This window comes from Drosophila obscura, unplaced genomic scaffold (assembly GCF_018151105.1).
Source record: "Drosophila obscura isolate BZ-5 IFL unplaced genomic scaffold, ASM1815110v1 contig_13, whole genome shotgun sequence".
Taxonomy (NCBI): domain Eukaryota; kingdom Metazoa; phylum Arthropoda; class Insecta; order Diptera; family Drosophilidae; genus Drosophila; species Drosophila obscura.
This window is the reverse complement of record NW_024542713.1, coordinates 635,385-701,670: the sequence shown is the minus strand read 5'-3', so window position 1 is coordinate 701,670 and position 66,286 is coordinate 635,385. Positions and strand designations below refer to the sequence as shown.

At 41.8% G+C, this 66,286-nt stretch overlaps 1 protein-coding gene, 2 long non-coding RNA genes, 1 other non-coding gene and 1 pseudogene across 6 annotated transcripts; 4 read left to right on the top strand and 1 right to left on the bottom strand.

The window, feature by feature from the left end:
- Nucleotides 1-21,300: 21,300 nt before the first annotated feature.
- On the top strand, nucleotides 21,301-23,842 carry LOC121405025. Of its 2 annotated transcripts, none has more exons than XM_041595560.1 (2): nucleotides 21,301-21,729; nucleotides 21,803-23,842. In XM_041595560.1, exon 2 carries the CDS (start codon nucleotides 22,226-22,228, stop codon nucleotides 23,306-23,308), a length of 1,083 nt encoding a protein of 360 aa, XP_041451494.1. In that variant the 5' UTR covers nucleotides 21,301-21,729; nucleotides 21,803-22,225; the 3' UTR covers nucleotides 23,309-23,842. The 2 variants fall into 2 exon arrangements, with proteins under 2 accessions (XP_041451494.1, XP_041451493.1); XM_041595559.1 differs by having other exon boundaries at nucleotides 21,796-23,842.
- A 10,065-nt stretch (nucleotides 23,843-33,907) lies between these two features.
- On the top strand, nucleotides 33,908-34,462 carry LOC121405028. Its single transcript, XR_005968332.1, has 3 exons — nucleotides 33,908-34,006; nucleotides 34,062-34,183; nucleotides 34,239-34,462. It is a non-coding gene; the product is annotated as an uncharacterized LOC121405028 (long non-coding RNA).
- A 976-nt stretch (nucleotides 34,463-35,438) lies between these two features.
- On the bottom strand, nucleotides 35,439-35,604 carry LOC121405036. Its single transcript, XR_005968339.1, has one exon. It is a non-coding gene; the product is annotated as a U1 spliceosomal RNA (small nuclear RNA).
- Nucleotides 35,605-47,718: 12,114 nt separating this feature from the next.
- Nucleotides 47,719-49,005, top strand: LOC111080726 (annotated as a pseudogene).
- A 15,204-nt stretch (nucleotides 49,006-64,209) lies between these two features.
- LOC121405035 lies at nucleotides 64,210-64,730 on the top strand. Of its 2 annotated transcripts, none has more exons than XR_005968337.1 (3): nucleotides 64,210-64,282; nucleotides 64,510-64,576; nucleotides 64,693-64,730. It is a non-coding gene; the product is annotated as an uncharacterized LOC121405035 (long non-coding RNA). The 2 variants fall into 2 exon arrangements; XR_005968338.1 differs by lacking the exon at nucleotides 64,210-64,282 and adding an exon at nucleotides 64,418-64,443.
- The last annotated feature ends 1,556 nt before the right edge of the window (nucleotides 64,731-66,286 follow it).

The window sequence follows — 66,286 nt, the reverse complement described above, 5'->3', positions numbered from 1 at the left end:
GTAGTGTAACCTGGCCGAGCGTCGTTGTGAGCAGAGTCGTTCGTATCGTGTGGTTAAGAAAAGAAGTAAAAATAAAGTGGTCCACAAGAAATACTTTTAGAGAACTAATTTAAGCACAAACTGTATCACGTTTAAAACCTATCTTAAAATACATTAAATAAACACTGGAATACTTTAATTTCCTACAATTTGGGGCTCAACCGGGATATGCCAAGCGTGTGGTGCAACTTACATACGTTGGATGCAGAAAGTTTGATAGATTGTTTCGTGAAGGGCATACCAGATGTAAGGATAGAAAGGTGCCAACACTGTTCATGAGGGAAAGACAGGACCAAAGTCGAAAAGTGAGTTTCCAGCGTCCGGTCTCGAACTCAAGAATGTTGTGCATTCTGTGGTAACTTTTAAAGGCCTAGTAGACACTGGAGCTGATCTCTGTCTAATGCGTCGACGTGTTTCCTGAAACTTGGTAATGAGATGCTGACAGGAAAAGGAAAACGTTTGACAGGAATAGGAGAAAGCCTGGTACTGACTTTTGGGATCTTTACTATACCAGTGAACATTGACGGAATCCCAATTAAAGTCGAATTCTCGTAGTACTGACAAGACATGGGTTTTGACGCAATTACTAGGCAGAACGATTTTAGATACAATCGACAGTTCATGTAGCGATTTACTGGCAAGAGTTCAAGAACATGTGTTCCGAACAGTTGGATGTGTGCTCTAAGGTAGACTTGTCTCATTTAGGCCAATTAGAGCAGTCGGAGGTGAAGAAGTTAATAGAAGATTACGCACCCATTCGCAACGCTAATACGCCAGTGGAGATGAAAATCATCTTGAGAGATGAGGTTCCATATACCAACATCCACGTCGTTTCCCAGTTAAGGAGTGGCTGGTGGAGAAAATCATACAGCCGAGTACCTCAATGTGCATCTCCAGTTGTTTTGGTAGCGAAGAAAATGGAAAGAAACGCCCTGTGCTGCGACTATCGAAAACTGAATGAGAAGATAATAAGAGCCCATTTTCAATGGCTCATATGGAGAGTGTGCTAGGCAAGCTTCAGGGTTCCATGGTATTCACGACATTGGATTTAAAAGACGGCTTCTTTCATGTTCCAGTTGAAGCAGGGTCTCGAAAATAGACTTAATTTGTTACGCAAAGTGGGCAGTATGAATTCTTATATGTTCCATTCGGCATATGAATTCGCCTGCCATTTTTACCTGGTTTATAATGTCAGTTTTTAGGGAGCTTGTACAAGCAACGTTGTCGTAGTTTATATGGATGATGTCATAATACTAAGCCAAGATAATGAAGAAGGGTTTCGGAAATTAAAAATGGTATTAGAGGTAGCTGCGGAAAATGGTTTGCGTATCAATTGGGGAAAATGCCAAATATTGTAGAGGAAAGTAAGTTTTCTGGATACATTATTCAGGATGGAACAATAACACCAGGAGCAGAGAAGATTCAGTCTGTGAAAGAATTTCCCATACCACGAGATAAGAAAGGTATCCAACGATTTTTAGGTTTGACTTCATATTTAGAAAATTCATAAACGGATACGCTACAGTCGCCAGGCCTTTATCGGATTTACTGAGAAATGAGTCAAAGTACAAGTTTGAAGAAAACAACAAGTGGCTTTCTAAAAACTTAAGTTGGCATTGATTAGCGAGCCAGTATTGAAACTTTACGATCCAAATTTGGCAACCGAAATCCACACTGACGCATCCAAGTATGGACTTGGAGCTGTCTTATCAAAAGGATCTTAGACAGTATGTTTCACCCTGTTCAACATATGAGCCGGAAAACAACACCGTTTGAGCTAGAAGTATCGGCGATCATAGGAAGCTCTAGTTAAGTGGCGAGTTTATCTGTAGGTCTTAATTTTACCATCGTAACGGACTGTAATGCTTTCATAATGACCATGAATAAAAAGGAAGTTCCACTCAGAGTAGCTTGTTGGGCATTATATTTGCAAGACTTCAATTATAGATAGACACCGTTCGGGGTTGAAAATGAAGCATGCCGATGCGCTAAGTCGAATCTCTTGTAACTTTTTTACAGATGCATTAGCACATCGTTTAAAGGTGGCTCAATTGAATGACGATTGGATAAAGGCAGTTAGGAGCCTAGTAGGGAATGAAGGCTATGAAGATTTTTATATTCACAACGATATTCTTTTGAAGGATCAAAATCGGGAACTGGTTGTTGCCATCAGTAATGGAAAACGAAATCATTTCGAATGCGCATAGTCAAGGGAACTTTTGAACTAAGAAGACGATAGACTTAATGAAAAAGTTCTACTTTATTCCGAAGTTAAAAGATAAGGTAGATAAGGTTGTTAGGTGCATCATCGTTAATGCAAAGTCAGGGAAAAAGGAAGGGTTTCTGATATCTATAGACAAGGGGAACATGCCATTTGTAACCTACCATGTCGATCATGTCGGACCCATGGAACTTACTAATAAGCGTAATAACCACATATTAGTTTTAGTTGACGGATTTTCTAAATATGTTTGGCTCTACCCCAACTCGTAGCTGGGTAGATGAGGTCTTAAACAGTTTGGAGAAAACAAGCGGTAAACTTTGTAAATCCTCACCGTATTGTTTCAGATAGGGGCACTTCGTTTCGTCACACGCATTTAGAGAGTACTGCGAATCGAACAATATTCAACACCTACTGATTGCAACCGGTGTGCCACGCGGGAACGGACAGGTTGAGAGGCTGCATAAGCTGGTTGTACCCATGTTGTCAACGCTTAGTTATGACAGTCCAGCTGCCTGGTATAAGTACGCAGGGAAAGTCCAGCAGATCATTAATAGTACTAGCCTAGAAGCACCAAAATTACTCCATTCAAGCTATTAACAGGAGTGCATATGCGTTTAGCTGATAGCAATGAGCTAAGGGAGTTAATCAACGAATTTGTCATAAAGGAATTAGATCAAGAGCGTGAACAGATCTGTAAAGAAGCCCGAGAAAACATTGAGAAACTGCAAGGAGAAAATAAAAGAGCTTTTGACTTGAAACGTAAGAAAGAAAAAGAGTATAAAGTGAACGATTTAGATGCCATTAAGAGAACCCAATATGGAGTGGGCTCAAAGCTTAAAGGAAAATACTTAGGACCGTATAAAGTGGTTGCTGCCAAGGAACATGGGTGTATGAAGTAGAGAGAGTTGGAGAACGAAGGGTCCTTTTAGAACGTCGACGGTGTCCGAGTACATGAAGCCATGGCCGGTCCATTTGGAGGCGAATGTTCCGTCAGGAGGGCCGATTGTGGGATTTGAACCTGGCGGGCAATCACAAAAGGGGGCACAATAGAAGTGGTGCAAGTTATACGGCAACCCTCTGATCACCGGTCGATAGCCATGAATCGATAACCAGCCCGAGCGTCGTTGTGAGCGGAGTCGTTCGTATCGTGTGGTTAAGAAAAGAAGTAAAAATAAAGTGGTCCACAAGAAATACTTTTACGAGAACTAATTTAGGCACAAACTGTATCACGTTTAAAACCTATCCTAAAATACATTAAATAAACACTGGAATACTTTAATTTCTCCAATTTGGGGGCTGAGCCAGATTATGGCCCAAGCGTGAGGTGCAACTTAAAATTGTAAAAGTGCTGTGCGTTGGCAGAACGTTCGAGAAAAATCAAGCCACATACATACTCGTAAGAAGGTCACGAAAAACGCGAAAAGTCTACGGCGCATAAAATCTACAAATGTTTTGTGTGCAACCGACTAAGCGGCGACAGTGATGTGTATGTATGGGTGAACAAGGAGACACGAAATGACCAAGCAGCAGAACAGGCTGGAAAAAGACGTTTTCGTGGAATCGACTCGACGACACGAAGCACGAAGCAGCAGGAAAGGCTGGAAAAGACAAGAGTAGATTGACGATCTGTAGTTGTCGACAGTCCAAGCGTCAGGAAAAGGTTGCGCTGGAATTACGTAGACTGGAAATTTGCGGAAGCTGGTCTGTAAGAAGGCGTTGGCGAGCATTGGCAAGCAACGAAAGGCAGAAGCGAGCGGTGCAAATCAGAAACGTAAAGCGAATCTGGTACAAAAGGGACGGAAAACTTGGAAGTCGAAAGGATGGCGAGTCAAGCAGTATTTTTTGGACGACGTCGGTGGAAGTGCCGAGCAACGAAATCAGACGAGAGAAGCAGTATTCTGGCGAGCGTCGGCAAGCAAGTGCCGAGCAACAACAAGGTGGCGAGAGAAGCAGATCTTCTGAAGTGCGGTAGATAAGTTAATGCATGAATTAAGAACTTTTGGTAATAATTAACTGATTAACCCTTGATTAATTCGATAAGTTATCGATAAGCTTTCTTACATTAAACGTTGATTCTTGATATTTAACGTAATCGATATTCAAAATGCAACTAGAAGAGATCATGTTAATACAAGTTGCAGATCTGCGCTTGAAGTTATCGGAACTCAATTTGTCCACGACTGGTAGAAAACGCGATTTACAGGATAGACTTCTTGCTCACTTCGGCATTCGGGATGATGATGGTGGTTTGGATGGAGATGAGTCGGTAGTTACGCAAACGAATTTCCAGGGATTGCCATGCCACAGACCCGATCTTTGTTTACTCTGAAAGATGTAGAGGGTAGTGTATCCACTTTCTCAGGAACAAATAGCCCAGATGTAGACAGTGGGTACAAAGTTAGAAGAATGTTCGGTAACCGTGCAGTGGAGCTCACTACAGTTGTTTATCTATTCCAAACAGTTGCTTGATGGAGCTGAAAAATTATTTGTACGCAGTCAGAAAAATATTAGGGACTGGAGTTCACTAAAGCAGTCATTGCGGCAGGAGTTTGCAGTTAAAATATCTTCTCCGGAAGTACATAGGAAGCTAACAAAGTATGCAAAAGAAGGGGGAAACTTTATACGAATTTCTATACGCTTTGATGGAAATAGCAAAGCCAGTGTCACTGGATGAAGAAAGTTTGATAGATTATTTCGTGAAGGGCATACCAGATGTAAAGACAAACAAAATTATGTTGTATCAGGCTAAAACAATCAAAGAGTTGAAGGTGCAAATAGAAGTGTATTTAAAAGTTCGATTAGTGGGTACCGATTAGGTATGAAACCCGTGCTGGTGATACTGATAGCCAGAAAGGTTTTGAACCAAAAGAGAATCAGTACGAAAATGTTTCAAGTGTGGTGATACTTCTCACTTGAAGAAAGATTGCAAGAAAAGGGATTTCAATTGTTTTCGCTGTGGTCAGGCAGGACATCGGGCATCAGAATTTAAGGTAGAGTTGGTTGTTAAGGATGAGAAAGGTGCCAACACTGTTCATGAGGGAAAGACAGGACCAAAGTCGAAAAGTGAGTTTACAGCGTCCGGTCTCGAACTCAAGAATGTTGTGCATTCTGTGGTAACTTTTAAAGGCCTAGTAGACACTGGAGCTGATCTCTGTCTAATGCGTCGACGTGTTTTCCTGAAACTGGGTAATGAGATGCTGACAGGAAAAGGAAAACGTTTGACAGGAATGGGAGAAAGCCTGGTACTGACTTTCGGGATCTTTACTATACCAGTGAACATTGACGGAATCCCAATTAAAGTCGAATTCCACGTAGTACCTGACAAGGACATGGGTTTTGACGCAATTCTAGGCAGAACGATTTTAGATACAGTCGACAGTTCATGTAGCGATTTACTGGCAGAGTTAAAAACATGTGTTCCGAACAGTTGGATGTGTGCTCTAAGGTAGACTTGTCTCATTTAGGCCAATTAGAGCAGTCGGAGGTGAAGAAGTTAATAGAAGATTACGCACCCATTCGCAACGCTAATACGCCAGTGGAGATGAAAATCATCTTGAGAGATGAGGTTCCAGTATACCAACATCCACGTCGTTTCCCAGTTAAGGAGTGGCTGGTGGAGAAAATCATACAGCCGAGTACCTACAATATGCATCTCCAGTTGTTTTGGTAGCGAAGAAAAATGGAAAGAAACGCCTGTGCTGCGACTATCGAAACTGAATGAGAAGATAATAGAGCCAATTTTCCAATGGCTCATATGGAGAGTGTGCTAGGCAAGCTTCAGGGTTCCATGGTATTCACGACATTGGATTTAAAAGACGGCTTCTTTCATGTTCCAGTTGAAGCAGGGTCTCGAAAATAGACTTAATTTGTTACGCAAAGTGGGCAGTATGAATTCTTATATGTTCCATTCGGCATATCGAATTCGCCTGCCATTTTACCTGGTTTATTATGTCAGTTTTTAGGGAGCTTGTAGCAAGCAACGTTGTCGTAGTTTATATGGATGATGTCATAATACTAAGCCAAGATAATGAAGAAGGGTTTCGGAAATTAAAAATGGTATTAGAGGTAGCTGCGGAAAATGGTTTGCGTATCAATTGGAGAAAATGCCAAATATTGTAGAGGAAAGTAAGTTTTCTGGGATACATTATTCAGGATGGAACAATAACACCAGGAGCAGAGAAGATTCAGTCTGTGAAAGAATTTCTTATATCACGAGATAAGAAAGGTATCCAAAGATTTTTAGGTTTGACTTCATATTTTAGAAAATTCATAAACGGATACGCTACAGTCGCCAGGCCTTTATCGGATTTACTGAGAAATGAGTCAAAGTACGAGTTTGGAGAAAAACAACAAGTGGCTTTCTAAAAGCTTAAGTTGGCATTGATTAGCGAGCCAGTATTGAAACTTTACGATCCAAATTTGGCAACCGAAATCCACACTGACGCATCCAAGTATGGACTTGGAGCTGTCTTATTGCAAAAGGATCCTGTAGACAGTATGTTTCACCCTGTTCAACATATGAGCCGGAAAACAACACCGTTTGAGGAAAAATACGACTCTTATAAGCTAGAAGTATTGGCGATCATAGGAGCTCTAGTTAAGTGGCGAGTTTATCTGTTAGGTCTTAATTTTACCATCGTAACCCACCCCAACAATTATTAAGTGTTTTTATTCCGACATCTATATACACATATTTATTTCCATAGTTGGCTGCAATAGATCGATCTATATCAATATCCATGGATCTATATTACCAACTATATACATATGTACATAAAATATCATAACGCACATAAACAAAATACCACACTCCTATTTAATACCGCATCCCACACATACATTCCGCTCATATCCACATACATTAACAATAAAAATCTGCGATTCCGAGCAGTTTACGCGTTCCAGCAATAACTTTGGTCGCCACAATACGTGATATTATCTCCAATTCCGTAACAAATTATCCTCAAACCAGGCACAGTGAATTTCCACAGCGATTTCGCATTTTTTTCGTCCCAATTGTCGAATTGTATGTCCGAGGAAATTAGAGGTGACAAAATTTAAGAAAAACTATTGGTATACGAACACCAAATTTAAGACAAGAAATAAATTCAAGCTGCCGAATTATCCAATAATACATAGTCCTACGTTGTTCCGCTTCCACTTACAGACGACTTTATAAGGAATTATTGTTTTTATTTCATATTCGTTCCGATAGTCTCCGCCACACCAGTAACAGTTAATTTCTTGGCTCCGATCCTCGTGCTCGTGTATCCTATCGGCCCTACCACCTCCACGGCATAACACGGGAGCAAGAAATCGACCAATTCCGTCCACAATCCATCCGCACTAGATAAGGAAGACTAGTTGCCCACTGCAAAGGTCCGTCAAAAGGGTAAACGGAGGAAAGCCGCACTAACAATATTTTTTTTTCAAATATTGCCACAGCCAGTGTGACCGTTCCTCTCCTCGGCGTGTATCAATTTGATCCACTCATTGTTTGGGAACCTCGAAACCAGAGCGGCCACAAATAATTCGAGTTGGTATTAAAAATTGTTGTCCAACATCGCTCGAGGCCCTTTCCTTTCCATTCCTCCAGCAGTGGGTTCTTTTTGTGTGTTGAAGGGATCTAGTGCCTTCTCGTGTGGTGCCCAGCTCAGCCTTAGATTTTTTTTCTGTTCTTTCGCCAATTCGCGGATTCCGCATCCGACTTCACATCCAACCTCAGCCTTAGATTTTTTTTCTGTTCTTTCGCCAATTCGCGGATTCCGCATCCGACTTCACATCCAACCTCTGCGTGTGTGAGTAGTATGCCAACGGGTGACAGCAAAGGGCTTTTGGCTGCGAACTCTCCACGTCGGCTACGCTCCTCTTCCGCCTCAGGAACTACCCCCACTCAAAAGATCAAGTCGCCAGTCACTCCCAGAGCAGCCAGTAGCAGCCCAGCTGCAAGGACCAAGTCGGTTCTCTTCCGTCTCCCGTCACTCTCAAGGTGCCAGCTCCGGATCCAAGACGATCCAACCAGCTCTTTCGGTAATATGTAGTCCCGTCAGCTCGAGACCTTCCATCACAATGGCTCAACCCGCCACCACTACTGCACGAGCAAAATTAGCCGCCGCCATTGGCCGGCTGTCTCATTTGGAAGCGCGCATCACTTCCGCTCCATCCGCATCTCTTTCCGAGGTTCGCCGAGGACAAATTCTGAGTATGTGGGCGGATGTCCAGGCGGAATATAAAGCTTGCTCCGCAGTGATGGTTGACGAGGACCCAAGGGTCCAAGAAAACATCCGAGAGAAGTACGGCGAGTGCTATGTGGTATTTGAGCAGTGCCTCGCTGACCTCAATGCTCAGCTGGCCCAAACAGCAGTCCATCCGTCTGCACCGCAAACCTAGCAGGGCGGCTGCCGACTGCCTCCTGCGACATCGAGGTCTTCGCAGGAGATTACGTCCGTTGGCCTACTTTTCGAGATTTATTTACTGCAATTTACATAAATAATCCTAGGCTGTCTCCGGTAGAGAAGTTGTACCATCTCACCGCGAAGACAAGTGGCGATCCGAAGGCCATAGTCGAGAAGTCCCCGCTCACAAACGATGGTTTCGAGTCGGCATGGTCGGCCCTGCGAAACCGTTATGAAAATAATCGGCTCCTGGTGACCAACCAGATAAATATTTTGCTCTTTTTGCCTCGCGTCGAGTCCCAGACCAGTCGAGCTTTGAAAGAGCTTCAAAGCACGATGCAAGGGGTCCTCACCGCCCTTGCTCACTCCAAGGTCTGCACCGACAACTGGGATAGCCTCCTCGTTACTATTTGTGCCTCCAAGTTGCCGAAGTTGACCCGGTCTTTGTGGGAAGCGTCCGTCACAGACAAGAAGGAGGTGCCTCCATGGACGGAAATCGACGCCTTCCTCACTCAGCGCTATTTGACGCTAGAGGCCATGGAGAGCGACCCGTCCACTTCCAAAGGCAATCCGACCCCACCATCGTCCAAAGGTTCCTTGAATCCGCAGCCCTCCGGAAGCAACTCCAATCCGTTCCGGTCTCATGGTAGTCCCGTGCCAAGGAAGTTTCACTCCTTCCAGACACAAGTGAGTCCGAAGAGAAGAACGTGTGATCTCTGCTTCAAAGAAAACCATCCGATCCGACTGTGTCCGCACTTCCTACAAATGACCGTGGATGCACGAGCCAGCTGCATTAAAAAAAGGCAGCTGTGCTTGAACTGTTTCGCGAGAGGTCTTCAGCTCCGGGAATGCCAAAGCGCCCACAGTTGCTTCACGTGTGGAGCCCGCCACCACACGCTCCTGCATCGGGGGACTCCAGCTCCCAGCGAGCTGACTTCCACAACAGCGGAGGATCCCGCTTCTTCCGTTGCTCCGCCCAACGTTCAGAACTATTTTGCTTCGGGAACAAGAGGTACGGCAATAATCAACATCTGCCACCGGGGGACAAATTTCCGTGCCCGCGCTCTGATCGACTCGGGCTCCGAGGCGACGTTCATTACGGAACGTCTCTTTAATATCATCCAGTGGCCATTCAGCCTTATTCAGGCCCAGGTTTCAGGCCTAAATCAGACTGTAGCAGCTCAATCCAAGAAGCTCTGTGATTTGTCCATTCGCTCCCTGATGACGCCGAGCGTACAGTTAAACGCCACGGCCTACGTCCTGCCCGACATAGCCGGCAATCTCCCTTCATATCCGATCCCGCAGAGCGCGTTGCGAGACTTGCCGAGCCTGCCTTTAGCAGACCCTAAATTTTATGAGAGCTCACACATAGACGTTCTGATCGGAGCCGACATCCTTCCGTCCATACTGTTAAGCGGCTCACAGACCGACATCTGTGGTTCCCTCCACGGACAGCAAACCATCTCCAGTGCCAAGTGCTGTTCCAGACCAGATTGCATCTTTCTCCACCCAAATTTCCCACGTCCGCGATGCTCCATTGGACAAACTTCTCACAAAGTTTTGGGAGGTGGAGGATCTACCTATCAAGGTAGCAGGAGAGTCGGACTCCTATTGCGAAAGAAATTTTCTGCGAACCACGTCAAGAACGTCAAGTGGAAAGTACGTGGTAGCACTGCCGTTTCGTGACCCCGATCATTGTGGATCAGGCCTGGGGCATTCAAGGTCCATTGCCCTAGCTCAGTTTCTCCGAAATGAGAATCGGCTAAAGAGAAACGTTCCATTTCAAGAACAGTATAACTCTGTGATCCAGGAATACTTAGATCTCGATCATATGACAGAGGTTCCGTCCACTAACGAGTCCGCCAATTATTATCTTCCGCACCATGCGGTAATCAAGCCGGAGAGCACTACCACGAAAGTTCGCGTGGTATTCAACGCGTCCAGCCCTTCTGCGAACGGCACGAGCTTAAATGATCTTCTTCATGCTGGTCCGGTCCTCCAATCCGATTTAACCCTCCAAATCCTGAAGTGGCGCTACTTCCGATACGTCTTCAACGCCGACATTACAAAGATGTATCGCCAAATTTGGGTACATCCAACGTGCACACCCTTCCAGCGAATATTATTTCGAAACCAGGAGGGTGAGATTCGGGATTATAAGCTGAAAACCGTGACCTTTGGTGTCAATTGCGCTCCGTTTCTAGCCATCCGAGTACTGCAACAGCTTGCCGACGACATCCAGTCGCGATTTCCAAAGGCAAGTCACATTGTACGGCATTTCATGTACGTCGACGACGTCCTAGCCGGGGCAGACTCCATCAAGGAGGCTCAGCTGGCTATCCACGAATTGCAGGCCGCCCTCAGCTCTGCAGGTTTTCCACTGCGCAAATGGACGTCCAACCAAAAGGAGATTTTGGACGAGCTTCCGAGTGACCACCTCCTGCACACCGATTTTCTGGAAATCGATGCCGAGAGCACGGCAAAGACCCTCGGAGTTCGCTGGAAGGCGGCGTCAGACGAGTTCTTCTTTGTTTCTCCCGTGTTCACGCTTGAGTTATCCTACACCAAGCGAGAAGTTCTTTCCCCAATTGCGAAGCTGTTTGACCCCGCGGGTTGGCTAGCCCCATTCATCGTCCGGTCCAAGATTTTTATGCAGGAGATCTGGTTGCAAGATTTGGGATGGGACGAACCTCTTCCAAGTTCGTTGTACCAACGCTGGCTGGACATTCTGCAAAGTTATGCATCACTACCCGAGATCAAGATTCCAAGATGGGTATGTTACCAGCCATCGGTAAAGATCGAACATCACGGTTTCTGCGATGCCTCCGAAAAGGCGTACGGTGCAGCGCTCTAGGTGCGCGTCGAGTGTGACCAGCATATCACGGTGCATCTACTGTCGGCGAAAACACGAGCCGCTCCCGTGAAAACCGTTTCGCTTCCTCGACTAGAGCTGTGCGGTGCAGTGCTCCTTTCCGAAATGGCGACGGCTATCCTGCCATCAATGCTACTACTGGACCGATTCTACTATTGTACTGGCCTGGTTGAGCAAGCCCGCTTGCCACTGGACTACCTTTGTGGCCCATCGAGTGACGAAAATAGCTCAGACTACCGAAACCAGTCATTGGGCTCATGTTCGTTCCGAACATAACCCCGCTGACTTAGCCAGTCGAGGCGTCGCTTTACCAGAACTGGTGGGAAGCCAACTCTGGTGGCATGGACCAGCGTGGTTGCAATCTCCACGTGATCAATGGCCAGCCCAAGCCGCCGAAACTCCAGTTCAAACCCTAGAGCAGCGGGCCGTGAAGGTCCATCTCGTTTCCAGCCCCCCAAGATTTCCTGGAGCGATTCTCCCAGCTTGAGAAGGCTCTTCGAGTGCGGGCATATGTTCTACGTTTTATTCAGTGTTGCCGGAAAGTAACACTCGCATGTAGGGTGTTAATCGATCATTAATCGGTGGCAGCATTTGAAGGCCCTCAACCAGCAGTTCTGCGAGAGGTGGAAGGATGAGTACCTCCAGAAACTCTACAAGCGCAACAAGTGGCAGACGGATATGCCAAATCTTCAGATCGGCGATTTGGTTATCGTGAAAGAACCTGCCTTCTAACGACTGGCGACTCGGAAGAGTACAGTCCGTGTATCCCGGCGTCGACAACAGGGTTCGGGGGGTAGACATTCTTACTGCCCGCGGTGTGCTCAAACGCCCGGTCGCAAAAGTCGTTCTCCTTCCGGGGGAACTCCCTCGTCCCGTACAACAATAACGGAAGGCGTCCTGTGCCTAGCCCGTTTAATAATGCCTCTCCTTGTCTACTATTCCATCCAAGTTCTTTTCGCCTCCAAAATGCCCCCGTTTGTTCGTCCAACAGTACTTAGAGAAGTGCCTATCACCTGTTCCTAGCACATTACTTATGCTTCTCCGATTCTTCTTTTCCAAACCAGTTCATTTTGCATCCAGATCCTGATGGCTCCACAACCCCGTGTCAACCACACCTCAGGGAGCAGACGCTCCCAGTACAAGCTTCCTACCGCTGCCGAGTCTGCGCCGGAAGCCATCCACTACGGGACTGCCGTAGCTTTCTCAAGCTGAGCGTGGCGAAGAGGCTCCGAGCCGTGCTGGTGAACAAATACTGCCGGAACTGCCTGGCTCATGGTGGCCGGTGCAGGGTGTGCCACAAGGACCATCACACGCTGCTCCACATTCGACCGTCCAGCGTCCAGCCCGCTCGGAATCGCCAGCTCCGTCTCCAGCTCCGGTGTCCCGAGCCGATCGCCGCCAACGTGTTCCCGCAAGACGCCCAAAGACGGGGTCCTCTCAGCGTCCAGCCCGCTCGGAGTCGTCAGCCGCGACTCCAGGTCCGTCTCCAGCTCCGGTGTCCCTAGCCGATCGCCGACCCATCGTGGGTCATCCGGCTCTATCGGTCGATGGAGGTCCCTCCTCGTCGTCCTCTTTATCAGTGTCGTCTTCATCATCGTTGTCCTCTTCGTCGTTGTTGTTTTGCAGCAGCTCTACTTCCATCAGATTCCTAAAGATTTGGAGTACCATATTTTCCGCATTGTGATTTATGCTCAATGTAACACATATTGAAACAAGATCACGGTCCTTTAGCTTTGCTTGTATATATACGCGCCTAGCTGCAAGTCTGGCGTCGTCTTCGTCGTATTCGAAACGTCGTTGCCCGTCTGAAGGCTTTTTGGAATAAACTCGTCATTATGCTGAGATAAAAAAAAATTGTCTATTTTATTTTCTCCGCTCTTTTAAATTTCCACGTCGTTTTTGTTCTCAAGCTGTGCAACTTGTACCGCCGTCGTCGTACCGTCACTTATAAATTTTTGCTTAATTCTACCACGCGTTCCTTAAAACTTCCGCTCAACTACCGGACAAGCCTCCAAAATGTGGGGATTTTGGTTTAATAAATGATGAAATATAGTATTTGGTACAAGAAATATAATTTAAGCGTCGTTTGTCGTCTGGTTCTTTCCACAACCCTCTCACGTTGGCAGCTGGATCAAAACTCCCTCGGCCTCTCTCTTCACGATCTGCTTTGTGCAGATGTCTTAATTCGCCATCGGTCGTGCTTGCTGTTGTGCTTTGGGAATTCGCTTGGGAGCGAATTCGCTCACGCTCGTTTTGTCTAGGGATTTGCAAAACACAACCCACATATGCATATGTAAATATGTGAACTTATGATTTATGTGGAATTTTTAAATATTTTCCTTTTTTTTTTTGCTACATCTGTCTTCAACGTAGATTCTGTATATCCTCCTTGAAAGATCGCACATTGAACATTTCATAGCACTGCATCACTAGAAGGGGGTGAGGTAGCAAATGAAAATTAAATATGTGAACTTATGATTTATGTGGAATTTTTAAATATTTTTGCTGCTCTCCTCGTCCTTCTCCTCCTCTTCGTCTTCCGGCTCTTCCTCGACGCTGTCCCGCTGCTGCTCCTCCTCATCATCATCATCATCATCATCATCATCATCATCATCATCATCATCGTCGTCGTCAGCCTCGCTATCAGCTTCGATTTCCTCAGTGGCTAGGTCTTCAACGCCCTCAGCTAGATTGTCCTGAGACTCTGAGAAGCTCTGTCGCTGGGATTTCTTGGGTGGATACGCAAAGTCCACAAGGCACTCAATCAGCAGTCCCAATGCGGCGCCAACGAAGATAGTGGCGATTGAAAACAGAGCATAGGGGCCCCATGCGGGCAGTCCCTCTTGCAGGCGCCCGTTGAAGTCCTTCAGGGTGTGGGACAGCTTGAAGCATAACACAGCATAACACGGACATGTTGACAGGCTGTATGGCCTGGCGGCAAACCGTCGAAAAGAAACGCACAATTTTAGAAAAATCTTGTTTCGTATTATTTTGAAAAAACAAAAAAAACGAGAAGGAACGTGTGAGTCACTTCTGGGGACGCGACTCTACTTATACCCGTACTCAGTCAGTATATACAGTTTTGAGCATATAATTTTTTAAAATTTTAGAAAAAAAAAATACATTTTAGGTTTTTTTGCTACATCTGTTATCTACATCTACATATACAATGTCTATTCTACATCTAACATGTAGATTGTACATGTTCCATTCATATTCTACATCTCCTCCGCTAGGGGTTGCTCGCGCACTGAGCGCGGCAGAGTGTGCGAGCGAGAAAGAGAATCAGTACCGTGTTTCACGAAGGGGGAGACGGGGAAGAAACTGAAAATGAATTTCTTCATTCTGGCTATAATTATGATCCGATCTGATTCAGATTCGGCAATCTGGTAGATATGGTTTTAGTTTTATCGTATCTTTAAAATTGTGGCTGCCACAGATTTTCGTCCTTTGTGGGGTCGGAAGGGGGTGGAGCGAAATTATGATCAGTGTGATATCACATGAGTCTGGAAACCAAATTTGGTTGCCCTAGCTCTTATAGTCTCTGAGATCTAGGCGCTCATCGGGACGGACAGACAGACAGACATGGCTAGAATATATATACTTTATTGGGTCGGAAACGTTTCCTTCTCTGCGTTACACACATCCACTTTTACCACAAATCTAACATACAACTTAACTCTTTTTTGAGTACGGGTATACAAATATATATGTATATTTTACCTTGGCTTACTTTCACCAAAAAGACCAAAAAGACCGAGAAAAAAAATCACGTCAAGAACGTCAAGTGGAAAGTACGTGGTAGCACTGCCGTTTCGTGACCCCGATCATTGTGGATCAGGCCTGGGGCATTCAAGGTCCATTGCCCTAGCTCAGTTTCTCCGAAATGAGAATCGGCTAAAGAGAAACGTTCCATTTCAAGAACAGTATAACTCTGTGATCCAGGAATACTTAGATCTCGATCATATGACAGAGGTTCCGTCCACTAACGAGTCCGCCAATTATTATCTTCCGCACCATGCGGTAATCAAGCCGGAGAGCACTACCACGAAAGTTCGCGTGGTATTCAACGCGTCCAGCCCTTCTGCGAACGGCACGAGCTTAAATGATCTTCTTCATGCTGGTCCGGTCCTCCAATCCGATTTAACCCTCCAAATCCTGAAGTGGCGCTACTTCCGATACGTCTTCAACGCCGACATTACAAAGATGTATCGCCCAATTTGGGTACATCCAACGTGCACACCCTTCCAGCGAATATTATTTCGAAACCAGGAGGGTGAGATTCGGGATTATAAGCTGAAAACCGTGACCTTTGGTGTCAATTGCGCTCCGTTTCCAGCCATCCGAGTACTGCAACAGCTTGCCGACGACATCCAGTCGCGATTTCCAAAGGCAAGTCACATTGTACGGCATTTCATGTACGTCGACGACGTCCTAGCCGGGGCAGACTCCATCAAGGAGGCTCAGCTGGCTATCCACGAATTGCAGGCCGCCCTCAGCTCTGCAGGTTTTCCACTGCGCAAATGGACGTCCAACCAAAAGGAGATTTTGGACGAGCTTCCGAGTGACCACCTCCTGCACACCGATTTTCTGGAAATCGATGCCGAGAGCACGGCAAAGACCCTCGGAGTTCGCTGGAAGGCGGCGTCAGACGAGTTCTTCTTTGTTTCTCCCGTGTTCACGCTTGAGTTATCCTACACCAAGCGAGAAGTTCTTTCCCAAATTGCGAAGCTGTTTGACCCCGCGGGTTGGCTAGCCCCATTCATCGTCCGGTCCAAGATTTTTATGCAGGAGATCTGGTTGCAAGATTTGGGATGGGACGAACCTCTTCCAAGTTCGTTGTACCAACGCTGGCTGGACATTCTGCAAAGTTATGCATCACTACCCGAGATCAAGATTCCAAGATGGGTATGTTACCAGCCATCGGTAAAGATCGAACATCACGGTTTCTGCGATGCCTCCGAAAAGGCGTACGGTGCAGCGCTCTAGGTGCGCGTCGAGTGTGACCAGCATATCACGGTGCATCTACTGTCGGCGAAAACACGAGTCGCTCCCGTGAAAACCGTTTCGCTTTCTCGACTAGAGCTGTGCGGTGCAGTGCTCCTTTCCGAAATGGCGACGGCTATCCTGCCAAGCATGCCGACGGAAAGTCATCAATGCTACTACTGGACCGATTCTACTATTGTACTGGCCTGGTTGAGCAAGCCCGCTTGCCACTGGACTACCTTTGTGGCCCATCGAGTGACGAAAATAGCTCAGACTACCGAAACCAGTCATTGGGCTCATGTTCGTTCCGAACATAACCCCGCTGACTTAGCCAGTCGAGGCGTCGCTTTACCAGAACTGGTGGGAAGCCAACTCTGGTGGCATGGACCAGCGTGGTTGCAATCTCCACGTGATCAATGGCCAGCCCAAGCCGCCGAAACTCCAGTTCAAACCCTAGAGCAGCGGGCCGTGAAGGTCCATCTCGTTTCCAGCCCCCCCGAAGATTTCCTGGAGCGATTCTCCCAGCTTGAGAAGGCTCTTCGAGTGCGGGCATATGTTCTACGTTTTATTCAGTGTTGCCGGAAAGTAACACTCGCATGTAGGGTGTTAATCGATCATTAATCGGTGGCAGCATTTGAAGGCCCTCAACCAGCAGTTCTGCGAGAGGTGGAAGGATGAGTACCTCCAGAAACTCTACAAGCGCAACAAGTGGCAGACGGATATGCCAAATCTTCAGATCGGCGATTTGGTTATCGTGAAAGAACCTGCCTTCTAACGACTGGCGACTCGGAAGAGTACAGTCCGTGTATCCCGGCGTCGACAACAGGGTTCGGGGGTAGACATTCTTACTGCCCGCGGTGTGCTCAAACGCCCGGTCGCAAAAGTCGTTCTCCTTCCGGGGGAACTCCCTCGTCCCGTACAACAATAACGGAAGGCGTCCTGTGCCTAGCCCGTTTAATAATGCCTCTCCTTGTCTACTATTCCATCCAAGTTCTTTTCGCCTCCAAAATGCCCCCGTTTGTTCGTCCAACAGTACTTAGAGAAGTGCCTATCACCTGTTCCTAGCACATTACTTATGCTTCTCCGATTCTTCTTTTCCAAACCAGTTCATTTTGCATCCAGATCCTGATGGCTCCACAACCCCGTGTCAACCACACCTCAGGGAGCAGACGCTCCCGAGTACAAGCTTCCTACCGCTGCCGAGTCTGCGCCGGAAGCCATCCACTACGGGACTGCCGTAGCTTTCTCAAGCTGAGCGTGGCGAAGAGGCTCCGAGCCGTGCTGGTGAACAAATACTGCCGGAACTGCCTGGCTCATGGTGGCCGGTGCAGGGTGTGCCACAAGGACCATCACACGCTGCTCCACATTCGACCGTCCAGCGTCCAGCCCGCTCGGAATCGCCAGCTCCGTCTCCAGCTCCGGTGTCCCGAGCCGATCGCCGCCAACGTGTTCCCGCAAGACGCCCAAAGACGGGGTCCTCTCAGCGTCCAGCCCGCTCGGAGTCGTCAGCCGCGACTCCAGGTCCGTCTCCAGCTCCGGTGTCCCTAGCCGATCGCCGACCCATCGTGGGTCATCCGGCTCCATCGGTCGATGGAGGTCCCTCCTCGTCGTCCTCTTTATCAGTGTCGTCTTCATCATCGTTGTCCTCTTCGTCGTTGTTGTTTTGCAGCAGCTCTACTTCCATCAGATTCCTAAAGATTTGGAGTACCATATTTTCCGCATTGTGATTTATGCTCAATGTAACACATATTGAAACAAGATCACGGTCCTTTAGCTTTGCTTGTATATATACGCGCCTAGCTGCAAGTCTGGCGTCGTCTTCGTCGTATTCGAAACGTCGTTGCCCGTCGAAGGCTTTTTGGAATAAACTCGTCATTATGCTGAGATAAAAAAAAATTGTCTATTTTATTTTCTCCGCTCTTTTAAATTTCCACGTCGTTTTTGTTCTCAAGCTGTGCAACTTGTACCGCCGTCGTCGTACCGTCACTTATAAATTTTTGCTTAATTCTACCACGCGTTCCTTAAAACTTCCGCTCAACTACCGGACAAGCCTCCAAAATGTGGGGATTTTGGTTTAATAAATGATGAAATATAGTATTTGGTACAAGAAATATAATTTAAGCGTCGTTTGTCGTCTGGTCTCTTTCCACAACCCTCTCACGTCGGCAGCTGGATCGAAACTCCCTCGGCCTCTCTCTTCACGATCTGCTTTGTGCAGATGTCTTAATTCGCCATCGGTCGTGCTTGCTGTTGTGCTTTGGGAATTCGCTTGGGAGCGAATTCGCTCACGCTCGTTTTGTCTAGGGATTTGCAAAACACAACCCACATATGCATATGTAAATATGTGAACTTATGATTTATGTGGAATTTTTAAATATTTTCCTTTTTTTTTTTTTGCTACATCTGTCTTCAACGTAGATTCTGTATATCCTCCTTGAAAGATCGCACATTGAACATTTCATAGCACTGCATCACTAGAAGGGGGTGAGGTAGCAAATGAAAATTAAATATGTGAACTTATGATTTATGTGGAATTTTTAAATATTTTTGCTGCTCTCCTCGTCCTTCTCCTCCTCTTCGTCTTCCGGCTCTTCCTCGACGCTGTCCCGCTGCTGCTCCTCCTCATCATCATCATCATCATCATCATCATCATCGTCGTCGTCGTCAGCCTCGCTATCAGCTTCGATTTCCTCAGTGGCTAGGTCTTCAACGCCCTCAGCTAGATTGTCCTGAGACTCTGAGAAGCTCTGTCGCTGGGATTTCTTGGTGGATACGCAAAGTCCACAAGGCACTCAATCAGCAGTCCCAATGCGGCGCCAACGAAGATAGTGGCGATTGAAAACAGAGCATAGGGGCCCCATGCGGGCAGTCCCTCTTGCAGGCGCCCGTTGAAGTCCTTCAGGGTGTGGGACAGCTTGAAGCATAACACAGCATAACACGGACATGTTGACAGGCTGTATGGCCTGGCGGCAAACCGTCGAAAAGAAACGCACAATTTTAGAAAAATCTTGTTTCGTATTATTTTGAAAAAACAAAAAAAACGAGAAGGAAATGTGTGAGTCACTTCTGGGGATGCGACTTACTTATACCCGTACTCAGTCAGTATATACAGTTTTGAGCATATAATTTTTTAAAATTTTAGAAAAAAAAAATACATTTTAGGTTTTTTTGCTACATCTGTTATCTACATCTACATATACAATGTCTATTCTACATCTAACATGTAGATTGTACATGTTCCATTCATATTCTACATCTCCTCCGCTAGGGTTGCTCGCGCACTGAGCGCGGCAGAGTGTGCGAGCGAGAAAGAGAATCAGTACCGTGTTTCACGAAGGGGAGACGGTGGAAGAAACTGAAAATGAATTTCTTCATTCTGGCTATAATTATGATCCGATCTGATTCAGATTCGGCAATCTGGTAGATATGGTTTTAGTTTTATCGTATCTTTAAAATTGTGGCTGCCACAGATTTTCGTCCTTTGTGGGGTCGGAAGGGGGTGGAGCGAAATTATGATCAGTGTGATATCACATGAGTCTGGAAACCAAATTTGGTTGCCCTAGCTCTTATAGTCTCTGAGATCTAGGCGCTCATCGGGACGGACAGACAGACAGACATGGCTAGAATATATATACTTTATTGGGTCGGAAACGTTTCCTTCTCTGCGTTACACACATCCACTTTTACCACAAATCTAACATACAACTTAACTCTTTTTTGAGTACGGGTATACAAATATATATGTATATTTTACCTTGGCTTACTTTCACCAAAAAGACCAAAAAGACCGAGAAAAATCCGAGAATTTCAAATAAATAGTAGAGAGTTTTTATACGTGTGCGTTCTGCTTAGAGTGTATGTAAAATTGTACTGAGCTCTCTGGCTGGCTGTCGCACACATCAGAAAGTGATAGAACTTAGAGGCAGTGCCTGCTTTAATTCGTGATTTTTCATTCAATGGAAGTCTGTGACGTTGTTTTAGTGATGGAAACATTGAACCCTAATGAACATTGACTTTTATCGATGTTTGAAAAATAAAAGCATGTGTATTTTTTAATTATAAGCTTCATGTAGAACTACTGTTCTCTGCTTGTTTTGAAGTAGACCCTTCGTATATTATTATTATCAACCATGGTCACGTGCAAATTGCTGCAGAAACATAGACCACATTTTTGGATTTTATATGCATTGAAAGATCTAATGAATGTCGTAGTGGTCATGGTGTAATTACATAATTATAAAATAAATTACTCAATTTTATTGATTTAATTTAATTTCTTACATTCTTTGGTGCCAATTGAGACACAGACACCCCATTTACTGCCATTAATTGAATAGTATATGCCGTCCTCTTAGTCAGCCACAGTTTTATGTTGCCTTGATTTCCGTTCATTCTATACTATAAATTTGTAGAAAAAAATCTGTGTGTAAGCGGCTATCTCCGCAACGCGTGCACCAAATTGCATGCTGTTTTTTTTTAAATGATAGCCAGAGAATGTGACCTGGTTTGCACAAACAAATTTGTACTTTTCTATAAATAGGCTTCAAGAATTAAAAATGAATCAAAAAAATCTTAAATTTTATAGCCAGAGTATGCGGCATTCTTTCTTTACAAAAGTGTTCACTTTTCTATGTATAGGTTGAACAAAAATTAAAAATTAATAAAAAAAAAAATCTAAAATTTGGTCTAAAAATTTGTGTTTGAACGCCTACTTCATTTCATTTTGTGTCATTCTGTAGAACAAATTTGGTCTAAAAATGTGTGTTTGAACGCCTATTTCATTTTATTTTGTGTCATTCTGTAGAACATAACATTTGATGATAGGTCCCGTTCGAATCAACGGAACAATGATGCAGCAACAACTGCAAATGAACGTCGTGATATTCAAAATCTACCTGATGTAGCGTTCGCGTACAGTAGTGTCACCGATTACGCTTCTCATAGGCAAATTATAATTGGTCCAATGAACGACCGTTGTCGCCATTGTCAGGCATTAAAATTTAAAGGTGAAGCAGATGGGATGTGCTGTGCGAGTGGTAAAGTGAAATTGCCTGAATTAGGCAGCCCACCACAACCATTGAGCACATTATTTAATGGATTGACACCTGAGTCTAATCATTTTTTGAACAATATACGAAAGTATAATTCGAGTTTTCAAATGACATCTTTTGGCGCCACAAATATTATAAGAGAACTTCATGCCAACATTCAAGGTAATTAAATAGTTTTGTTTATGCAAATTGTACGTTTGTTCTCATTCTATCATATATTTTATTGAGATTCAAGGTCAAATATACCATCGAGCTGGCTCTTTGTTAACTTTCGAGCATGCAGACCACCAATTTTTGCAATTATATTTTATCGGGAACGCGGAAGACGAAGCTGATAGTCGGTGTGCCATTATTACCAACACGCGGAGACAAATTATTTTCGATTTGCAAAATATGTTCAATGAGCACAACGAATTGGTTCAGGTTTTCAAAACATCGCTTGATCGAATGCCATCTGACGATCATAAAATTGTTATTCGAGCTGATAAAACACCGGTTGACGAACATGCAAGGCGTTTCAATTGCGTTTTAGAAAAAAATTGAAATTTTAATTTGGCTGATTGAAAAAATAAGGCCGAATCAAATTGACGATGTGATCTCGGCAGAAATTCCAGATCCGACAGTGGATCCTGAATTGTTTGAAGTGGTCACCAAAAATATGATTCACGGTCCATGTGGTGCGTTGAATTTGAATTCACCCTGTATGGTTGAAGGGAAATGCTCCAAACGTTTTCCAAAAAATTTGGTCTCCGATACAGTGACGGGCAACGATGGATATCCCGAATATCGGCGTCGATCAACTGAAGATAATGGCCATTCGGTAACTTTGAGAGTTAAAAATCAAGATTTGGAGATTGATAATCGTTGGGTTGTGCCATATTCACCGTTATTATCTAAGATTTATAAAGCGCACATAAACGTAGAGGTCTGCAATTCAGTTCAATCTATTAAATACATTTGCAAATACATCAACAAGGGCAGTGATATGGCTGTTTTTGGAGCAGTTGCTAATGTTAACGATGAAATCACTAAATTTCAAATGGGCAGATACATCAGTTCAAATGAAGCAGTATGGCGCATATTATCATTCCCGATCCATGATAGGCATCCAACTGTAGTTCATTTAGCTGTTCATCCTGAAAACGGTCAACGCGTTTTTTTCACACCCGGAAATGCAATGCGAAGAGCTGCGCAACCACCAGCAACAACTCTAACTGCATTTTTTTCGTTGTGTCAAGCAGATGATTTTGCGAAAACATTGCTATACGCCGAAGTACCCGAATATTATACGTGGAATAATTCGTCAAAAGTTTTTCAAAGGCGAAGACGCGGAAAAGCCGTTCATGGTCAGCCAGTATTGTTTCACTCAGATGCGATAGGTCGAATTTATACAGTTCATCCTAACAATCAAGAGTGCTATTATTGGCGATTGTTGCTAATAAATGTTCGTGAACCAACATCATTTGAATCTTTGCGAACTGTTGATGAAGAATTGTGTGGGACGTATCGCGAAGCATGCGAACGATTGAATATGCTGGAGAATGACATGCATTGGGTGATGCATCCACATCAAATTCAGACACTTTTCGCAATTATTATAGCCACGTGCAGTCCAGCAAAGCCAATTGAATTGTGCCAAAAACATCAAAATCATTTGTCAGAGGATTTTTTACATCGATTGCGCCGTCAAACGGGTGATATAAACGCCGGAAATTTACAACGAGGCATTGATTGCTATTGAAGACCTTTGCTTGATGATGGCAAGCAAAGCATTAGCTCAATTAGGTATGACAGCGCCTAATCGTCATATACACGACCTTTTCAACAAAGGACTGGAGCGTGAACAGCAGTTTGATCGTGCCGAGCTTAGTGCGTTTGTGCAAAACAATGAGCCACGGTTAAATATCAACCAAAGAACGATTTACGACCAAATATTGCGAGCTATCGAAGAACAACATGGTGGACTGTTCTTTTTGGATGCAGCTGGAGGTATTAATGCGTGTTTGAAAACATATAATTTCTGGCGCTCTGTGAAAACACTTAGATTGACTACAAGTGTACGTGTTCAATTGCAAAACGATGCTTCAGCAGATTTTTTTTTCCAGACAACTGTTAGACATTGGTAATGGCATACTTCCCGTTGACAATTCTGGCTTCATAACGCTTCCAAATAATTTTTGCACTTTTGTGTCATCGAAGGAATACTTGATTCAGAGCGTGTTTCCAAATATTGTACAAACTTATAGAAACCATGACTGGTTGAGGGAAAGAGCAATTTTGGCCGGAACAAATAAAGATGTCAATGAGATCAACGCATCTATTTTGAATTCCATCCCAGAAGAAATGGTTGCGTATAGGTCGGTTGATAGAACTACACTAATCAACACGATTTTTCCTCAAAGAAAAAAACGAACTTTTTCTTAAAGATTTAGGGCTAAGAAATGGTTTGATGATGTTTTTTTTTTTCTATGGCAGACTTTTTTTTTAAGAATTTTCGAAAACTGATATTTGTTTTTAAGCTTTTTTTCAGAGGTAGCTTGTTTTTTTCACATAACTCTAGTATTTTACTATTGGTTAAAGAACTTTGCTATTTTGAAAAGATAATTAAAACAGCTAGAAGTTGAGCCCAAACACTTTGTGAGTTCACCTTACCGTCTGGGAAATATAAAGCATTGGAATGCAAAAATGATGATTTTTGTGCGGTATTTTTAACGAAATTTTGACTTTAAAAACTCAGGAAAAGTCGAAAAAAAATGATATCCTGTGTTCTCTATTTTTTTGTATATAAGTGCATTAATTTGGCGTCGTTTAAAGTATCGCTCATTAAAATCTATTTAGAGACTTTGGATCTAAAATTCGTTAACCAAACCTAAAATATGAAAAAATTAAATTTAAGTCTCTCCATAGATTTTAATGAGCGAGTTTTTAAAGTCAAAATTTCTTAAAAAATACCGCACAAAAATCATCATTTTTGCATTTCAATGCTTTATATTTCTCACAAAGTGTTTGGGCTCAACTTCTAGCTGTTTTAATTATCTTTTAAAAATAGCAAGGTTTTTTACAACCAGACGTAGATACTAGAGTTATGTGAAAAAACAAGCGCTACCTCTGAAAAAAGCTTAAAAAAAAATACCAGACTTCAAAAATTCTTCAAAAAAAAGTTCTGCCAAAGAAAAAAAATCATAATTCTTTAAAAAATTTTAAAGCCCCATATCTATCAGAAAAATTCGGTTTGGATCCTTGAGGAAAAAAAAGTTCGATTTTGTCAAGTAGTGTTATCAATCAAGATGATGTTGTAAATTATTAATCCAGTCGAATTTCTAAATTCATTGGACCTACCTGGATTGGCGCCATACTATTTACAAGTAAAAGTTGGAGCCACCATAATTATGCTACGGAATCTTAATCCACCACGACTTTGCAATGGTACAAGACTTGCTGTGAAAAAAGTTATGACTAATTTACTTGAAGCAACTATTTTGACTGGGAAATTTTGTGGTGAACACGTTTTAATTCCGAGAATTCTGATGATTCCGACTGAAATGCCATTTGATTTCAAACGACTACAATTTCCGATTCGTCTTGCTTTTGCTATGATTATTAATAAATCACAAGGACAGTCGTTGCAAATTTGTGGTTTAAATTTGGAGCATCCGCTATTTTCACATGGTCAACTGTAGCGTGCTCACGAGTAGGCAAACCTTCGGCATTAATTATTCATTGTACCGACGGCAAAACAAACGAGAAGGAACGTGCGAGTCGCTTCTAAAGAAGCGACTCTACTATATCCGTACTCAGTCACTATATAAATTTTTGAGCATATGATTTTTTAGAATTTTAGAATTAAAAAAAAAAGTTTTACATTTTACATTTTTTTTGCTACATCTGTTATCTACATCTACATATATTATGTATATTATACATCTAACATGTAGATTATACAAGTACCATTTAGATTCTACATCTCCTCCGCTAGGGGTTGCTCGCGCACTGAGCGCGGCAGAGTGTGCGAGCGAGAAGGAAAATGAGTTGCGTTGTCGTTTGTCGGACGGCGGGCAGGGGAGCAAACTGAAAATTAATTTCTTCATTCTGGCTATAATTATGATCCGATCTAATTCAGATTCGGCAGTCTGGTAGATAGGGTCATTCTCTACGATAATGCGTCTTTAATTTTATCGTATCTTTAAAAATGTGCCTGCCACAGATTTTCGTCCTTTATGGGGGCGGAAGGGGGCGGGGCGAAATTTTGAAATACACTTGTAGCAGTGTGATATTACATGAGTCTGGAAACAAAATTTGGTTGCTCTAGCTCTTATAGTCTCTGAGATCTAGGCGCTCATCAAGACGGACGGACGGACGGACAGACGGACATGGCTATATCGACTCGGCTATTGATGCTGATCAAGAATATATATACTTTATGGGGTCGGAAACGTTTCCTTCTCTGTGTTACACACATCCACTTTTACCACAAATCTAATATACCCCTTAACTCTTTTTTGAGTACGGGTATAAAAATATTGTTTATCAAAAAGCATTGCAATAAATAAAATATGTCATTACATCAAAATTATCATTTATTAATTTCGATGAATTCTGTTGAGCTAGCGAGCTTTTTCACTAGCTGTTGAATTTAGATTAAATTATGAAGTCGAGCGATTCAATATACTTTATGTGTGTACAGTTTATTTGTTAAGTAGGCGAAATATATGGGGTGCGGAGGTGTAGCGAAATAAAGCGAGGGGTACCGGTTGATCAAATCAAAGCGAGAATTGAAGACGCAGGGTCTGTTCAATATGCGAGAGAAGTGAGTGATTGATCAAGACAGTAGAACGTGAAAGCGATAATGATGACGATCAATTAAAGACTACTAGAGGGAGGCGGACCGAATTGCCCGTTCCCTAATGCAAGCGAGAGAGAGAACGAAAGAAGCGATAGAAGCTCGGCTGCTGCTGAGCCGAGCACGAGCGATAGATAGAGAGAGAGAATGCGATAGAACAGTATAGATGCTGAAGCTGCAGTAGCAAATGAAGAAGGAGATATAAAGAGGCGAAAGAACGGCCGCTGCCGTGAGTAATTATAATCGGTTACAATATATATATGCAGTGGGCAATGCAAATAGAAAACAAAGGTGAGATTACGTTAATTTGCTCCACTGGCTATTTTGAGGCTTTTATTGGGGAATATGAGGCCGGGAAACCAGACAAATTCCTAAACATTAAATTCATTTAGTAAGCAGCGAAACGCGCGGGTCTGCTAGTAGACTATAGAATATATACATACATACAACTTATTGGGTCGGAAACGTTTCCATCTGTGCGTTACACACATCCACTTTTAGCATCACTTTTAAGAGCTAATTTATTGTGCGAAATTTTGGAAATTTCTATGAAATTTAACATTTTTGGGTATTGTTCGAACACAAATCGGAACTCAATTTTCCTTCGAGTAACAGCGCAGTGGAAACATTGTGGTATTGGACTGGACTATCGTAAACCATAGCACAGCTACACCTAATCAACATGGATATAATCGATATTTTCTCAGTAGTCTTCATTGGTTTCAGAATTGTCCTTTAACATTGACCTTTAAAATTTCCCCTGAAAATTGAACTTGAAAATTGTAAAATTTGTACAATCCCTGTGTGCTCCGTTTCCAAGATGAACGCATCAGACCCTTTCGAAATTCAACACTCGGCTCAAGGTCAAGACATTTGCCAATTCTATGTGCAGGGAAATTGTGCATTGGGGGAATATTCCCGCTTTTCCCATGACGTCAATGAGGCCTGGCTCGAGGCTGATTATACTGGCAGGGAGGGGCCAAGTACCGGCTGGGTGAATGCGTCTTTATTATCCAACCACTTGGGATCATTTACTGGATCTGGCCAGCAGGAGGAGCAGGAGCTGTGGGAATCCAGCGACCCTGGATCTATGACCAACCAGATGGGAACGAAAATGGAATACCCAGTCTTGGACTTGTAAGAAGACGAAGAAATCAATGCCCCGATATGGCCCCACCCGGTGGGATCCTTTACTGGATCCAGACTCTCTCTGAGAAAGAGAAGGATGATTTCCCCCTGGCGTATATTTTCCACAAAAGAGAAAAAAAATGTTCAATAATTACATTAGTCAACACTAGAATTAGGCTGTGGCCCAAAATATAGATTCTTATAGATTTGGGCGGGGCTTACAATTTTTTAACGAATAATGGTTTTTTTTTATGGTGTAGTTTTTGTTTAAGAATTTTTTAAAATCTGGTATTTCTTTTGTTTTTTTTCAGAGGTAGTGCTTCTATTTTTCACATAACTTAAGTAACTTATATCTGGTTGCATAGAACTTTGCAGTTCTAAAAAGCTGACAGACGCAGCTATAAATCCGACCCAGACCCTTTGTATTTTTTATACCCGTACTCAAAAAAGAGTTAAGGGGTATATTAGATTTGTGGTAAAAGTGGATGTGTGTAACGCAGAGAAGGAAAATTTTCCGACCCCATAAAGTATATATATTCTTGATCAGCATCAATAGCCGAGTCGATATAGCCATGTCTGTCTGTCCGTCCGTCCGTCTGCGTCTGTCTGTCCGTCTCTTGTTGAGCGCCTGGATCTCAAGGACTACAAGAGTTAGGGTAACCAAATTTGGTTTCCAGACTCATGTGATATCACACTGCTACAAGTGTATTTCAAAATTTCGCCCCGCCTCCTTCCGCCCCCACAAAGGACGAAAATCTGTGGCAGGCACAATTTTAAAGATACGATAAAACTAAAAACGCAGTATCGTAGAGAATGCCCATATCTACCAGATTGCCGAATCTGAATCAGATCGGATAATAATTATAGCCAGAATAAAGAAATTAATTTTCTTCCCCTGCCCCCCTCCGGCAAACGAAAACACAACTCATTTTCCTTCTCGCTCGCACACTCTGCCGCGTTCAGTGCGCGAGCAACCCCTAGCGGAGGAGATGTAGAATCTAATTGGAACATGTACAATCTACATGTTAGATGTAGAATATACATTGTATATGTAGATGTAGATATCATATGTAGAAAAAAAATGTAAAATGTAAAATTTTTTTTTTTCTAAAATTCTTAAAAATCATAAGCTCAAAAATGTATATACTGACTGAGTACGGGTATAGTAGAGTCGCGTCCCCAGAAGCGACTCAAACGTTCCTTCTCGTTGTATTTATACCCGTACTCAAAAAAGAGTTAAGGGGTATATTAGATTTGTGGTAAAAGTGGATGTGTGCAACGCAGAGAAGGAAACGTTTCCGACCCCATAAAGTATATATATTCTTGATCAGCATCAATAGCCGAGTCGATATAGCCATGTCCGTCTGTCCGTCTTGATGAGCGCCTAGATCTGAGAGACTATAAGAGCTAGAGAAACCAAATTTGGTTTCCAGACTCATGTGATATCCCACTGCTACAAGTGTATTTAAAAATTTCGCCCCGCCCCCTTCCGCCCACACAAAGGACGAAAATCTGTGGCAGTCACATTTTTAAAGATACGATAAAACTAAAAACGCAGTATCGTAGAGATGCCCATATCTACCAGATTGCCGAATCTGAACTAGATCGGATCATAATTATAGCCAGAATGAAGAAATTAATTTTCTGTTGGTTCCCTCTCCTTCTCCAGCGCTGCTGACGCTACTGATTCTCTTTCTCGCTCGCACACTCTGCCGCGTTCAGTGCGCGAGCAACCCTAGCGGAGGAGATGTAGAATATAAATGGTACATGTACAATCTACTTGTTAGATGTGGAATATACATTGTAGATGTAGATGTAGATAACAGATGTAGCAAAAAAATGTAATATGTAAATTTTTATACCCGTACTCAAAAAAGAGTTAAGGGGTATATTAGATTTGTGGTAAAAGTGGATGTGTGTAACGCAGAGAAGGAAACCTTTCCGACCCCATAAAGTATATATATTCTTGATCAGCATCAATAGCCGAGTCGATAGAGCCATGTCTGTCTGTCCGTCTGTCCGTCTGTCTGTCTTGTTGAGCGCCTAGATCTCAGAGACTATAAGAGCTAGGGCAACCAAATTTGGTTTCCAGACTCATGTGATATCACACTGCTACAAGTGTATTTCAAAATTTCGCCCCGCCCCCTTCCGCCCACACAAAGGACGAAAATCTGTGGCAGGCACAATTTTAAAGATACGATAAAACTAAAAACGCAGTATCGTAGAGAATGCCCATATCTACCAGATTGCCGAATCTGAATCAGATTGGATCATAATTATAGCCAGAATGAAGAAATTAATTTTCAGTTGCTTCCCCTCCCCCTCCCGCAAACAACAACGCAACCCATTTTCCTTCTCGCTCGCACACTCTGCCGCGTTCAGTGCGCGAGCAACCCCTAGCGGAGGAGATGTAGAATATGATTGGAACATGTACAATCTACATGTTAGATGTAGAATAGACATTGTATATGTAGATGTAGATAGCGATGTAGCAAAAAAAATGTAAAATGTAAATTTTTTTTTTCTAAAATTCTAAAAAATCATAAGCTCAATAATGTATATACTGACTGAGTACGGGTATAAGTAGAGTCGTGTCCCCAGAAACGACTCACACGTCTTTCGTCCTCTTCATCATATTTTCGCGTATTTTTTTTTCGAAATTTTTACTTTAAAATCTCAGATAAGTCTAAAAAAAATTAAATCTATGGATAAACGGTCAAATTGCAGCCGTTTGACCAAAACAACTCAAAAATAATTTTACCTGAAATTAGTGCTTTTATTTTTCACATAACTTAAGCAGTTCTGAAAAGCTGACAAATGCAACTATAAATCGTGTTCAGACACTTTGTATCTGCAGCTTAACGCCTGGAAAGATATTAAGCTTTCAAATTCAAATTTCATCATATTTTGCGGTATTTTTTTCGAAATTTTGACATAGAAAGATGTCATGGACATGGAGTTCAAACGTTTGGAAACGATTTCGTGCAGCCAAGCGAGCCCTTAAGCGAGCAATAAAAAGCAGCAAGTCGTCCTGCTATTTCCCAGAGGAGGTGACGACAGCCATCGGAAACAAGAAGGCCCCAGACCAGACGGGATCCCCAACAAGGCCTTAAAGTTGGAGCAAACACCAGACCGGGGTGGTAAGACACCTCAGCAGAGTCCTAAGGGAAGGAGTTTTTCCCAAGCAGTGGAAGGTGCAGCGCCTAATCCTTTTGCCTAAAGGAAACAAGCCCCGGTGGAACCGTCAGGATACCGCCCAATATGCCTGCTGGATTCCGTCGGTAAAGTCTTGGAGAGGATCGTGTACTCTATACTACTAGCAGTGATCGAAGAGAAGGAAGCTCTGTCAGAATCCCAGTATGGATTCCGGAAGGCCAGATCCACGGTCGACGCCATCAGAGCGGTCACCGACATCTCATCGAGGGCGATCGAGGGAACCCGATGGAGATTTGGCACGAAGGAGTACTGCGCGGTTGTGACCCTGGACATCCGTAATGCGTTCAACTCGGCGAACTGGACCCGGATCAAGGAGACCCTCGGAAGAATAAGAATCCTGACCTACCTGCTCCGGATAAATGACAATTATCTGTCGGATAGGGTACTGAGGTAGAAACGGAGGAAGGACCGGGTACTAAGGTGACAGCCGGAGTTCCACAGGGGTCAGTTCTAGGACCTCTTCTGTGGAACATAATGTACGACGACGTCCTAGAATCCAGCTTCCGCAGGATGCCAGCTGATTGGCTTTCCGACGACCTAGCACTGGTCGTAGTGGCCAAGGAGCGTGCAGGACTGGACCTGGCCGGCCATAAAACAGAGGCCGTTCTCATTACGAGTAGACAAAAGGTGGGAAGTGCGACTATTAAGTCGCAGGACTCAATAAGGTATCTTGGCGTGATGCTGGACAACCGATTGAGCTACCGTGCCCACCTCGAGTACGTCAGCCAGAAAGCCTCCAGGATGCAGGCAGCCTGTCGAAGATTCTCCCCAACATTGGGGGTCCAAAGGCAGGCCGGTGGCTACTCCTGTCAAGAGTAGTGGCCTCGATCCTGTTGTATGCTGCGCCCGTGTGGTCGTCAGTACTAATCGGCAACAAGAGTCTCCGAAAAGGCTGTCAGTGCCCTACAGGCTCTGCGCTCTTCGAGTGGTGTCCGGATATAGGACGGTGTCGGATGATGCTGCCCTGGTCCTCGCGGGTATGATACCGGTGGACATCCTAGCGACGGAGATGACGCAGCTATACGCAGAGCGCCCGGAGTTAGGAAGAATGGCAGAGACCATCCGAGCATCGGCAAGACTGGCGTCGATAGCAACATGGCAGGCAAGGTGGAACATAGCCACTAATGGACGATGGACCCACAGGATTGTTCCAGACATCGAGCCATGGATAGGGGCGGCGAATCGGAGAGGTGAGTTATCACCTGACCCAATTCCTGACGCGCCACAGAGGCTACAGGAAGTACCTGCACAGGTTTAATCACGATGACACCCCCGATGTCCCCAGTGCCCGCATGAGAGCGAGGATCCGGAGCATGTGATTTATCACTGCACGAGGTACCGCTCAAGAACATGGTTCGTCCCACCACCAGAGGAGCTGAAGGCCTACATGACGGAGTCCGAGGAGAAATTGGAAACGCGTCTGCGACACCCTTATAGACATCCAGAGCGATCTGAGGAGATGCGAAAGGGAGCGACGCTTGGCGGAGAGTGCTAAAGTAGGCAACCCATCCCGCAAAGTAATACTTTGCGGTGATCCCGCGGGAATGAGGTGCGTAGCTGTGTGTGGTGAGTTTAGCTAAGAAGCCCCGGAGGGGTAGTCCAGTTCGTTGATTGGTATGGGCCGGTCACGTCTTTTTAAAGATTCTCACCCACCAAGGCGTATCCATGGAAAAACAAAAAAAACAAAAAACATACAATACATACAAATACACATAATCATAAGCCAATTCCAATAAAATTAAATAAAAGTAATAATAACTACTACTATAATAAAACTAACGTCGTCTTGGGCTTTAATCCACATCAGTGCAAAAACCCTGGGCCACACCACTAACCATACGGTATATAGATGTTCCAGTTCATACACCGAACGTGTCGCTGCTGAGTTTTCTGTCCCAGGTCCCCAGGTCATCGGCTGCTGGACCTGAGACGTTCGGCTCGCGCACCTGAGACGTTCGGGTGTGAACCTGAGACGTTCGGCATTTTTTTGTCTTTGTCTCAATCTATTTTTTCCCTCACTTTTTACGCATCCAGCGGTGCTGCGTGAGTTTTACTTTGCATTCGTCCATTCACATTCATGGGGGGGTCGGGACACGCTCCTCGCATTACCAATTTGAACAAAATATGAGATTTTTATTATATGGCAATGAACCCACCTCCTCCTTCTCCTGCTCCTGCTCATCCTCCTCTCGAGCTCTTCTAATGACCAGCCAATGGCTAGATAATGGCAGGGTTCAGTTTGCTCTGCCCACCCATGCCGGGGCATATAATATCGTTATTTTATGCAAGTTTCTGTTAGAACACCTGGGAATACAGCAAACAAGGCAGGGGTAGAGTTAGAGAGGGTGTTCGGAGCAGCAGCCGATAATAGTTCTTCTTAATATCATATAGTCATATATCATCTCTTATACTGCTTATACTTATCGCTCTCTCAGTACGCTCCCGTACACACGCACATATGCCAGTACTGCTTATAGTGCATTGCTTCGCCCTGTTCTCGCAGCAGTCCAAATATTCGTCGAACGCATCGAGTCGTAGTTCACGGCCACGGCCTCAAAACCTTTGTAACCCGTCGTGAAAATAAAAAACATTTGTAAACTTAACCAACGGAGTAAATTATTGTAAATGTGGAGTCAGAGTTCGGCCGAAAAAGCCGGCAGCTTCCAACAGAGGGCATATACATTTATTTAAATGATTTTAAATTCGTTTAATCTATAATACATATGTGCCAATGAGTATGCCAATAAAGAGAGAGAGAGAGATCACAGGTCACCCGTCACACATACCATATCTGCGGAGGAGAGTGCGGCATCAGCAGGACCTGAGCCTTAGAAGGAGGAGAATGAAGCAGGTCTAAGCCTTAGAAGGAGCAGGTCTAAGCCTTAAAAGGAGGCAGGTCTAAGCCTTAGAAGGAGCAGGCCTAAGCATTAGAAGGTGTTACTATATATGCATATTTATTTTACTTTGCATTTTGCATTTTTATTTAAAATTGCCAACTTTCAGTGGTCACATGGAAATTTAAAAACTCAGCAAAGAAAGGCATTGAAACCCAAACACGAAGCGCTATAATGAGACCCCTTTCTCGCTCCCCGAAAGCCATCGCCTCGCCCTGTCACCCCTCAGAGAGTGAGAGAAAGAAAGCCCCAGAGGGAGCAACGATAGCCGATGGACAGATGGACAAACAGAAGATGAACCATAACGGATGGCCACCAGGATCAAGGGGAGACTTTTCGATACCCTTTTCTACGTACATATGTATGTATGTCACATCTACAATAAATGAAAAAGTATATAGAAATTGTCAAAGCAGGCCAATAGCTAAGCAATAGATATAGAAAATATATAAATCAAATCTGAAGTAGAAGCAGAACGGAACGTATCTCAAATAATACAAAGCAAAAAAAAAAAAGGAAAGAAAAGGGAAAAAGTCGGGTAAGAGCCATGTACCCTGAACTATAACATTTCATTTAACTCTATCTACGTTTAGTCTAGAATGGGCGAGAGAGAGTTGGAAGATTACGATGCAGTGATGTGGGAAGACCGGCGGGACTTTCGGGAGATATTGTTGCAATTTAATAATGCGTTCAAACACTTAAATAGAACTATGCTAAAATTTTTTTTCTTCATCTTTATTGGCATACTCATTGGCAAATATGTATTATAGATTAAACAAATTTAAAATCATTTAAATAAATGTATATGCCGTCTCTAACTCTACCCCTGCCCTGTTTTCTGTATTCCCAGGGTATTCCAACAGAAACTTGCATAAAATAACGATATTATATGCCCCGGCATGGGTGGGCAGAGCAAACTGGACCCTGCCATTATCAAGCCATTGGCTGGTCATTAGAACAGCTCGAGAGGAGGATGAGCAGGAGCAGGAGAAGAGGAGGTGGGTTCATTGCCATATAATAAAAATCTCATATTTTATTCAAATTGGTAATGCGAGGAGCGTGTCCCGACCCCCCCATGAATGTGAATGGACGAATGCAAAGTAAAACTCACGCAGCACCGCGGGATGCGTAAAAAGTGAGGGAAAAAATAGATTGAGACAAAGACAAAAAAATGCCGAACGTCTCAGGTCCACACCCGAACGTCACAGGTCCAGCAGCCGATGACCTGGGGACCTGGGACAGAAAACTCAGCAGCGACACGTTCGGTGTATGAACTGGAACATCTATATACCGTATGGTTAGTGGTGTGGCCCAGGGTTTTTGCACTGATGTGGATTAAAGCCCAAGACGACGGTAGTTTTATTATAGTAGTAGTTATTGTTACTTTAATTTAATTTTATTGAAATTGGATTATGATTATGTGTATTTGTATGTGTGTAATTTGTGATTTCCCAGTGGACCAAAACTTCGTAAACGATATCGCAAACGTGAGTTACGCGAAACTCAAGCGGGTAAAACTATCGAATTGAGATCGAAAAACGATAATAAAAAAATGAATCACTAGTCGCTCAATTTGTGGCAGTGAAAGTTTCGTTTTCGGTAGCTCGAATAAGGTATCGTTTGCGGACCTTTTATAATATCTTTTGCGAGCCTTTTATGCTATCTTTTACGATACGTTTTTAATATCATTATCGAGCCGAAAGTAATATTAAAAGTAGCCCACTAGTAATATTAAAAGTAAATTAAAAATAATATTTTTTGTCTCGTATTTTGTTCGCATATTTATTATTTAAGTAGGGACGGCGCAAACGCTATTCCCGGCTATCAAAATTTACACAGACGAGATATTTACATTAGGAATAATCGCAAAAGTCAACTCAGCCGACGTGCAATGACCAAGTCTTACTCCGGAGGAACACGCTCGTGATCATGGTTAACCTCTACGCCTCTGATCGGCATCGGGGTTTCCATGTCCCACATCCAGAAGCAGATGGGAATTATAAACCTATCCTACTGCTACCCAAGAACACTGAATAGTTTTAAGACTTGTCCAGTTTTCACTAATTATACCCGTACTCAAAAAAGAGTTAAGGGGTATATTAGATTTGTGGTAAAAGTGGATGTGTGTAACGCAGAGAAGGAAAATTTTCCGACCCCATAAAGTATATATATTCTTGATCAGCATCAATAGCCGAGTCGATATAGCTATGTCTGTCTGTCCGTCTGTCTGTCTGTCTGTCTGTCTGTCTGTCTGTCTGTCTGTCTGTCTGTCTGTCTCGATGAGCACCTATCTAGAGACTATAAGAGCTAGGGCAACCAAATTTGGTTTCCAGACTCATGTGATATCCCACTGCTACAAGTGTATTTCAAAATTTCGCCCCGCCCCCTTCCGCCCCCACAAAGAACGAAAATCTGTGGCAGGCACATTTTTAAAGATACGATAAAACTAAAAACGCAGTATCGTAGAGAATGACCATATCTACCAGACTGCCGAATCTGAATCAGATCGGATCATAATTATAGCCAGAATGAAGAAATTAATTTTCAGTTGCTTCCCCTCCCCCTCCCGCCAACGACAACACAACTCATTTTCCTTCTCGCTCGCACACTCTGCAGCGTTCAGTGCGCGAGCAACCCCTAGCGGAGGAGATGTAGAATATGAATGGAACATGTACAATCTACATGTTAGATGTAGAATAGACATTGTATATGTAGATAGCAGATGTAGCAAAAAAAAGTGAAATGTAAAATTTTTTTTTTTCTAAAATTCTAAAAAATCATAAGCTCAATAATGTATATACTGACTGAGTACGGGTATAAGTAGAGTCGTGTCCCCAGAAACGACTCACACGTTCCTTCTCGTTTTTAGTTCCGTTTGCGATAATTTTGCGCGACTTTAGTCGACGCTTGGTTTTAGTACAATAAATGCTCTTTTCTAAGTCCGTCTGCGAACATTTGGCGAGACTTTACCGGTAGCTAGCTATTTTCTCCGTTATTTACTTTCTTGTTAATTTTTCACTCAATTTTAAGCCCGTTTGCGTAATTTTTGCGAGACTTAAACGTCCCCTGGTTTTTGTCCGCTCAATGCTCTTTTTTGAGTCCGCGTGCGCACATTTAGCGAGACTTTACCGGTAGCTAGCTATATTTCCGTTTTTTTTTTACTTTCTTGTACAGTTTCCATTCAATTTTAAGGCTCCTCTTCCTTCTATGGCTTCGTACAAAAGATCTGCGTCTGTTCAATTCGTCTCATTTTTTGCTCGCAGACATCTTCACACAGACATACACATACGGGAATTGGCGTTTCTGTATGGTTCTGTGGTCCCTCGTGTCTTTCTTTTATTTTTTTTTCCTCGTTTCGTCAATCTTTCTATTTCTTCGTACTTTGTGCTCCTTCAATTCGCCGCATTTTTTGCTTGCCGACTTCTTTACACACACACACGCACACAGGAATTAGCGTTTCTGTGTGGCGTCTATTACAGATGTTCCAAGAAAATTTTTGGCATTGTTTTAGCCTTTGTTAGTGTTTTTACTCCGTCGATTTTTTAATTGTTCATCAAACTTCGCCTTTCTTGGAATTTTCTCGCCGGCCGTCACTCTTTTCCGATGTGTTAACGCTCAACTATGCACTGTTCTTTCTTGAACATTCCCGGACGAGCCCCCAATATTTTGTAGGGATTACAAATTATGTGTTTTTATTTTTGGGTAATGTCGCAAGTTTGTTTAACAGATAGGTTGCATAGTATATAGTACAAAGTTTCGTAATTAATATTATACGGTTTGCATTCACGGCACAAAACTTGACTCTTCTCGTTCGACGATCCGCAGCAACTCCTTCTTTTTTATAACCTCGAGGCAAAACGTGCGAGAGAGAGTGATATCGAGAATGCGACCCTGCGTCTTTGGCCTATGTCCCTCACCCATTCGTGCCCATACCTTGCCATGAGCTGGGCTCATGTGGGAATGGGGCATGTGAGGGAATGGCAGAGCCCAGCTGATGGCAAGGTATGGGCACGAATGGGTGAATATATATATATATATTTCATATATTCGGCAGCAGTAGTTGTAACTTTTGGCCCTTCTTGGTTGCCTGCTTTCTGAACCTCATAGCGACCATGATTCATTTTCTTTATAATTTTATATGGTCCGAAAAATGTTGGTCTAAGTTTCATACCAGTGCCATACTGTGTTCTTTTAATTGCTACCAATTCACCCAACTTGTACTCATTTTCCACCTTTCTTTTTTGGTTGAAATTCTTCCTATTTTCTTGCTGAACTTTCTCAATATTCTCTTGTGCTTTCTTTCGTATTTCTTCTCCACCATCAATGAGTTCTTCTACTTCCAAATCTTCTAATATTTTCCTGAGGTCATCATCTTTCTTCATCATATTCAATCCAGTCAAAACTTTAAACGGACTATACTTTGTGGTTCGAGGGCGAGTATTATTAATTATTTGCTGAACTCTGCCTACATGGCGATACCAATTGCCTGGATTGTCTTGACATATTTTGCTTAACATTGGAATGACAATCTTGTGTATCCGTTCTACCTGCCCGTTGCCTCTAGGAATACCTGTGGTAATATGTAATAATTGAATGTCTTCGTGACTGCAGTACTCATTAAAAGCACCTGAAGTGAATGCAGTGCCCCTGTCAGTTACGATTCGACGAGGATTACCAAAAACGGCTGCTTGCTTTTCGGATAAAGCCACACAAATTTTGAAAATCCATCTACGATTGCCAATATGTGGTTGTATTTCTTTTTTGTGTCAGTAAGTGGGCCTACATGATCGATGTGATAGATTCCCAGGGGTTCTTGTGCTTTGTCAATAGGTGTTAGCAGCCCCTCCTTTTTGCCTCGTTTGGAGTCTGTGATCAGGCATTCAACGCATTCTTTGACAACTCTTTCTACCTTCTTCTGAATGTCTGGTATAAAATAAAATTTTTCTAACATGTCTCTCGTTTTCCTAAAACTAAAGTGGCCCTCCCTATGCGCTATGGTAATAATTTCATCTTGCATAGACTCAGGAACGACCCACAATTATTTTTAAGGAAATAATCTTCGTACGTGTCATTGTTGGATAATACGACTTTTACTGCTTTTATCCAACTATAATTGTGCTTCTACCAACCGATACTTTGTGGAGTCTTCGATTAGGAAACACGACAAACGGCTAAGTGCATCAACATGCTTCATCTTAGTTCCAGCTCTGTGTTCTACTTTAAAATCAAACTCTTGTAAAGCCATGGCCCATCTTGCCACTCTGGGCGGTAAATCATCTTTTGATGGTCATTGCAAAAGCGTTGCAATCTGTGACGACTGTAAACTGCTTTCCCTCAAATAAATTCTCCATTTCTTTATCGCGTTGACGATGGCTAATACCTCGAGTTCGTAGGAGCTGTACTTTTCCTCGAAAGGGTTTGTTTTTCTGCTCATGAACTGAATCGGATGAAATTGTTCATCTTCCGAATCTTTCTGCATTAGAATGCCTCCGAAGCCATACTTGCTCGCATCTGTGTGTACCTCGGTTACAGCTATCGGATCGAACAATTTTAGTACAGGTGCTGATACTAGTAGATGCTTCAAGAAATTTATTTATTTATTTATTCGCCAACGGATAAACCTTATCTGGCTAGACTAACTTAATTCTACATTAAAAAGTAAATACAAAATGAGGAACTAACAATTAAACAAGAAAAACTCAGAAAGCAACCGTCTGACGGCTCCTTTCCCAAGGCAAAAATCGAATCGCATCCCAGCAGGTAGCGAATTATACCGGCGAAGAGCCCTACATATTGGCTCGTTATTACCGTAATTGTTCCGGTGAAGATCAACTACAAAGAGTGCATGGCCCCTAAGGCTCCTGGCAGGCGTGTTAAAGCTAGTCCCAGCAAGCAGGTCAGGGCAATCGATGTTACCCACTAATATATTGTATATAAATAACTGAGCCGCAATAGTCCTTCGATCCTCGAGAGAGGAGAGATGCACGAGGCGACATCTGTCTGGACGTTGATATGCAATGACTGCACCATCAAGTGGCCCATGCGACACCAAGCCGAAGCCTGTTACGCGCGGAACCCAGGCAGAAACGCAGCCCTCCTCCCGCCCAACCGACCGAGGGGCGCTGCCGCACTGACGCGCGACGCGTGTTACCGAACCGATCGCGAGCATGCTGGAAAGATAGGTGTTAGACTAAAATTCGAGGAAAAATTACTAAACACAACTCAAAGAGCTAAGCATGCAAAGATAGCTAAAAAATATAACTAATTACGGGAAAGGTATGTTAGTATTAGTGATTTAAGAAGAGGAAGGGAATTAGTAGTTGATATTATGTGGTAAAGGGAATTGAAGTCCGAGCAAAGTACCCTAAATGGTTCGTGCAAGGAATAATTCGATCTACAAAGCGGAAGGAAAAGAGGAATGAAGTTTCTAGTAGATCTGATAGGAATCGTAAAGTTTATGCGCCTCAACAAGTCAGGGCTATCTACATCACCCTTGATCAGGTTGTGCATAAAAATCACACCAAGCATTTTTCTACGACTAACTAAGGTTGGAAGGTTTATTAAAAGCAATCTACGAGGATAAGATGGCAGTCTCACACCTGCATCCCAGTTAAGGCCCCGCAGAGCAAAAAGTAAAAAGTTTTTCTGGACTGATTCTATACGGTCCTGGTGTACTTTGTACTGGGGGCACCATACACAAGAGCCGTATTCTAAAATCGGACGAACAAGCGAGATATAGAGAGTCTTCGTTATATAGGGGTCGTCAAATTCCTTTGACCACCTCTTTATAAACCCAAGCACACCCATGGCCTTATTTACCATGGTAGAAATGTGTTCAGAAAACTTCAACTTTGGGTCTAATTTAACACCAAGATCATCAACCAAGGTAATTCTCTCAAGAGAACCACCGCAGAGGCTATAAGGAGCCAATAGGGGGCTGGAGCGATGAAATGTCATTACTTTGCATTTCGAGGCATTTAGGTGTAACATATTTGCACAACACCATGATTGAAAGTTATTGAGATCGGATTGCAAGCGAGAGTGAAATGAAATGTCCTTATACTGGACACAAAGTTTAACATCATCCGCATACATGAGTACTCGAGAGTTTGTTAATACTGAAGGCAGATCATTAATAAAGAGTGTGAATAGTAGGGGGCCTAGATGGCTGCCCTGTGGTACTCCAGAAGTAACCTTAACAGGTGAAGAGAAGGAGTTTTTGAAGAGGACTCTTTGAGACCTAGAACAAAGGTAGCTAGAAATCCATCTCAAAAGATTAGGCGGAAACCCTAAAAGGTCAAGTTTTTGTGCTAAAAAGGGAATGGTTTACAGAATCAAATGCTTTACTAAAATCAGTGTAAATGACATCCGTCTGCAAGTTACCTTGAAAGCCTTTAATGATAAAAGAGGTAAACTCTAATAAATTTGTGGTTGTTGATCGTCGCCTTATAAATCCGTGCTGGGACGGAGATATAAGTGATTTGCAGAGATGTTGCAAGTGCGGAGTTAAAATTTTTTCAAACATTTTAGGAATAGCGGATAACTTAGATATACCCCTATAATTATTTGCATCAGACTTGCTACCTTTCTTATGGAGCGGAATAATAAAAGATTCCTTCCAGATGGGGGAAGCATGAAGAGTTAATAGATAGGGTGAATAGTTTAAGCAAGGGTCCACACAGAGCGTCGGAACAGTACCTGAGTACACAGCCGGGAACTCCGTCGGGACCTGGTGAAAACACCGGCTTAACTAGTCGAAGATCATGAAGCAGTGAGCTTTCATTTAACAAGGGGCTGAAGATGCCATTCGACCTTCGTAAACTGTATGGATACGGCTGACCAGAGTAGCTTTCATGAGAATAGGTTGTTTGGAAAAATTTGGCAAAAAGATCGGCAATTGCCTGATCATTGTTTGCTGACATATTGAGAAAAGATAACGAGGATGGATGTACGGACGTTCTACGCTTACTATTTACGAAGCTGTAAAACTGTTTAGTGTCCTGTGAAAATCGTATCCTGCATCGAGATAGGTAGTTCTTATAGCATTGAGCGTTAAGAACGGAGAAATTTGACCGAGCTATTACATAGTGAGAAAGAGAAGAGGGAGATCCAACTTCTCGAAATTTTTTATAAAGTCTTGATTTTAAATTTTTTAGACTGGATAACTCCTTGGTAAACCAAGGAGGCTTTCCAGATATAACCGGACAAGAAAGTGGGACACAAGAATCAAAAAATGTGTCAAGTCATTGTAAAAAATGTGTGTGCCTTTCATAACGTCAGTGCACAAGTACAGAGCGGACCAATCAAAATCCCTAATAAGGTTATTAAGCTCGTAAGCTCGGCTTTACGAAAGCAGCGGACACGTTCAGATAGCCTACTCATTCGATCCAATATAGTAGGGCCAATATCGACTGACACTTCGAATGTAGGATGGTAGGAGTCTTCAGGTATACTGAGCGGAAGGGCTCGGGTTAACAACGCTATGGTCGGATCCGAGATCAAGCAATCGACCCAAGGAATTTTTCACATGGTTGACTTGAGACAGGGATAGGTCTAGCAAGCCGTCGATAAAGTCATGTCGTGACATGGGCACAAGGTTATTAGACTCGTTTACCGAAGACCAAACAGCACCTGGCAAATTAAAATCACCAAGAACTATCATATGGTCTTTATCTGATAGCGAGGAAGAAACAGTTTTTAAAGCGGTCAGGTGATGCTCGTATATTAAGATATCCGAGGAAGGTGGAATATACGAGCAAGTAATGAAATGGAAAAGCCTGGGAGAATCAGTTTTACGCACAGGAATTCCAGGTCTTGTTGAACCTGGACCATGAAATGTTTCGACATGAAATTTGAGTCCACTGCAATAAGGACCCCACCTCCACGTCGAGACGAACGGTCATTTCTAAAAATTGTGTACCGACCTGCCAAAACTTCGGAACTAAGGATGTCCGGCTTTAACCAGGTCTCGGTGAACACAATAACGTGGGATGAGAATGCGAGCCTCTCAAGGAAAAGAGTGCTGAGCTTACTACGCAAGCCTCTAGCATTCTGGTAGGTAACTACAAGAGAGGAAGTTAGTTTTTTGGATGGGTGGAAGTAGAGGTGGAAGATGAGGATAGAGATGGAGCACTGGTCTGAATGCTAGGAAGAGTAATGGGGGGCCTATTCTTTTTCTTAGCCTTAAACTCTTTAACCACCAAATGCTCTGGCCAAAACTTGGCGGAACAAATGGTTTCAAATTGAGTTGGGGAGACGCTTATCTCCCTTGCGTTAGAAAAGTTAAATTTTTCCACCTTTAAGCCGACGGCTTTTATTTTGCTTTGTATAAAAGCGATCACATCATTGGATGTGAGGTCAGGGGCTAGCCGCGAGACAAAAACTTGTCGCTTTGGTGGGACTCCCACCAGTGGTTTTGGCACCACAGGCCTAGTACCTCTGATGGCAGTATCCGGTGGTCCTGGACATCTATTAGCTGGTGGGAGCAAAACTGAGGGGATAGTTAAGGGGTTGGGTGCGAACTCGATGGACACGGACTCTACAGACATTTCTAACTGCATACTCTCCGAAGTGACGCATTCGGCTCCCGAATCTGCATCACCAGCAGCGATCGTTGCCCTTGGAGTAGCAAACGTAATCAACTGCTGCACTAAGGGAGTGGTCGGAGTAAGTTTTTCAGATGCCGGCGGACATGAGGCAGTCGGCACTTGCAAGTCCCGCGGAGTAGACTTCTTGCGCCTCGGAGACTCAGCCAGCAGCTGTAAACTGCTGAACTGAGTGTTCATGGCCAAGAGCCGATCATATTGCTGTTTAAAGCCTACGATCAGCTCTTTGAAGCCACTCCGCGTCTGCCTCATGAACGAACGCATGTCGTTTTCCACAGCACGGCATTCCTCACAACTATAATGTAGACCGTTGTTTTGGGAAATGGCGTCTCCTACACGCCCGAGATCCCTACACATTTTGCGTGCACTACGCTTTCGCAAAGCCAGCAGGGGATATTGGGCTGGTCATGGGTGATCTGCTTCTTGCAGGTTTTTTTGGCACAGACGACAGAAAATTCCATATTTATGTCTTTTATTTTTTTTCTTTGGGAAAAAAAAGTTCAAAACAAATAGCAATCAGACCACTGTGCAGAGCAAATGCTTAGAGCAATGCTAAAAGCGAAATCGGTAAAAGATGAAGAGAAAAGTGGTTGCAGCAACAGCTTATAAGTGAGAGCGTTACTGCACAAAAAGTTACAAGAGCGAGAGCGAAAGAACAGTTATTGAGAGTTAGGTGATAGAGAGAGTGATAGATGGCAAGAACTACGACAAAGAGCGGCTAAATGTAATGAGAGGGCGTACTTACGAAAAGCAACAACACAAACACACGACTAACCTACGCACAACATTTATTAAATAAGTTGTGTTTTTACACAATTATCAGGCATGCACCCGCGGTAAAAGTATGATTTTAATGTAAGTTAGTTAGAGAGTTATATTATAGATAAAACGAGAAGGATCGTGCGAGTCGCTTCTGGGGACGCGACTCTACTTATACCCGTACTCAGTCAGCATATACATTTTTGAGCATATAATTTTTTAGAATTTCAGATATAAAAAAAAAATTTTATATTTTACATTTTTTGCTACATCTGTTATCTACATCTACATATATAATGTATATTCTACATCTAACATGTAGATTATACATGTACCATTTAGATTCTACATCTCCTCCGCTAGGGCCCCTATAGGGGTTGCTCGCGCACTGAACGCGGCAGAGTGTGCGAGCGAGAAGGAAAATGAGTTGCGTTGGTGTTGTCAGGAGGGGGCAGGGGAAGCAACTGAAAATTAATTTCGTCATTCTGGCTATAATTATGATCCGATCTGATTCAGATTCGGCAGTCTGGTAGATATGGGCATTTTCTACGATAATGCGTTAGTTTTATCGTATCTTTAAAAATGTGCCTGCCACAGATTTTCGTCATTTGTGCACTTGTAGCAGTGGGATATCACATGAGTCTGGAAACCAAATTTGGTTGCCCTAGCTCTTATAGTCTCTGAGATCTAGGCGCTCATCGGGACGGACAGACAGAAAGACGGACAGACAGACATGGCTATATCGACTCGGCTATTGATGCTGATCAAGAATATATATACATTATGGGGTCGGAAACGTTTCCTTCTCTGCGTTACACACATCCACTTTTACCACAAATCTAATATACCCCTTAACTCTTTTTTGAGTACGGGTATAAAAAACACCGGCTGTTTAAGTTAAACAAAAGGAAAATGCGGAGCGCAAAACAAAAACACGTCTGGTCACTACGAAAGAGAACGAACTTTTTTTGACCATAGACTCAGTTTCTAGCACCACATGGAGTATGCAAGCAGCAAAGCCGGTAAGACGGCAGTTGCCCTATCTCGCATGTATGCGAGATGTATGCGGCACCAATATGGGCCTATGCATTGAAACAGAAAACATATGCCCGAGAATGCAACGCAGTCCAAAGATTGTGCGCCTTGAGAGTATGCTGTGCATTCAGAACGGTATCGCAAGACGCAGCACTAGTGGTAGCAGGACTGATCCCTCTCCACCTGTTGGCAAGCCGCAGGAATAAGGACACAACGTGACCTAGGGACTAGCGACCAGGACACCAGAGGTGTCCATTGCCAATACGGCAATGGCAAAGCGCCTGGGACTCCAGCAGCAAAGGGCGTTGGACACATAGGCTAATCCACGACCTGCAGAGTTGGCTGAGCCGTAGCCATGGACAAGTGGAGTACCACCTGACCCAATTGCTGACAGGACATGGATGCTTTAAATCCTACCTGCATAGGTTTAAGCACGAGGCTGACCCCTTCTGTGTGCTCTGCACACGGGTCACCGAAGACGCGGAACATTGTTTCTTTGAATGTCCAAGGTTCGAGCAAGATCGGGTAGTCCTCACATTTCAAGCTATTGAAATGATCGCTCTGCAGAGGGTATTCGAAATTCGGACCACCGTATAAAAATAATTCCGAATGTTGTCTGTTGAGCTAGCGAGCTTTTTCGCTAGCTGTTGAATTTAGATTAAATTAAGAAGTCGAGCGATTCAATATACTTTATGTGTGTACAGTTTATTTGTTAAGTAGGCGAAATATGGGGTGCGTAGGAGTAGCGAAATAAAGCGAGAGGTGCCGGTTGATCAAATCAAAGCGAGAATTGAAGATGCAGGGTCTGTTCAACATGCGAGAGAAGTGAGTGATTGATCAAGACGGTAGAACGTGAGTGCGATAATGATGACGATCAATTAAAGACTAAAAGAGGGCAGGCGGACTGAATTGCCCGTGCCCTAATGCAAGATAGAGCGATAGATAGAGAGAGAATGCGAGAGAACAGCATAGATGCTGCAGCTGCAGTAGCAAATGAAGAAGGAGATAAAGAGGCGAAAGAACGGCCTCTGCCGTGAGAAATTATAATCGGTTACAATATATATATATGCAGTGGGCAATGCAAATAGAAAACAAAGGTGAGATTACGTTAATTTGCTCCACTGGCTATTTTGAGGAATTTATTGGGGAATATCAGGCTGGGAAACCAGACATTGTCCGTGCTGTTACTTGCAACATAAATCATTTGGGGGCCGCACCAAACCACACACACACACACAAACACACACACACACACACACATGAACGTTGGACATTTGACATGGAGAAACAATTCCAGTTGCTGCACTAATTTGACGTGCTGCAGAAGAAAACAAAGCGCCTCACGAATTTGGCATCATTTACCAAGTTGCAGGCAGAGAGAGCTCGGGAAATTCGATTTGGAATTGCATTTGGCTGTGGCTTTGGCTTTAGCATTTGGCTGTGATTGTGGACAGCAATTACAATTAAAGCCAGGATTGCAACTGGTTTTTTTTTGTTGCTACACCGATAGAAAACAGCCCTGATATTTTAATATTTTCACTTAGATTTTAATATTTATGCCATTGATTTTCATCCAAGAGTTGTATTAAAATTGAAAATTTTTCACTTAAATTTTGATATTAATATAGAAATATTTAAATTTAATAAATTTAATATTTAAATTTAATATGTTTCATATTTAAATGTAATATATTTCATATTTAAATTTTATAATAGCAGGGCTCATTGGAAAACTGATATTTCTGTTAATTTAATATTAATTATAAAATTTACTTATTGTTTAAACTGACAGATTGTAAATAAAAAGAAGAGAAAAAAAAAAAAATTTTAATTTAATATGTTTCATATTTAATGTTAATATGCTTCATATTTAAATTTAATATGTTTAATATTTAAATCTAATATGTTTCATATTTATGTTGTGTATATTTCATTTTTAAACTAATTGGTTATTATTTTACATACGCAAACTACATTTCAAGTCCTCATGGTGTGAAATTCACACTCTGAATTGGTTAAAGTTTTCAACTAGAAATAAATGCAAAATGAGTATTGTATTGATTGTGATTATGCCCCTGCGCACAGATAATTTTACTTTGTATTCAAGGCTGCAGCAGCGCGAACCAGTTGGGAATTCGAGGGACATAAAAAAAATAATATAAACATATTTAAAATAAATACAAAAAATATTTAATTTCATTTAATATGGAATATTTAAAATAAAAAGTTTTCTTTTTGATTTTAAAACAGAAATTTTGAAATCAAGTGATAATAATATTCAATTTAAATATGAAACATATTTAGCTACAAATTTAATATATTATAGTTGTTTTAAAGTGTTTTGTATTTAGATTAAATATGACCGTATTAAAAAATCATTTTTAATACATTTATATTTGAATCAAAGTGAATTCTATTAAATTTTACTATGTTTATATTTAAAAATCGCATATTAAATTCAAATATGATTGTAGTTATTTTTAATATGCCTTTTTTCTATCAGTGTACTGCTGCTGCTCCTTGTCGTTGCCACTGGTCGTGGCAATTAATAAAGATTTTCTATAATGCCAGAGAGCCATAAGTCAGCTGGCATTCATTCCGAGCAGCATCATCGTATCCATTAAAATAGCTTCCAACCAAATTGAAAATGGCTTAATTGATAATAACACTCAAAATGAATGTGTCGCTTGGAAAGCGAAACAAATCGCTATGCAATCGATGCACCATAACCCTGGAAGCAACAGGTGAAGTTTTGTCAATGGATTTAGCCCTAGGACTGGCTAGAATATATATTATTATAATGTTGGGACAGGAGTAGAAGGTTCCATTGTAGCCTGCTTAAAGCTGCGTACTTTTTGATCACCCATTCCACAATTTCACTCACTTCGTTATGGTATTCCTTTCCTTCGGCAGGTATTATCTATTTGCGATCTCATCTGAACAAGTACCTATCGGTCGATCAGCTTGGCAACGTGCTGTTCGAGAGCGAGGAGCAGGTCGCGGGCAGCCGCTTCCAGATCAGCATCAGCGAGGATGGCACCGGCCGTTGGGCGCTAAAGAACGAGTCGCGCGGCTACTTTTTGGGCGGCACGCCCGAAAAACTCGTCTGCACGGCCAAGACGCCCGGTGGCAGTGACTTTGGACGGTGCATTTGGCTGCACGGCCGCAGGTCAACTTGCGGTCCATCGGGCGCAAGTGGTTCGCGCATCTGTCCGAGTCGCAGGACGAGATCCATGTGGATGCCAATATACCCTGGGGCGAGGATACGCTCTTTACTCTGGAGTTCCGGGCCGATGAGGGCGGGCGCTATGCCCTGCACACGTGCAACAATAAGAGAGTTGAATATATAGCACCCATCCTGCTGATCCTCCTTGATATTCAATGCTCAATACTCATACTCAATCGCGCAGATACCTAAATGCCAATGGCAAACTGCCTGTTCAGTGCCGAATATCATGGCGGACATTGGAGCTGCTCGACCGCCAGGGCCAGTACTTGTCGCACATCGGCTTCAAGGCTATGCTGAAGTCTCGCTCCTCGACGGAGACGCGCGACGAGCTCTTCTCGCTGGAGGACTCGCTGCCCCAGGCCTCGTTCATTGCGGGCCTCAATTTGCGCTATGTGAGCGTCAAGCAAGGCGTCGATGTGACGGCCAACCAGGATGAGGTCGGCGAGAACGAGACATTGCAGCTGGAGTACGATTGGTCGGCGCATCGCTGGGGTCTGCGCACCATACAGGATCGGTACTGGTGCCTCTCCGCCGGCGGCGGCATCCAGGCCACCAGCAATCGACGCTGCGCCGACGCATTGTTCGAGCTGATTTGGCATGGCGACGGTTCGCTTCTCGTTCCGGGCCAATAATGGCAAGTTTTTGGCCACCAAGCGTTCGGGCCATCTGTTCGCCACCTCCGAGTCCATTGAGGAGATAGCCAAGTTCTACTTTTACTTGATCAATCGGTGAGCATTTGCCATTTGGATCCCAACCTACCATACCACACAGACTGATGATTGATATCTGTTTGGGCCTAAAGGTAGGCACCAAGCAAGGAGCCGAAATTCACCACTCTTTGGCAACATCCCATAGTTAAGGTTCTTTGTAATAGTTCTAAGCAACATGAAATCAATTGGAAAATATTAGTGAAAGACAGAAGACGCCCACGAGTTTTTGTTCTACCCTCCGACTGGTTTTTTTCGCGGAACACCACAACCTCTACCAGGAAAGCCAACCCACCCCAAAACATTGGTCCTTTGAGCCGGATCTGCTCTCAACCAGATTACCAAGCTCGCCCCAGCACGCATCGTTGGATTTCCTAAACCAAAAGACCAGATAACTTATATTGTTCCATACACATATTCATGAACATTGCCAAGTGGCAACTCCTGTGCAAATATATACTTACCGTACTGGTGCTTACCCCTCCGAACACTCCGTTCGATTACACTACTCGACAAAATCGAACTTTTTTTTTCCTCAAGGATCCAAACCGACTTTTTCTGATAGATATGGGGCTTTGAAATTGTTTTTAAGAATTGTGGTTTTTTTTTCTATGGCAGAACTTTTTTTCGGGGGGGGGAAATATAAAGCATTGAAATGCAAAAATGATGACTTTTGTGTGGTATTTTTTACGAAAAATAATTGCGCAATAATTTGGCGTCGTTTAAGGTATCGCTTATTAAAATCTATGAAAAGACTTTGGAGCTAAAATTCGTTAACCAAACCTAAAAAATGGAAAAAATGAACAAAAAATACCTTTTTGAAGGCGGCGGGCCCAACTGCCAATTGGGAACATAGGAACGCGATCAGGTACCAAATGTACAACCCTTGTTCGTTTGCTTTTACCTTTTCAAAATAGCAAAGTTCTTTACAACCAGACGTAAGATACTAAAGTTATGTGAAAAAAACTATCGCTACCTCTGAAAAAAGCTTAAAAAAAAAATACCAGTTTTCAAAAAAATTTCAAAAAAAAGTTCTGCCATAGAAAAAAAAAAATATCATCAAACCATTTCTAAGCCCCAAATCTTTAATAAAAAATTGGTTTTGTTCCTTGGGGAAAAATCGTGTTGACCAGTGTTATCGAATATTTAGAGGATTTATTTCTCAGTTTTGTAACCAAAGGGTGTACCGCACAGGAAATTCTAAAAAATTTGGCAAAAATATATGATATACGCAAAATTTTAGCGTCTCAGCTTTCGATTAGGAAGCAACTATTATCGTTAAAACTAAAATTCGATTCATTGCTCAAGAATCATTTCCAAATTTTTGATGACTTAGTAACCGAACTTATGTCTTCCGGTCCCAAAATCGAAGAGATTGACAGGGTGTCTCATTTTCTTATGACACTTCCTTCTTGCTATGATGGTATTATAACTGCGATAGAAACTTTATCAGAAGAAAACTTAACTCCGGCGTTCTTGAAAAATAGGCTGATAGTTCAGGAAATAAAATTAAAAGATACCAGTTTCAAAGTTTTATAAGCCGTACGAAATTATGGTTATATGGAAAATAAATTTAGTACAAGTAATAATTTTAAAAACAAAACCAATTTTAAGAACAAAATGAAATGTTCTTTTAGCAAATCTGAAATGCTATTTCTGTAATAAAATGGGCCATATTAAAAAGGAATGTTTCAGTTTCAAAAAGGGCCAAAAGAATTATAATTATAATCACACAAATAATATGAATGAAAATGGCAAGCAAGCTCACACGGCCAATGCACACCACCCAGATAGACACATTTCCTTTATGCTAAAAAGGGTCGTAAATGTACCGAACCAAAATCCAAACTCCATTTCGTTTATCCTGGACTCAGGGGCTTCTGACCATACGGTCAATACAAAAAGTCTGTTGCTAAATTGCAAAGACTTGGAGCGGCCAATTGAGATCGCAATTGCCAAATGCGGCGAGTATATACAGGCCACAGCCAAAGGTACTATGGAGCTACAGAGTGACCAAAAATCAAAAATCACCCTCGAGAACATGCTTTTCTGCGAGCACATTCCTCAGAATCTTCTTTCGGTCAATAAAATGCAAGATGCTGGTATGGAGATTGTGTTTTCGGCGGGAGGTGTGACCGTTACTAAGGACGGAAAAATTAATTTTAAAAGTACGTATTTGTATGATGTTATAGAATTTGATCTATGCCAATCGAGCATACATAACTAATAAAATAATTTAAATATGTATCAATTGTGGCATGAGAGAATGGGACATATTAGCAAGGGAAAATTAATAGAATTAAAGAGAAACCATATGTGTGAAGATATAAATTTATTAAACAACATTGGATTTTGTAATGAGATATGTGAAGCTTGCGTTAATGGAAAGCAAGCAAGATTACCATTTGCTAAGTTTAAAAATAAAGAGTATATTAAGAGAACTTTATATATAATATTCTCAGATGTCTGTGGTCCGATTACACTAGTCAACACTAGAATAAGGCTGTTGCCCAAAATAACTTTTTCTTATAGATTTCGGGGTTTAAAAATTTAAGATACTGTTCTTCTTTTTCAAAGATTTTGTTGCAAAAAGTGAAAACCATTTCAATCTTAATGTGGTAAATCTGTACATAGATAACGGGAGAGAATATCTGTCAAATGAGATGCGAGATTATTGCGTTAAAAAGAGAATTAGTTATCACTTAACAGTTCCACATACACCACAATTAAATGGTGTATCCGAACGAATGATAAGAACAATTACTGAAAAAGCTCGAACCATGATAAACGGCGCAAAATTGGAAAAACGTTTTTGGGGAGAAGCTGTATTAACAGCTACTTACCTGATTAACAGATTAACAACCAATGCGTTATATGATAAAAAGAAAACTCCATTTGAAATGTGGCATAGTAGAAAACCAGTTTTGAAATATCTAAGGGTGTTTGGTTCTATTGTGCATGTGCATAACAAAACAAGAAAAAGGAAATTTGATGACAAATCATTTAAGGGTATTCTTTGTAATTGGAATTTTGGTAATTGAAGATCCTAATGGTGATTCAGTGATCCCGAATGAAAGTACGGATGATATTGTTGCCCAGAATGAGAGTATGGGAACTATCAATATTCAGATCCAGAATGACAGTATGGATGATGTTGTTGCCCAGAATGAGAGTATGGGAAATATCAATGTTCAGATCCAGAATGACAGTATGGATGATGTTGTTGCCCAGAATAAGAGTATGGGAAATATCAATTTTGAAGTCTCGAATAATAGTACAGATGATGTTGATGCCCAGAATGAAAGTATGGGAAATAGTCACAGTAATATCCTGAATGAGAGTAAGGAAAAAAACAAGCCTTGTTTCAAAAATTGTAATTTGAAAGAAAAATCTGAAGTCCGAAAAAGTGAAAGGCTTAAAGATAAACCACCAGTACCTTATAGACTTTTAAACAGTTGTCTACTATATTCACTAACTCTTTTTAAGAACTTCCCCAATTCATATAATGAATTAAAAGGAAGAAATGACAAGTTGAAATGGGATCAAGCAATTCAAGAAGAGTTAGATGCTCATATTATAAATGAAACTTGGACCATGGTCGAAAAACCCAAAAATAAAAATATTATTGATTGTAGATGGGTTTTTACAATCAAGAATGAAGAATTGGGCAATCCTGTAAAGTATAAAGCACGACTTGTGGCACGTGTATTATCGGCAGCTCCTTTTCTTCCTACCACGCATACACTCACACATTCTTCTGATGTGTCTTTTGCATGGCATTACGAAGAACGGATATCGATTGCGTCAGCCGATATTTACAGTAGCTTAGAATAGTTTTTGTATTAATTCCAAAAGTATATATCCTGGAAATTTGTAAAAATCTGACGATGCTTGTCCATAAATTGTATGTACAGATATGTAGACACGCGGAAATTTGCAGAGGCCATACTACTATTGAAAAGTTAGTGTGTGTGTGTCAACGACATCTGCAAGAGTTTTGCGTGCGTGTACACACACGCCGAAATAAAGCGATGCTTGCACGAAGATTGGGTTCAGGTGCACTATGGGGAAAATTCCAATTTTTCGGGTATTAATTAATAACTTTTAAACTAAGCAAGATTTTTCGATGCGGTTTTTTGATTTATGTTATGTACACCCCTAGAAACATTTTTGGAAAAAGAAGGCGTGTTACCGCCCACAAATTAAAAAAAAAATATATTTTTTTTTTAATAATATTAAAAATTGGAAAATCTCTATTAATATTTATCGACTATAATACTCCTTTATACATAAAAATAAAGTTTTATTTTAGGAAAAACTTCATTTTGACGACGCCAAATTATTGCACCTCTACACAAAACAATAGAGAACACAGGATATAATTTTTTTTCGACTTTTCCTGAGTTTTTAAAGTCAAAATTTCGTTAAAAATACCGCACAAAAATCATCATTTTTGCATTTCAATGCTTTATATTTCCCAGACGGTAAGCTGAAATCACAAAGTATTCGGGCTTAACTTCTAGCTGTTTTAATTACCTTTTCAAAATAGCAAAGTTCTTTTCAACCAGACGTAAGATACTAGAGTTATGTGAAAAAACCAAGCGCTACCTCTGAAAAAAGCTTAAAAAAAAATACCAGACTTCAAAAATTCTTCAAAAAAAAGTTCTGCCATAGAAAAAAAACCATAATTCTTTAAAAAAATTTTAAAGCCCCATATCTATCAGAAAAAGTCGGTTTGGATCCTTGAGGAAAAAAAAATTCGGTTTTGTCGAGTAGTGTAATCAAACTTTTCGCGATTCTTTCCGCCTTTTTCCACTGATCAGTTTCTTCATCTGGTTTTTCCCCGTTCGATCACCTTTAAGACATCATTTTCGGACAAGAGCGCTCTAATTCTAAACTTCCAGATCGAACAGTTTTTACCGTCGAAAAGTTTTATGTTCCTTTTGACTTTATCCATTTTATTTTCTCTTTTGGCTTCGCACAACTACACACGCAGACACACCTTTTTTTTATTATGTCAGGCGTCGTCCTATTTGTGCAAGACTGTACACGAATACAAGATCTTCAAGTCTGTGCACACACACATGCATACAGCCGGCGTCGTCGACGCACACACAAACTCTGAAAGAGTGGTAACACCCCACTATGGGGAAAATTCCAATTTTTCGGGTATTTAGTCATTTTCTCAAAGTATTAAAATTGGTTGTTTTTTTTTGGTAACATATTAAGAAAATTTCAAACTGTAAGGTCCAATACCAAAAATGTTATATAACATAGCAACATTTTCAAAATAGCAAAGTTATTACAGTTATATGAAAAAAACAAGCCTACCTCTGAAAAAAGCTTAAAAAAAATACCAGATTAAAAAAATTCTTCAAAAAAAAGTTCTGCCATAGAAAAAAAAAAAATATCATCAAACCATTTCTAAGCCCCAAATCTTTAAGAAAAAGTTGGTTTTGTTCCTTGAGGAAAAATCGTGTTGACCAGTGTTATTAATGCCCACATCAGAGGCAAGTCCACAACTTATATTGCAATATAATCCCTTTTTCTACTGCGTCCGATCGGTATCCAGCCGCCATATCTGCACATTTGCATATAAATATATACGGGTCCGTATATAGCCTTGTACATAAGGCGCCATATTGGTGAAAATTTATATCTGAGAGTCAAATATTTTCACCAGTCCCCACATAAAAGAAAATCCAGTTTATTGTTGTTCCTGAGGAAGCTTCATAATTTATTTGTTGAATATGTAATCCGGCATTTTTTGTTCCATTAAAACAATTTATGACCACTTTTCCATAAATATACACAATATTTAAATACATATTGTTAATCCTCAACGGTCCAAGGTGGCAATAATATTGTTAACAAAAACAAACCCCATACATATTTACATATCCACAAGCATATGCCGGCACTTGAGCGAAGCTCGAGTGTACATACATACATAGCTGCAGAAATATGCAAGTCATATGTTATTCAAACTCTTACAACATATATAAAAGGATCTACACATAATTTATACCACCAGATATAATTATACCCGTACTCAAAAAAGAGTTAAGGGGTATATTAGATTTGTGGTAAAAGTGGATGTGTGTAACGCAGAGAAGGAAACGTTTCCGACCCCATAAAGTATATATATTCGTGATCAGCATCAATAGCCGAGTCGATATAGCCATGTCTGTCTGTCCGTCCGTCCGTCTGTCCGTCTTGTTGAGCGCCTGGATCTCAGAGACTATAAGAGTTAGGGTAACCAAATTTGGTTTCCAGACTCATGTGATATCACACTGCTACAAGTGTATTTCAAAATTTCGCTCCGCCCCCTTCCGCCCACACAAAGGACGAAAATCTGTGGCAGGCACAATTTTTAAGATACGATAAAACTAAACGCAGTGTCGTAGAGAATATCCATATCTACCAGACTGCCGAATCTGAATCAGATCGTATCATAATTATAGCCAGAATGAAGAAATTAATTTTCAGATGCTTCCCCTGCCCCCTCCGGCAAACAACAACGCAACTCATTTTCCTTCTCGCTCGCACACTCTGCCGCGTTCAGTCTCGAGCAACCCCTAGCGGAGGAGATGTAGAATCTAAATGGTACATGTATAATCTACATGTTGGATGTAGAATATACATAATATATGTAGATGTAGATAACATATGTAGCAAAAAAATGTAATATGTGTAATTTTTTTTTTTTTTAATTCTAAATAATTATATGCTTAAAAATGTATATGCTGACTGAGTACGGGTATAAGTAGAGTCGCGTCCCCAGAAGCGACTCACACGTTCCTTCTCGTTATATACACTACTGGTCAAAATAATAAGTACACGCTCATGAGCTTTCTTTCACGTCTCGTAAAACTTTTTTAAAAAACAGAAAGAAAAAATGCACTTAACTTTAAGATTACTAACCTACAGTAGAATATAAAAAAATTTAACATACGCAATTTTCGCTTCAAATGAAGGGTTTCTGATCAATTTTATCTAAAAAACATAAACAAGGGGCGGTCAAAATAATAAGTACAGCAATTCTACAAAGTTAAAAACTCAAGGAATATAAAAAATTTTTCACTTTTTTCTTATTATTAGTAATCCTACGATATTATCTCAAATAACCACCCTTATTTTCTTTAGCTTTGGCGATTATTTTTGGCATACCAGCAATAATTTTGCGCCAAGTCTCTACTGGAATCTCATACAAAGTTTTTGGGACAAATTCTCACAATTCTTCGGAGTTTCGAAATGTATTTGTGCCAACGCGACGTTTTAAGTCTCCCCATAGGTTGTATATTGGGTTTTAGTCAGAAGATTGACTTGGCCAATTCAAAACGTTTACCTTGCCCTCCGTAAACCAAGCCTTGACCAGCCTTGCGGTGTGTTTTTAGGTCGTTGTCCTGTTGAAAGACCCACCTCAAGGACATGTTTTCCTTAGCATATGGTTGCATAATGTCAGTCAATATGTGTTTATACCTGAATTTGGTCATAGGATCATTTTTACGATGTATTGGTTCAAAGCCATGCAAAAAAAAACGAGAAGGAACGTGTGAGTCGCTTCTGGGGACGCGACTCTACTTATACCCGTACTCAGTGAGTATATACATTTTTGAGCATGATTTTTTAGAACTTTAGAATTAAAAAAAAATTTTACATTTTACATTTTTTTGCTACATTTGTTATCTACATCTCATCTACAATGTCTATTCTACATCTAACATGTAGTTTGTACAAGTACCATTTAGATTCTACATCTCCTCCGCTAGGGGTTGCTCACGCACTGAACGCGGCAGAGTGTGCGAGCGAGAAGGAAAATGAGTTGCGTTGTCTGGAACGGGAGGGGGAGGGGAAGCAACTGAAAATTAATTTCTTCATTCTGGCTATAATTATGACCCGATCTGATTCAGATTCGGCAATCTGGTAGATATGGGCATTCTCTACGATACTGCGTTTTTAGTTTTATCGTATCTTTAAAACTGTGCCTGCCACAGATTTTCGTCCTTTGTGTGGGCGGAAGGGGGCGGGGCGAAATACACTTGTAGCAGTGTGATATCACATGAGTCTGGAAACCAAATTTGGTTTCTCTAGCTCTTATAGTCTCTGAGATCCAGGCGCTCATCAAGACGGACGGACGGACAGACGGACAGACGGACAGTCGGACAGACGGACGGACAGACGGACATGGCTATATAGACTCGGCTATTGATGCTGATCAAGAATATATATACTTTATGGGGTCGGAAACGTTTCCTTCTCTGCGTTGCACACATCCACTTTTACCACAAATCTAATATACCCCTTAACTCTTTTTTGAGTACGGGTATAAAAACAGCCCGAGACCATAAGGCAACCGCCTCGGTTGTTAAACATTTTTTTTGTACTGGACGTCGAATTATTTGCATTTGGGGCGTCGTACACATCTCCTGTAGTCATTACCAAAAATATTTGGTGTTGTTTAGTCGCTCTATAATATATTATTTCATTTTTCAGACCCATCTGGCTCAAAGCATGCAAAATTTGTTTCGCCAAAATTTTGCCTCATCTCCAAATTTTGTTCTCAGAGTAAGGAACCTTTTCGGGCTATACGTTCTGATAAGTCTGAATATTGACGCCTACGAGGAACGGTCTGAGATGATATTTCATTGCCAATTTGAGCGATTGCAAGACTGGCGATGCGGGTGTTCGTTGCTTGTGAAGATTTCTTCTTCCTTCTTCGATTTTCAGTGGGAAATCTTAAATTAAAGGCATTCTGATCCAAATAGACCGAGCGTCAAAGACTTTTCGCAGTTTCCCGAAGACTTTTCCCTTATTTTTTAAGATTCAAGACAATCATCACTTCTTCAGCAGAACAATGCTTTTTCGGCCAATATAGTGAAATTTTTTAAACTCTCATGTACTTTAATATGCAAGAAGTCAATAAAAACCAACAATCCTTTGACCAAATCCCAATTAAATCCTTAAAAATTCATAAATACCTCCAGTGTACTTATTATTTTGACCACATTAAAGGCGCTTCGGCTCTGTGAGGCTGAGACATTCGGGTCGGGAGCTGGGCCGTTCGGCATGTATGACTCATGTCGGGAAGCGAAAGCAAGCCGAGCATTGAAAATGTATGTGTGTAAACAGACACGACAAAATTTTTATCAATTCTTATTTTCCGAAACGCGTTTTGAGTTTCGTTTCCAGGTTACGTAAATGTGTGTGTTCCATGTATTCAGACATACTGTGCTTGTGTGTGGGCTCTACAATTTTTGGCCGCTTGAATTGTTTTTATACCCGTACTCAAAAAAGAGTTAAGGGGTATATTAGATTTGTGGTAAAAGTGGATGTGTGTAACGCAGAGAAGGAAACGTTTCCGACCACATAAAGTATATATATTCTTGATCAGCATCAATAGCCGAGTCGATATAGCCATGTCTGTCTGTCCGTCTGTCTGTCTTGTTGAGCGCCTAGATCTCAGAGACTATAAGAGCTAGGGCAACCAAATTTTGTTTCCAGACTTATGTGATATCCCACTGCTACAAGTGTATTTCAAAATTTCGCCCCGCCCCCTTCCGACCACACAAAGAACGAAAATCTGTGGCAGGCACATTTTTAAAGGTACGATAAAACTAAAAACGCAGTATCGTAGAGAATGACCATATCTACCAGATTGCCGAATCTGAATCAGACCGGATCATAATTATAGCCAGAATGAAGAAATTAATTTTCAGTTGCTTCCCCTCCCCCTCCTCCCACAAACGACAACGCAACTCATTTTCCTTCTCGCTCGCACACTCTGCCGCGTTCAGTGCGCGAGCAACCCCTAGCGGAGGAGATGTAGAATATGAATGGAACATGAACAATCTGCATGTTAGATGTAGACATTGTATATGTAGATGTAGATAGCAGATGTAGCAAAAAAAATGTAAAATGTAAAATTTTTTTTTTTTTCTTAAATTCTAAAAAATTATAAGCTCAATAATGTATATACTAACTGAGTACGGGTATAAGTAGAGTCGTGTCCCCAGAAACGACTCACACGTTCCATCTCGGTCCAAACTGAAGTCGTGCACCCATGTACTCTCAGACCCAAACGCGGAGGTTTCTGGGACTTCTTGCATTCAAATAATGTGAAATCAACCGTCTACAAACTGTCACATAACTGACAGAGCGATTAAAATTTTTTTTCATAATTTTTGAGGATATTGAAGGCCTGGTCTTGCCTTCGACCATCGCCGACCATCCTCTAAAAAATATGTTTTTAGAATACAAAATCGATTTTCAGTCTACTTCTTATAGTTAATTAATTAAACACAATAGTGAGAGTGCATACAACTTAGTTTTCAATCCCATTATACCTCCTGCCTTAAGTTTTTAGTCTAAATCTTAGGTCTCCTCTTCTGGACCGAGCAATTATTTCTTCAACGCTTCAAAATCAAAAGTACCGCTATGTCCAAAACTTTCTTTCATCAAATTATTCAATAACCAAATTGAGCTTAAGGGTGGTGACTTATTTAAATTAATTTGTTTGTTTTTTCATTTTTATACCCGTACTCAAAAAAGAGTTAAGGGGTATATTAGATTTGTGGTAAAAGTGGATGTGTGTAACGCAGAGAAGGAAAATTTTCCGACCCCATAAAGTATATATATTCTTGATCAGCATCAATAGCCGAGTCGATATAGCTATGTCTGTCTGTCCGTCTGTCTGTCTGTCTGTCTGTCTGTCTGTCTGTCTGTCTGTCTCGATGAGCGCCTAGATCTCAGAGACTATAAGAGCTAGGGCAACCAAATTTGGTTTCCAGACTCATGTGATATCCCACTGCTACAAGTGTATTTCAAAATTTCGCCCCGCCCCCTTCCGCCCCCACAAAAAACGAAAATCTGTGGCAGGCACATTTTTAAAGATACGATAAAACTAAAAACGCAGTATCGTAGAGAATGCCCATATCTACCAGATTGCCGAATCTGAATCAGATCGGATCATAATTATAGCCAGAATGAAGAAATGAATTTTCTGTTGGTTCCCTCTCCTTCTCCAGCGCTGCTTACGCTACTGATTCTCTTTCTCGCTCGCACACTCTGCCGCGTTCAGTACGCGAGCAACCCCTAGCGGAGGAGATGTAGAATATAAATGGTACATGTACAATCTACATGTTAGATGTGGAATATACATTGTAGATGTAGATGTAGATAACAGATGTAGCAAAAAAATGTAAAATGTAAAATTTTTTTTTTTTTTTAAATGCTAAAAAATCATTAGCTCAAAAATGTATATACAGACTGAGTACGGGTATAAGTAGAGGTCGCGTCCCAGAAGCGACTCACACGTTCCTTCTCGTTTAAAATTAAATTAACCCAGCACTACTATTTCATTGAACAGCAGATATCATGGGTAGTTGTCTAAAGTCATGAAAAACAAGAAGATGGAATGCAAATGTAACGGGGGTTCTTCAAGCTTCTAATGCTTACATTCCAGGCTTTCCGTAAAGGTATCACTTGTTCAATTTGAAGGACTAGAAATATCTCAAAAAGAGTTTTGAAAGCAGTGAGGTGCGGCATTACTATTTCATTGAACACAACTGTATATTAGGGTTTTATTTCAAATTAATAGCAAAAACATACAAAAACAAAAAAAAAAAATCAAAATTTGCATTACTTTAATATTCGGTATTATCTTATATAATTTAAAAAAAACCTATTTTATCTAGAAAAAAAAACGTACTTTAATATTTGGTATGATACCCATTATTTTTTATGGTATCGGCAAGACGTTTTGGCATATTTTTTATAATTTTTGTCGTATACTCATGGCCAATTTTAGCCCACTCTTCCTGAAGCCGTTCCTTTAAGGCGGATATGGACGATATTGGCGTTTTGTGCACACGTCGGTCCAACTCACTCCACAAATTCTCAATAGGATTGAGATCAGGCGATTGGGGCGGCGTTTCCAACACTTTTGGGCAGTTATAAAGTAACCAATTCCTGACTTTATGCGCCTTTTGTTTCGGGTCACTGTCCTGATAGAGCTAGAATGTGTTGCCAATACCCATTTTCTCTGCCGACTGCTTCAAATTTTTTCTCAAAATTTTGAAGTACTGGTCTTGGTTCATTATGCCATCAATGAATACAAGATTGCCAACACCTTTTGTGGAATTGCAGCCCCAAATCATCACACTTCCCCCGCCGTGTTTCACAGTTGGCTTTAGGTGTTTCTTCTGCAGCTCAGTATTTGGTTTTCGACAAACCATGGTCTTGCCGTCACTGCCGAAAACGTTGAATTTACTTTCGTCTAAGAAAATAACATCATCCCACCAGCTTTGGTCCTTTTTGGAGATACTCCTGGGCAAACTTTTTCCTTACCTTTCGGTTGCGTTTCACACAGCAAAGGCTTTTTCCGAGCGACTCTGCCGTTGTACCCTTGCTTTTTTATTGTACGCCGAATAGTTTGCGCTGAAACGGTCTTTCCGTGGTCGGCAAAGAGTTCAGCCGTCAATTCCGAAGCACTAAGTCGAGGATTTTTCTTGACTTTCTTAATAATTTCGGCCTCTTCGCGCTTAGTTAATTTTTTAGGTTGTCGGGTTTGCTTAATTGACTCTACTCTTCCCTCATTTTTATACCCGTACTCAAAAAAGAGTTAAGGGGTATATTAGATTTGTGGTAAAAGTGGATGTGTGTAACGCAGAGAAGGAAACGTTTCCGACCCCATATATATTCATGATCAGCATCAATAGCCGAGTCGATATAGCCATGTCTGTCTGTCCGTCCGTCCGTCCGTCTTGTTGAGCGCCTGGATCTCAGGGACTATAAGAGTTAGGGTAACCAAATTTGGTTTCCAGACTTATGTGATATCCCACTGCTACAAGTGTATTTCAAAATTTCGCCCCGCCCCCTTCCGCCCACACAAAGGACGAAAATCTGTGGCAGGCACAATTTTAAAGATACGATAAAACTAAAAACGCAGTATCGTAGAGAATGCCCATGTCTACCAGATTGCCGAATCTGAATCAGATCGGATAATCATAGCCAGAATGAAGAAATTCATTTTCTGTTGCTTTCCCCGCCCCCTCCGGCAAGAAAACTAACCACTGATTCTCTTTCTCGCTCGCACACTCTGCCGCGTTCAGTGCGCTAGCAACCCCTAGCGGAGGAGATGTAGAATATAAATGGTACATGTATAATATACATGTTAGATGTAGAATATACATAGTATATGTAGATGTCAATAGCAGATGTAGCAAAAAATGTAAATTTTTTTTTTTTTTTAAAATTCAAAAAAATTATAATCTCAAAAATGTATATACTGCCTGAGTACGGGTATAGTAGAGTCGCGTCCCCAGAAGCGACTCACACGTTCCTTCTCGTTGAACCTTCGGACGATGTCACCGACCGTATTTGGCTTCATTTCCAGGATTTGGGCAATTTCCTTGTATGTCTTGCCCTCTAAATGCCACTGGAGAACAAGTTTTCGCTACTCCAAGGACGAATTTTTGCTTTTGCGGCCCATTTTAAAATTTGGTGCGACAGTTCAATTCTGCGGTATGTTTTCTGTCAATGCATGTTAGTTAGCTTTTGGTTCTTCGGGGAAACCCCTTTTTGCCATTTTTTTGGCTATTTGGAGTTACCACAGGGTTTTATTATACCACTTCCAAAAAAATACGGAATATTAAAGTAATGCAAATTTTGATTTTTTATACCCGTACTCAAAAAAAGAGTTAAGGGGTATATTAGATTTGTGGTAAAAGTGGATGTGTGTAACGCAGAGAAGGAAAATTTTCCGACCCCATAAAGTATATATATTCTTGATCAGCATCAATAGCCGAGTCGATATAGCCATGTCTGTCTGTCCGTCCGTCCGTCCGTCTGTCCGTCTCGATGAGCGCCTGGATCTCAGAGACTATAAGAGTTAGGGTAACCAAATTTGGTTTCCAGACTTATGTGATATCACACTGCTACAAGTGTATTTCAGAATTTCGCCCCGCCCCCTTCCGCCCACACAAAGGACGAAAATCTGTAGCAGGCACATTTATAAAGATACGATAAAACTAATAACGCAGTATCGTAGAGAATGACCATATCTACCAGACTGCCGAATCTGAATCAGATCGGATCATAATTATAGCCAGAATGAAGAAATCAATTTTCAGTTGCTTCCCCTCCCCCTCCCGCAAACAACAACGCAACCCATTTTCCTTCTCGCTCGCACACTCTGCCGCGCTCAGTGCGCGAGCAACCCCTAGCGGAGGAGATGTAGAATATGAATGGTACATGTAGAATATACATGTTAGATGTAGAATTTACATAGTATATGTAGATGTAGATAAAAGATGTAGCAAAAAAATGTAAAATGTCAAATGTTTTTTTTTTTAATTCTAAATAATTATATGCTCAAAAATGTAAATGCTGACTGAGTACGGGTATAAGTAGAGTCGCGTCCCCAGAAGCGACTCACACGTTCCTTCTCGTTTTTTTTTGTTTTTGTATGTTTTTGCTATTAATTTGAAATAAAACCCTAATATATGTACCTCTATGAAAAGGTAATATTACAAGCTTTAATATACCATTTTTCAATTTTTGTTTTTTGTTTTTTGTTAGGTTTATACATTTTATTCGCGTTTGAAGTTGAAAAAAAAAAACCGAATATTAATGTTATCCACTGTATATGCAAAGAATTGGTATATGTATATACATAGGTAGATGTTTTAACTTAAATCAATTTATCATATACATCAGGGGTGCCCAAAATCAGCTTACATCAGGGCACTCACCAATACTCCCAGAAAAAACGCAAATACTAATAAGGGAACAGTGCAATCTCAAAGAAAACACAACAACAAATTCATAACAAAAGTCGGGTAACACCAATCAGAGAAGAGACAAAACCGGTTTTTGCTGGACGGATCGCATACGCATAAAGTTGTTTGCATGTGTTGGGCTTTCGTATGCTCCCTGCAGTTCTGGCTGTCACGGCATGAAAGTGTCATAGGATAAATTGTTCGGACTCGACGTCGACAAAGGCAGTGACGTCGACGTCAGCATGAAATTCTGACCAGCTTCAACTGCTGCAGATCGAAGCTGACTCGTAAGAGAGAAAGCAGATATCCATGATTTCATCTCCTCTCATATTTTTAGTTTTCTCTACCTGCATTCGACCCTAACTCTTCTACTCTCGCGCATTTCGTCTCCTCAAAGGGATGAGGGGAGACCGATTATTTGGTGCAATTTTTTGTTGCGAGCGGCTGTGATTTTTTTGAGTTGAGCGTCTATTTACATGTTTATTCCTTTTAAAAGTGGTTTTTCAGTGTTTTTAAAGTCAGGTAAGTGGATTCAGTGATTACTGTGCGCGTTGTTAGTTAAATTAAATTTGTACATGGGTTTCGCAAGAACAAATATGTTTAATTCTAGAACATTCAAGCGGTGTGGTCCCGTTAAACATGTGCGTCGCTGCGCGTGTTTGTTTTTGCTCGAGGAAACCCATGTCTCTGCAAATACAGCATTTTTAATTACAAAATATATATGTACAAATTGACTTATTTATTTACAGATCAAAACATTTCTGAAGTCAAAATCAAAATATTAGTCCAGGAGTAATTGTTTAAAATGCCTCAAAGGTAAAATCAAATTTCATATGTGTATTGCTTTATACAAATCTGAACATAACTCAGAAGTTAGTTCAGAAAATATTACCTTCCGTGGCTAAATATTTTTATTTTTTATATCATTTCAGGAGCATTGGTGCTTATTAACCTGATCGAGTCAGTTAAGGAAGGCCCTACAGATAATTAAAAATAATTAAATCAATGAAAAATCTAGAAAATCTGTGTAAAATAAATATATTTACTTTTATTTGAATGAAGTGTTTAAAGAAATTTTTGGGTTGCTTTCACTTATGAAATTATCCGTGAAATTCCGTTAAATTTAATGGGAAGTCTCACAGGTGATTTCATATAGGACATTTCAAAAGAGTCACGAGTGATTTCATATGGGATATTTCGAATGAGTCACGAGTGATTTCATATAGGACATTTTCGGAAGTTTCCCCAGTGAAATCACTCGTGGCATGTCCCGAGTGAAATCACTCGTGGCAGTTCACCAGTGAAATCACTCGTGGCATGTCCCGAGTGATTTCACTCCTGGCTTATACATATAAGCCACCGGTGAAATCACTAGAAAATTCAGTGACAATTTCATATGAAGTTCCACGAGTGACAAAAGCGGACATGTCCATACAAATTTCATCTGGAGTTTCACCAGTGAGTCACCAGTGGCAGAGGACATGCCGTGAGTGATTCACCGAATGAATCACGAGTGAAAAGTGACTTTTGGAACTGCAGGGCTGGTACACAGCACAAACTGTGTATGCATACAAGAATTGGTTTCCTATGCTGGGGGGCTGGGCATCGCTGTTATAGTCTATAAGTAGTGCTGCCGCACTTTGTCGGTTTTCGCCAAAACAAGAGGTTTTTTTCTTGTTGGCTGCTTTTATGCATCTGGATATTTTTTGCTTATGGTCCACTGGATTCACTTATATAATCGCATCATGGGTGAGACCCAATAAAAAACATTATAATTGATATAAATATTCCTTATTAATAATAAAAAAAAGACAGGCAATAATTGCGTATAATTTTATTTATATATATAAATAGGTGCATACATACGTTTGCAATCGTTTTGCGAGACTTTAGTCGTCGCTAGGGTTCTGTTCGCTAAATGCTCTTTTCTGATTCCGATTGCGAACATTTAGCGAGGATGGCAACAAACAAGTAACGGATAAAAACTGTAGCTACGGGTAAGATCTCGCTAAAAACGACCACGAAGCGCAAGAAACACCGGATGACGTAATAGACGAAAAGGTTATACCGAGACGTTCGGCATTTTTTCGACATGTTCGATTCATGACGAGATGCGAAAGCAGGCCGAGAATTGAAAGTGTATGTGTGTACACAGACACGACCAAAAATTGTAGAGCCCACACACAAGCACAGTATGTCTGCGGCCCTGGAATTATTCCCGTCGTCAGACTTCATATTTTGTTGGTGTATTCTGTCACCCTACACGACACGGGCTAAGGTATTTACGAACGCCAAACATTGTAGAGCCCACACACAAGCACAGTTTGTCTGAATACATGGCACACACACATTTACGTAACCTGGAAACGAAACTCAAAACAAACTCAAAACGCGCGTTTCGGAAAATGAGAATTGATACAAATTTTGTCGTGTCTGTTTACACACATACATTTGCAATGCTCAGCTTGCTTTCGCTTCCCGACATGAGTCATACATGCCGAACGGCCCAGCTCCCGACCTGAATGT

Excerpts from the sequence above, each read along its gene's own strand:
- LOC121405025 (XM_041595560.1), top strand. The coding sequence starts at position 22,226 with ATGATTCACGGTCCATGTGGTGCGTTGAATTTGAATTCACCCTGTATG.